General features: G+C 52.0%; 2 protein-coding genes and 2 pseudogenes across 2 annotated transcripts; 3 read left to right on the forward strand and 1 right to left on the reverse strand.

The window, feature by feature from the left end:
- Positions 1-4,573: 4,573 nt before the first annotated feature.
- On the reverse strand, positions 4,574-7,735 carry LOC142599816 (ubiquitin carboxyl-terminal hydrolase 42-like). Its single transcript, XM_075741567.1, has 9 exons — positions 7,242-7,735; positions 6,682-6,792; positions 6,504-6,606; positions 6,284-6,351; positions 6,066-6,136; positions 5,729-5,811; positions 5,347-5,458; positions 4,871-5,011; positions 4,574-4,678 (listed from the first exon to the last, which is right to left on the reverse strand). Exons 1-9 carry the CDS (start codon positions 7,495-7,497, stop codon positions 4,574-4,576), a joined length of 1,050 nt encoding a protein of 349 aa, XP_075597682.1. The 5' UTR covers positions 7,498-7,735.
- Positions 7,736-11,257: 3,522 nt separating this feature from the next.
- On the forward strand, positions 11,258-20,312 carry LOC142599811 (A-kinase anchor protein 1, mitochondrial-like; annotated as a pseudogene).
- A 3,451-nt stretch (positions 20,313-23,763) lies between these two features.
- LOC104642708 (olfactory receptor 14J1-like) lies at positions 23,764-24,378 on the forward strand. The gene has a single exon (XM_075741564.1). The coding sequence runs from the start codon at positions 23,764-23,766 to the stop codon at positions 24,376-24,378; it is 615 nt and encodes a 204-aa protein (XP_075597679.1).
- Positions 24,379-69,389: 45,011 nt separating this feature from the next.
- LOC142599812 (A-kinase anchor protein 1, mitochondrial-like) overlaps positions 69,390-69,783 on the forward strand; it is an 8,423-nt pseudogene continuing 8,029 nt past the window's right edge.

Below are 69,783 nucleotides of genomic sequence, written 5' to 3' on the forward strand. Positions count from 1 at the left end.
CACAAACAGCTCAAAAGGTTTGGTTAGATCAGGTAAACCCAAGGCAGGGGCCATCATTAATGCCTTTTTGAGTTCTTTAAATGATTTGTGGCATTCAGGTGTCCAAATGAAGTATTGGTCTTTGGATTTCTTCGGGGCTTCATATAGGGGTTTCACATACAGTCCATAATTTAGAAGCCAGAGTCAACACCACCCCATTATTCCCAGAAAGGCTCTCAGTTCCTTTGGACTGTTAGGTTCAGGGATCTGACAAATGGCTGCTTGTCTTTTGTTTCCCAATTGTCTCTGTCCCTGAGATATCTCAAATCCCAAATAAATCACTGCTTCTTTCCCTGTCTGGGCCTTGTTTCTGGAGACTCTATATCCTCCTTGGCCCAGGAAATGCAATAAACTGATGGTCATTTCAAAAACATGTTTCTTTGCTTTCTGCTGCTATCAGGATGTCATCCACATAGTGTAATAATATACCTTCTCCTTGATTCTGTTTCTTCCACGTTTCTAACTCTTTTGCCAATTAGTTTCCAAATATTGTGGGGCTATTGTGAAATCCTTGCGGAAGTACAGTCCACGTTAGTTGCGTTTTTCGTCCTGGAGCAGGACTTCCCCATTCAAAAGCAAATATGCTTTGACTTTCTGTATCCAGAAGGATGCAAAAGAAGGCATCCTTTAAACCCAGTACAGTAAAGCATTTATGGTCTTCCTTCAAAGATGTCAGTAAAGTGTATGGATTGGCCACTACTGGGTGTATATCTTGAACTATTTGTACAAAAATTTTCCCAGCGTAAATTTTAACAGTTTCAGGAAAGGCCAGTTCTCTTTTCGCCCCGTCGCACCAACACCCTCTGCTGATTTATGGCTGAGTTTTGCTTTACGCGTTTATTATTCTCAGTCAAGATTGCCAGAATTTTTCCATCCCTTTGCATTTGTCTGACTTCTTTTTCTTTTTCTCTGTTGTTCTACACAGTCTGGGCTACTTCAAGCATTTTACCTAAGTCTCTGGACTCAGCCCCTTCCAGTTTCTGGAGTCTTTTCTAGGGCTGATTGTCCCATAAATATAGAGGCCAATTGTATAGCTTCTTCCATGGTGGCTTTTTTTGTTTGCTTGTGGTTTTGTTTGTGGGTTTTTGGTATGTTTTTTTTTCCTCCTCTGCGTCCAAATTAGTGTATTTTCTAGCAGTCACCTTTAGTCTTTCCATAAAGGCTGAAGGGAACGCATTTAATTCTTGTCTTACTTCATAAAGTTTGGACCAATTACTTGCTTTCGGCATTGCATGTCTAACACCAGACAAAATCCACTTCTGATATCTAGTCAGCATCCCTCTGGGCCCCAGTTGATTAGGGTCCCACTCATGATTTGTGGATGGAAAATTCTGGTCTGCTGTCCCCTGTATAATGCCATTAGCATGGGCTTCCTCTACTTGTTTTCTGGCTGTATTTAACACCATTTTCTTTTCCATGTCTTCCAACAAAATATGCAATATTACTTGCAGATCCTCCCAGTCGGGGTTTGGGGTTCTGATTATTGTTTCAACTACTTTGGCAACTCTTTCGGGATCATCCGGATAAGTGCCTGCAGTGTCTTTCCATGCTCTCAAATCAGTTATTGAGAAGGGAACTTTTCCCATTACCGGACCCTCGTTACCAACTGCCTGTCAAAGAGGGGCCTGGAGGGGAGTTAATCCGTCTCCTCCCCCTCTTTCCTTTGTCCTCCCAGCAACCGGGCTGAATCCTTCTGCCTCCCCTTCCACAGGAGGGGCAGAAGCCCTCTGCCCTGTCACCCTGACCATTAATTAAGGAAGATCTTAAGGAAGATCGGACACCGTACAGACCCCTGGGAGACGCTGCTAGTTACCAGCCTCGCAATAGACTTGGCGCCCCTGAGCAGCACCCTCTGGGCCTGGCTGTTCAGCTTCTTTCAGTCCCCCTTGCTGTCGGCTCATCCAGCCCGTTTCTGTTCAAGTGGCTTGAACTCCATCTTGAAAACAAAGAGATGGCAGCATGGACATGTGCAAGCACATTGCTTTCAAAATCCCGTAACATAAACCTCCCACACTGGGTATGGCCACCAATTGCCCCAAAACCTCCAGAGAAGAAAACACCCCATGAATTACATACGCAAGGCCAACAAGTGTTTTTATTTTGGGCTTTGGCAAGGCAATCCCAACAGCTGAGCAGGGATTAAAGCTCTTCCTCGAGGGACCCGTGGGCAGGCAGGCCAGGCGGTAGAGCTGTCCGAGTCTCTGGAAGGTCTCTCCGAGCTCTTTGTGGCCAGAGGCAGCACTGGGAGGAGGGACAGGCTGGGCCGCTGGTGCCCTTTGTGCAGCTTGGTCCCTGCTGGTGGCAGTTCTGGTGCTTCCTGGCTTCCTCTTCCTCCTCCCCCTTTTTCTTCTCCCGCTCCTCTTCTCTGGCACAGCAGAAGAAAGATGCTGTGCTCCTTCACCCAGGATCACGATATGCCCCCATCACCACAGCAGCGCCTTGAGTGTGTGTGACACGCGTCTCCGGGACACTGAAATGCTCCTCCTCCCTGCTCAGGGTTCATCCTACGTGGTGTCCACAAATCGGCTGCGGAGAGCGTAGCCCTGTCGCAGGGATCTGCTCTGCTCCCTCTTCCTGGGCATGGTTTGCTGCTGAGCAGCCCTGGGTGCGGAAGGGACCTGGGATCTGGCGTTGGAGGGCCTGGGAGCTGTGACTAGGTGTGGGATTGGAGGGCCAGGTCTCCTCCTCCTCCCTGCTGAGAGGTCTGAGTTTGTGGTGTCCGCGAACCAGCTTTGGAGTTCATCGCCCCGCAGCGGGGATCTGCTCCGCTCCCTCTGCACTGGAACGGATTGCTTTCGAGCAGCATTGGGTGTGGGAGCCTGCCTGGAGCTGGCATTGGAGTGCCCTGAAGCTGCGCCAACATTTGGGGCCTGGTAACAATGTGGAGGACTTGTTCTCCTCCTCCTCGCAGCTGAGCGGTCATAGTCCGTGGTGTCCACAGGCCAGCTGCGGAGATCATTGCCCCACTGTGGGGATCTGCTCCGGGCCCTCTCCCTGGCACCATTCCTCTCGCAGCGGGAAGAAGGTCCAAATCCGTGCTTCTCTTTGTTGCTGTCTTCTTGCACGGGGTGCAGCACAGGCTCAAGTGGTTGACAGCGGACTTGGCACACAGCTTTCCTTCTGGCCACCAGCCTTCTACAGCCGCAGAAGAAGCGATTCAAGCAGAAGCCCACAAAGGAGACAATGCTGCGCCTGCCTGGCCAGATGGGGCACGGCCAGCCTGCAGAGGCCTCCCATGCACCTGCCACGGTGAGCTGGCTGGTGCTGGCTGTTGCGGAGGAGCTGCTGTGCTCTGGAGAGTCCTCCGTGCCCACTGCCACGTCCTGCAAAGAGAGCTGTGAGAAGGTCCTGCCCTTTCCTCCTGACAAGACCAGAACAGTGGGGAACCCCCCAGAAGCTGTGGGAGGGGACAGCTAAGGGCCTCCCAAAGGCTCTCCTGGAGGGCTGCAAAGGCAGAAGGGCCAAAGGCAGACAACTAGGATGGGTCCAGGTGGGAGGCTTTGGGAGGGAGCAGCCTTGCGGCTGTGAAGATCGCTGCAGCGTGCGAGGGAACAGAGAGCAACGCCAAGATGCCAGAAAGAAATCCACTGTCCATCTGGTGCCCTGACCCACCTCCCCAGAGTTACCTTAGTCAAACGGGGTGGATCCCGTGGTCTCACAGGACCCACCTGCTTGCTGCCAGCCACCCACTGCTTGAAGAGGGAAGGGGCATACGATGGCCCCTGTGAGGAAGAAACCCTTTCTCCAATTTTCGAATCAGAGTGCCTGGAGAGAAAAAGAGTGATTTCCGTTTAGGGCTGCTCCTGCAGCCTCCTCTAAGGTTCGGGCACTTTCTTGGAGCAGACTCTACGACAGAGGGAAGACATAACCAAGACTACGAATGGGAAACTGGATTGGGCTCTTCCCAACACGTCTGCCCCTGACGGAGCAAGACCTCGTCTTTATACCCTCTACGGCCTCCATTTCATTGAAACATAGATTGACAGAATGCTTTGGGTTGGAAGGGACCTTGAAGACCGTCTGGTTCCAAGTCCCCTGCCATGGGCAAGGACACCTTCCACTAGATCTGGTCGCTCAACGCCCCATCCAACCCGGCCTGGAACACTTCCAGGGAGGGGGCATCCACAACTTCTCTGGGCAACCTCTTCCAGGGTCTCACCACACCCACCATAAAGAATTTCTTCCCCATATCTAATAGAAATCAAGCTCGTTCAGGTTAAACCCATTACCCCTCGTCTTATTAGTACACTTCCTGAGAAAAAGTCCCTCCCCATCTTTCCTGTAGGCCCCCTTAAAGTCCTCTTGTCTACATTAGCCAGCCTCTGACAGCAGACAAGTAGCACTTTACACCAGGGCAGCAGCCTAAAGCCCAGCAAGGAAAGAGAAGGACTCATGTGGAGTAGTTCTGTTTGACAGCACTGCATGATGCAGGCAGTAATTGTCTCCTGTGACAGAAACACTCAGGAGGATGAGAAGAAACACAGCAAATCCAGGAAAAGGAAACATATTCTGAAAATGATTTGAGTACGGGTTGTTACCTGACATAAAACAGTAAATAGGCTTGCTGCCTGAGAACTCTCTTGATGCCACATAGGTCCACACGCATATCGTCCATCTCATACCACAGTCCATTGCTGGCCTGTAAAAAAAGACAACGATATCTGGAGATGAACTGCATGGTTTCTCCACAAAAACACAGGCAGATAACTACAGAACCAAGGGAACACCCAAGCAAATCCAATCCAGCCGGTCAGGAGACCTTCTAGCCCAAAACCTCGGCTGCCAGTAACACTGCCGTGTTTCCCTTGTTAGGAAGGGAGTTGCTCTTTACCTTTGCATAGCAGAAATAGTGTCCTGAACCACAGCTGGCACCGCTATGCACCAGGACGGCATATAAAGAGTAGAGGAGCGGTTCTCCAGCTGTCTCAGACATGTACGGGTGAAGATCCAAGTGCTCGGGATACTTCACAACCTACGGAGAGACCAAGAGGGCTCAGAAATGATCCGCCAATACGACATGCCTCAGCCTTCCAGGACTAAAGGCCAGAGGGGTCTAAACACATCGTTGGTGCTCACGAACACTTGGGTTTTCCCTAAAGCAACATGTAGTGGTTTGGGTGGCAGGAAACTGTTCTTGGCCAAAGCAGCTCTGCCGCAGCAGACTACATGCTTGTCCTCCCACGGGAACTCTCCTCTCCCCAGAAGGGAACACAAAACACTCTGCATGAACAGCTTGGGAGAGAGCGTACTGCTTTGGGAAATCTCCTGCTCCAGGAAGAGGAAGTTGCACTCCCAATGCGTACACACCTTGTTGATCTTCTCGCCGGTGAAGTCGTCAAACCGTTTCAGACACAGCGTGAGAACCTTGGGCGGGCGATGGACTGTAAACCTCTTGGAGGCGGCAACCCTCTTGTCACACCTGGAAACCAAGCACAGAGCCGAGTGCTGAAATGCACCCTTAAGTGCACCCTGAAGTGCACCCTTGTTCCCCCAGAAGGCCAGCCCAGCTTTCATGTCTCACACGTCCTTACGCTATTGTAAGGCTATTCAGTGCCGTAAGGCCCTACGGGAAAACACCTGCGTCTCGTTATTGTGCACCTAAGCTACGTGAAATGATGACTGATGCTCAACGGCATGCAGCACTCTCAGGCAGGGTCTAGTCTTCACACGTCATTAGCAATCATCTTACTTGCTACATTTAAAGCAGTTTTCGCCATCCAGCTGCTCAGGTTTCACAAAGTCCTTCAGAGCTGCGCTGACAGAGGAGGCTGCCTGGAGGAGTGAGAAAGGAGAGCGCTGAGCTGCAGGAAACGCCCTCACCCAAACACGCACTAGGAGTGAACAAGACGACCCAGGTAGCCGACGCTGAGGAGACCCACCGTGAACCCGCAAGCAGTGCCCAGGAGGAGGCAGCAAGAGGGCATTATGCTGACCGTTTCCCTCTTTTCCAAGGGATTCCCGGGGCTATCGAGAGCTTCCTCACTGTGCCTCGGGACATCCGGAAGCAGAATTACAAACCCCCTTACTTTTATATCCAAAGGAACATCCAGGAAGGCCTCGTAGGAGTCGGAAACCGCTTTGCAGCTCAAGCATGTGACTGGAAGGCAAATCAAAATGCTGAGCGATGGGGGAAGTCGACTGTGCCGCTTTACGCTCGTCATACCTACTCCGCCAATCACACGGGCAGCTGTTTATCACAGGCAGGCAGAGGGGCACAGTCAAGTCCAAGGAGAGCAAAAAGTACCTCTGGATCTCAGAAAGCCCCCAAATATTTGATGGACGATGGTCGTTGATTGCGAATAGATGTCCAAGCTGGAAAGAAATGGTGAGGCAGAGAGTTATGTCCTCTCTAAAAGAGGTTTACTTTGTCTGAAAACTCTGGGCATGGGTTTTCTCTTGACGAGAGCACGTCAAGGAGTCCAAAGGGCTCGGGAACATTGAAAAGGGCATTTGCTTGTGCTTACTTGCTGCTTCCACTCAGACAAGCTCTCTGCATGGCATCGACAGTATAGCGCAAGAACTCGTGGGCATCTTCCTCCAAGCCAAGCTCAAAATGTCGTCCTATTACTAAGAAAGAAGAAGTCAGTAGTTCTGTCCTCCAAGGACAGAAGAAAACATGTACAAGCACCTGAAATGACTTACGTGGGAGGACACTGATGACAGCCAAAGGCTCGATGGCACTGGCTGAGGAACGCAGGACCTTGTTAACGTGTGCTTCCATTATGCACATCATGCAGAAGCCTCGCTCACGACCTGAAGAGAGAGGGAGGGAGGTTGGGAGGGAGGGAGGGAAGCTTCTCAGGTTAGCAAAATACCCATAGCGTTGGGAAACCTAATGGAGATCTTGAGGTTACAAGAACAGTCTCCACTGCTCTTCTCCCAAGGTGCCAGTGTCGCATCAAGCCCGGGGCATTTTGGTGCATAGAAAACTTTCTTCGGAGGGACGCTTAACTGACCAAAGTTTTCTGTGCAATAAGCCAAGGTGGTTTAACTTGCAGGAATCGGGAGTAGAAAGAGGTGCCTTTCTCAAGGTGCACACACCTAGAAACGACCAGCGGCTTCTAGGCTTGAGTGTTGAAAGAACACCCACTCAGGGGGTGTACAAAGAAGGGCTGCTTTTGTCCTCAATCAAATTGCACATGCTGGGAATCCTTGGGAAGTGCCCAGCGGACTTAGAAGGAGATGTTTGTAAAAGTACTCACATGCCTGGCTGTGCTCCCCAGAGAGCAGGTAGTTGGCCAGAGGGGGTGTGTACGTCAGGCACTGCAGGACGGAGTTGAGGAAGCATGTATTGCCCAGGTTGTGGAGTCCCGCTCCAGCTCTCTGTCGTTGCCGCCACTCCATGCAAACCTTCTCCGGAGGAAAGAGGATCCTTTGTGGCAGAGGCATTCCCTCGGCAGTGACTGCAGGGAAATGACATTTGAAAAGAGATGACACGATTTTGTTGCACGAAAGCATACTTGAAAAGTCAGGTTCTGTACAGGAGCACCCAGGAGACAACCAGCTCTAACCTCCAAGAGAGCAACATTGGGGGAAGCCTTACAGTGCCATTGAAATTGTCTGGTCAAGATAGAGTTTTGGAAAATAGTCTCTTCCCCTGCTTACTTTGCAAACAGTCCAACAAACCCACACTGCTTTCTGTGCCTTGGGCTACCTTCCTTTCCCTCGAGAGTCTAGAATTGGATTATCAGGTCAAGTCATAGAATCGTAGGATCATAGAATGGTTTGGGTTGGAAGGCACCTCAAAGATCACCTAGTTGCAACCCCCCTGCCATGGGCAGGGACACCCTCCACTAGACCAGGTTGTCCCAAAAGCTCATCCAGCCTGGCCTTAAACACTTGCAGGGATGGGGCCTCCACAACCTCTCTGGGCAACCTGTGCCACTGCCTCACCACCCTCACGGGGAAGGCTTTCTTCCTAACATCTAATCTCAATCGACCCTCTTTTAGTTTCACCCCATTCCCCCTGGTCCTATCACTACACTCCCTGATAAACAGTCCCTCTCCAGCTTTCCTGGAGGCCCCTTCAGGTACTGGAAGGCCGCAGTTAGGAAGTCTTCCCTCTTCCTGGTTGTAATGGAGGAACACAAGCAAGTCTCTTTCACAGAAGGTAACCCTACTGATGTCAGGGCATTCTATGAGCAATGTCATCTTTCAAAGTCTTGTACTAATGGCAGAGGAGTGATAAAACGCGTTTTCCTGTGTCTAGTCGAAAACGCCTGGGTAAGTCTGGCTGCTACCAGGAAACGCCCCCGAAGTCACTCTCGGATGTCAGCACGTCAAGATGCAGGGATGGAGCAGCAGCCACGTCCGTTGCCTTTGGGGATTCACAAAGTCCAAGCCTGCTGGTGAAGCTTTGGCTGGAACTTTCTGTTTACTGAGGGTTCTGTGCCACTCTTCCCAGGTACAGGACCGTGTCCATGAGACTCATGGAGCAAAACACCTGGTCTCTTAGAGGTTCATTTCCAATGAATTTGATCTGCCAAGATCAAGAGGCAGCCACATGCGTAGTCAGAAGTAGTGCTACCAAAGCAGCACCTTCAGCTAAGGCCCTGGGTTGACCTTGGCTGGCTGCCACATCCCCACTCAACTGCTCTCCCACCCTGGAGCTCCAAAAAACATTTATGAGCAGCTTTTTTGCATCTTCACCTTTTCTCCTCTGGGTTCTGTCAGCTTTCTGTCAGCCACAACTTTGCCAAATTCCCCCTCAGGGTGCCTGGATTGGAAGTTTTTTCTCCTGCCCCGCTTGGCTAATGTATTTTTGGGCTATCCCCATTTCTGACATCTGGTCCAAGCCCTTGTTCCTGCTTGGCAGGCAGTGAGTATTGCTCCTGTGAATCAAAAAAATTCCCTCAATAGCCAATGTGAGTATGAAGCAGGTATCCTTTATTGCAGCGCTGGGAGTTGCACCGGGATATTTCCACAAACGTGCGCCTCCACGAGAAAGAAATTGTACGTGATTTATATTACAAAAGAGTTATATATTCATTAGGTTTCCGATAAATCTAATACATAGTCATTATTATTCCGGGAACTCCTGAATATATGCTAATGTCCTGATATGCCCGCGCAGTTTCTTTCTCAGGTGGTCGTCAGGGGTCGTCCTCCTCAAATCTTCCTCTTTCTCCTCTTCTTCAGTGGACACAGTTGGGTGACCTCTTCTTCATGATCTCCGTTTTGCAAGCTCAGCAACCTTGTTATCCGCTCCGCCCAGATGGTCGGATGGCTTGTTGGCATATTGGGCCCCCTTTATCAGGGTGCCTCAAACTTTGTGTCTTTTTTCTAGTTCATACCCAAGGACTGTTCCCTAATTTATGGCTCCTCTTATCCTGTTTCGACATTCCAACTATTTTATTAATTGTTTTCTGTTGTACTGGAGCATGAGACAGGTGAAACCTGAGTTTGTGGGGCCTGACTCAGGTGTTGCCAAGTTATATATTCTGGTTTTAAAATTGTTCTACGCTAATTAGTTTCTCTTATTCATTCCCCCCCTTTTCAAAAAAGCCACCCACAAAAGTTTTTTGGATCCCCAAGGTGAGAGAGCAGCTGGGTGGGGACGTGGCAGCCAGACAAGGTCAACCCAGGGCCTTAGATGAAGGTGTTTCTTTGGTAGCGCTAGTTCAGAGACCTCATAGGGCTGTATCTCAGGGGCAGGACAAATTCATTGGAAATGAACCTCTAAGAGACCAGGTGCTTTGCTCCACGACTCTCATGGACAGGGTCCTGTACGTGGGAAGAGTGGCACAGAAGCCTCAGCGTGCGGAGTGTTCCAGCCAAAGCAGTGAACAGGCACGCTTACAGCCCTGGGCAGGTTTTTATTCATCCGGCTGGTGCGGCTCGGGGAAGAGGTGGGAGCTCTGCCGGCGGACAAAGAGCCCTTGGCCAGCAGCGGTGGGGAAGCGCAGCGGCTGATGGCTGTGGGAGGTGCCCGGGCCCTGGCAGCTGTGTGGCCTTGAGGGGACACGTCCCCGTGCGTGCGGCCCCGTGTCACAAAAGGGCAGTGATGCGGCACCCGCCCGGCGATTGTGACCTCACCGGACCGGGGCTTTATAAGCTGAAAAGTGGGCCAGCGAAAGCTAGTTGGGCTGAGCTGTCCTTTGGGATAACTTGGCTCCTTCCCTTGCTACTTGCGCACCTACTGTTTTCCAACCATTTCTCGTTTACTGCCCACTTCTCCTCAACTTCCATCTTCTTTCAAAGGTAACTGTGATTTGACTTTCGGGACAGATCACGCAGTAGGTAGATACGGGATCAAAGTATAGGCTGGTCCAGACCTTGAGAGCTCGAGGCTGAGCTCTTACTCCTTTAGAGGCTGGCAATGGCTATGGGTAGAGTTCCTAGCTGCTCATTCTTCTTAGTGACCATATCCTAGGATAGGTGAGTAGCTGAGCCTGAGGCATTGGGCTCAGCCTAGATTGACAGGAAGCTCACCCTTCACTCATGGGGTAGGAAGGGAGACAGAGAAGGAGCAGGGCACAGGCAGCCATTCATGTAGCGGCCGAAAGCCGAAAGATAACTCCTGCATACAAGGTGGGAAAGTGTGGGCTGGAGAGCCAGAGGGCTCTGCTTGCTGACGGTAGCCACAGGTCAGCAGCAGGTCCTTGTGTCTCTTCCTGTAGAGACTCAAAGCAGCTTGCCCCCCGAAACACACCTTCTTGAAAGCCCTGAAAATCTGGAGCGAGTGCAAAGCACTTCACCTTCCGTGAGTTCTGTTTTAGAGCTGGAAGTGTGTGTTGTCACCCTGTAAAACTGCCAGGAAATTGATGCTGCCTTTCGAGCAGAGAACTGGGGAGACCTGCAGTGTCTCAAGTCTGTGTCTTGGAAGGCTTGTGGTCCAGCTGTGTTGTGAACCCAGCCTGGCGCTGGAGAAACTCGCAGTGCTGGATGCTGTCCTGTGTGTAGTCCTGACCTGCAAGGCTGAGGCAGGAGAGAGGTGGTGAAATGGCTGGAAGTGTAAAGGTGAGGTCATGTGAAATCCATGAGTCTAACGGTGAGAAATGTCCAACTATCCCTAGTCTTAAGGCAAGGATCTTGGTCTGTGGTCTGCTGGTAGAGCAGAGATGTGAATGTAAAGAGCGGCTGGAAAAGCAGCCTGTTCATGCGAATGGAAATACCTCAAGACCTTGATGAAACTTCAGCCTTCCTCTTCCCTTGCCTGTGACTCTTTTCACATGCTTTCTGTTGCTCCTTCTAGAGAGAATTGCTGAGGCTCTGGAAAATGCCTTCATACTTCCGCAAAGTCATCCCATATGCCATCCCTGGGGCGCTGGCCCTTCTTGGCTGCTGGTGGATCTATTCCCACAGAAAAAAGCAGGCAAGCTCTTCTGACAACCAGGAAGGAGTAGCTGCTGAAGAAGAGCAGCGGCAAGAAGTGCCAGAGGAAGGATTCACCACCAAAGGAAGAAGCAGGCGTTCTGACGAGAGAGGCAGCCTTCGAGGAAGAGGAACACCCGGAGAATGAAACCTCGACCTCCCTGCCATCAGCAGGGTCGATGATGCCCTCTCTTCCCTGTCAAACTCAGGAGAGGCCAGATCTCTCAGAGGACCGTCCAGACCCGTCTGTAATGACACTGCAGCCCAGCACTGTTGCAGACGACAGTGCAAAGCCAGAACCAACGGGATCTCCGGATGAAAGCAGTGGCCCTGCTTGTCTTTCTCTCCCCCTGACCTGGGAGTGTCACGGCAGTGCTGCAGGGAGCCTGGTAGAGGATTCAAGCTCTACTGCCAACCCAGATGAGTGTGCAGCAGGTGGGTATGCATTTGCTCTCAGAATTCCCATCTCCGTAGGACCCCGTGTTAGCTGGGTGATCTTCAGGGTCTGTTGCCAAGGGGCAAACAGGCTGGTCCCCTTTCGGCACAAAGTTAATTCTTGTCTAAAGCGAAGCATGTGCTTGAGTAGCCCAGTGAAATGGGCCGTGTCTGGATGGAGGCCAGGCTGTTGAACACCTTGCTGGTTTGAGACATGCTCATCCAAGTGGTTTCTGCTTCAGTTCAGGCAGCCTCTAGGAAGCACTGGGTTCCTCTCTGTGCTGACGGGCTGCTGCTGAATGGAAGCTGGAAGGCAGCAGGTTTCTGAGGTGCTGCTGGATGAAGCAGGGAAGTGCTCTGAGGAACTGTGATCAAATGAGTTGGTTGCAGACCACTTCCCCGGAAGCCTTGTGGTTTGGAAGGGTAGGTGCACGCCAAGAAATCCCTAGAGGGAGCAACGTTCGAGGAGTTCCTCCATCTGTCTCGGTGTTGCTTTTGCCTTCTACATCCTGGATGGTGTGCGCCTGGCAGAATACAGCGCTGCCTGAGAATACAACTGTTAGGTAACCCGTCTGACCTTGGAGATGGATGTTAAAATCCTTTAGAAGAGCCTGTGGCGCCAACAGCCCCTAATGAGGGGATGTCTTTGGGAATTGCTACAAGCAGTTGGAACCAAGCTGCTTGCTGCAAGACATGGGGATTGAGTTTGCCAGCCATGAAGGACGAAACGCACCGAGCATTTTCACTGGTGAGAGCAACCCTAGGAAGAACATGGTTTTGCCTTGTTGTGAATGCCGGTGTGCCAAGAAGGTACGAGAGTGTGTTGTGGAGCCTGGGGATGAGAGTGGCTGAGAGCTCTGCACTCAGCTGAAGGGTAGGAAGAGGGGCTACAGCGGGTCAAGCTGATGATGGGGCCATGTTGGACAAGAGGTCCTAGAGCTGACCTTCACCCCCAGGCTGTGAGACTTCAATCCTCATCCTTGTCCAGGAAGTCTATGGCAAACAGCTGCCCTCTTTGCCTTTGCATTTCTAGGCTTCTGTGTTGTGTACCTAGTGAAGATGTGGCAAATGGGAAGCAGCTGTTGGGTTTCTTTTTCTCTTTGGTCTTGCGCTGGATGGTCTGACTACTTGCAAGCAAGTGAGGCTCTTCCTGCTTCCGCTGGTTCATCTGGAGGGAGGAAGGATCAGCCTTGCGTTACACTGACTGCACTGTGTCTGGGCTCTGACCAGGAGGAAGGTGTTTGAGTTTGCCCCCTTGCCAAGTGGGAGGATTCCTGGTATCAGCTGATGGTTTGGAAACAAAACACGGCTCAGCTCTGGCACCTTCTTTCTTCAAGCATCGGAGAAATTTGGGCAAGAGGCAATCTCCTACCCCAGCCAGTAGTGTGCACAGCTGGCATTCAGGTCACTGCGCAACCCCTGTTGGGGCCAGAATGTCATGTCAGTGCAAAGAGCAGAGGAAGAGCTTGCATGTCCCGTGCCCCCCCCTTTCCGCATGCTGAACTCCCTGTGAAAAGCCCTCTTGAAGCCATGGGGAAAAGGCAAAATACCTCGCTGCAGCAGCAGCAGCAGCAGCAGCAGGAGCCCAGGGTTGATGTCAGCATAGCTCTCCTTCAGCTGGTCACTTTGACTTAGTGTCCTGTCTCTGCTCCTGTGTAAGGTGTTGCTATTTTGAAGGACTCCTGCTGAACTCAGGCCTCTGTTGAGTTCCTAGAGGCGTGCAGGTTTTTCTTCAGGTATGGAAGGAAACCTTTGGTAGGTCATGTGGGACAGGACTTGACCCCTTCTGAAATACTGGAGACCCTGATACAGGAACATCCCAACTGAATGCCTAGGAAGAGCTCAATGTAAGCTCTCTAGGAAATGCTGCATTTTCCTGGCCTTGGGTCTGGTAGCTGGACTGTGTGGGTTGTCTGAATGCTAACACGTGTGCATGTCCTGTAGGTTTGGCTGTCAAAGGCATGGATTTTGTGGACAGTGACTGTGCCATGAGGAAGGCAGTGACGCACCAGCACGCTCATCCAGAAGGAGGCTCCTGCAAGTCCGACCTCACTGTCTGGGAAATAGAGGTCCCCAAGGTAACCACCGCTGGGCTGCTCACACCTCCTGCCCTGCCCTACATAGCCATCTTCTGGTTCTTCCAGTCTGGTACCGGCTCCGTGCCATCCCAGGGGGGAGATCCGCAACCACTAAACTGGAGAGGATTTAAGCATTTAGCTCCCAAGATGTGAAGATGAATCTATGAAAAGGAGCTGTGCTTACGGATCTCTATCTACCTGACCTTTTCCCAGACCAGCCGAAGTCTGCCCTGGTCCAGCATTGCCTTTCTTCTCCCGTCTGGCCCGACACTACAGGACCTGGGAATGTGGCTGAAATAAGCCACAGAGAAGAGTGTAGTTTGATCTCTGTTCCTCTTCCTAACTGTTGGTTTCTCGACTCTTTCACAAAGGCTTTAGTTCGCCGCTTGATGGGCAGAAAAGGAAAATTTCTGAGGTTCCTGGAGGAAGCGTCTGGTGCCAAAGTTTATGTCACAAGAGTACCTTATTTTGGTGGCTCCCGCCTCTGTCACATCGAAGGTAAGTGGAATGCCTCTCGATTTGTGCTCTGCTGCGTACCTTGGGGGCCTGAATTCGATGGGCAAGGAATTGAAACAGATTTTGTGGCTTTGTGAGTCTAGTGCTTTAGAAAACTTTTCTGCTCAGTGCTGTTACAGTAGAGGTATATGCCAAGGGTGCCTTGGCATGTGAACCCTCTATTCTCGAGGCGAGAATGCTTTTTAGCATCTTCAGCTGCTGTAGTTTAACCAATGCCTTTTGCAGGATCACTCCAGGCTTGAAGAAGGAGCTAGGGCATGCATCAGCAAATATAGCACTCTTGCCTGTGAAGGATGTTAGCTTAATGGTGGCTGAAAAACACCTGCCAGTGAATTGGGTTCATCCTGGAAGCTAAAGCTGTAAAACTGGGGCCTGGTAGCCTGAGTTGCTAACCTTGCTCTGGTAGCAGGCTACATGGCCAGTCTCTGAAAAGTGAACTTGTTGACGTAGTGCAGAACGCTTTTGGTAGCTCTATCGCTTCACGTGGTGGGGGTGTCCTCAGCACATCTGTGCTAGAGACTGACTTTGGGATTTTTGTCTTCCAGGCTCGGCACAACAAGTAGAAAAAGTCCTGAGCCTGATTGGCGAGAAGGTCACAGAGCTGTGTCTCACCAACATCCATGCTCCACCTCCACCAACACCATTGGCACCTCATTTGCTCCTTATGACTCCCTGGGTAAGTCCCAGCTTGCTGGCTATGCTGATGTCCGGGTGGAAGGCTGTTGTTGTTGGTCACTGCTCGCGGAGCGTGCTAGGTCCGTGTGGCTGGTTCAGAGCTGCCCTGAAAACCAGTTTGGTTTTGTGTAGCTCTCTGTTCTCCAGCTTGGGTAACTGTTATGGCTCAGATTGATCTCCCTGGTCTTCCACTCCTGCTTCCATTCTGCCTGAGCTGAGAAATGTAGACTCATAGAATCATTTAGGTTGGAAAAGGCCTTTCCGATCATTGAATCCAGCTGTCAACCTAAGACTGCCAAGTCCACAACTAAACCATGGCCCCGTGTGCCGCATTTACAAGCAGCCTTTAAAATACCTGCAGGGATGGTGGCTCAATCACTTCCCTTGGCAGCCTGCTCCAGTACTTGACAACCCTTTTGGGGAAGACATTTTTCCTACTATTCCATTTAAACCTCCCCTGGCGCAGCTGGAGGCCGTTTCCTCTTGTCCTATCCCTTGTTGTTTGGCAGAAGAGAAAAACCCCCACCTCACTCCAACCTCCTTTCAGGTCAAGGGAGAGAGCCATAAGGTCTCCCCTCAGCCTCCTTTTCTCCAGGCTAAACAACCCCAGTTCCCTCAGCCGCTCCTCATCAGACTTGTTCTCTAGACCCTTCGCTGGCTTCATTGCCCTTCTCTGGACAGGCTCCAGCACCTCCATGTCGTTCTTGCAGCCAGGGGCCCAAAACTGAACATAGTTCTCGAGGTGCGGCCTCACCAGTGCTGAGTACAGGGGGATGATCACTGCCCTAGTCCTAGCTGCAATGCACACTAAGGAGACTTTCTTTCCTCCACATGACAGCTCTTCCTCCCAGATGGAGTTCCTGTAGAAGTGGTTGTGTCAAACCAAGTCGATGCTGGACACGTATTTCTACAGCAGTATACACACCCCACTTTCCACGCCCTGCACAGCCTTGAACAGCAGATGTACGCCTGCTACTCTCAAGCCTGCAAGGCCAACCCTGCCAACTCCAGTAGAAGGCAAGTAACTTGCTTGCTCACAAATGGTTCTGTTGAGAAACTTCTAGGGTCGTGCGAAAGCCTGATGCCCCCGAGTTGGGCTTGGGAAGTTTCCCAGTGGATGAGAATGTGACAGTTCAGAGAGTTGCTTGCCTAGCTGCTGCCAGAGTAGCAGCACTTCCTGATCCCCCTCATGCCTGGAGTACCCCCCTCCCCAGCCACTTGGCTGCATGTTGAACTTCAGAATGAGATCAAGTCTGCCTCTGGAGCATTTCTAACCAACCTGGCCCCTGGAGGATTTTTGGTGACAAAGCGTGGGACTCCTCCCAAGTCTCCATCGGGTCACTGTCTGCACATGGAGTAAAGTGGAGGGTGCATCACAAGGAAGGAGGGGGAGGGGTTCTTAGGGCTTCCTTTCCTTTTTGGAGACAGAGCTCACTGTTAGTGACCAAAGGCTGGAAGGGAACTGGATACCTGGCTAGAAGAGCATGGTAGTGGCAGGCAGAGACTTGAGAGTACAAGCCAGCTCTCTGGTGTCCCAGCGGCAGGCTTGTCTGATGGAGGGCTGGGGGGCGTGGAAGGAAGATGGCAGCAGCATGAGAAGAAATGCTGTTGATTCTCAGTAGAGACCTGTGCAGCACTAGGACTCAGCCTGAAGTGCTGATTTCTGGGAAGCCACTTCAACGGAGCTCTTCTGTTTTGCAGTTGGTATTATCTGCGCGGCTCCGGGCCTGGGTGGGGCATGGTTACGGGCTCAAGTCATCAGCTACTTGGAAGAGACCGGTGAAGTGGAGCTCAGATACGTGGACTACGGAGGATACGACAAAGTGAAGATCGACACGCTCAGACAAATCAGGTCTCTAACTGCTCTTCTCTGGCTTGAATCTTCATCAGAGGCAGTCCATATCATTTGAATTGCTTATAGGATTTTCCAGAGCTGAAGTGGGAAAAGGTAGAAAGGTTTGTCTCAGCAGCGGGTGTGGAGCCCTTGGGAGCACAGCAAGCTCTTGCAAGGCTTTTTTGAAGGGAAGGGGAGAGGCAAGTGCAAATTCTCCCACCTCAGCGTGGAAGCTGAGCAAAAGGAGGCCTTCAGGAGGGGCCCCAGAGCGTACTTAATTGATGAGGTAGGAATAAGATGCAGATTCTCTGTGCCCCAGCCCCATGGGCTGGGAGAGCCATACTGGATGAGGGTTTTCTTACACAAGCCCAGGAAAGACTTGATTGTGCCCCAGAGGTGGGAGAAAAGCAGTACAGCCTCCATTAGGGAGGTGGGTTTTGCTTGGAGCCCAGTCCAACTTGGCATGCTAATCGGACAATTTATTGCTGCTGCTGCTTAGATTGCTGGGGGGATAGTCTGGTTTTTTGGGTTTTGGTTTTTTTTTTTGACTGTCATTAATTTTCAGCTGAATATCTGTTGGAGCAATTGATTAATCAATGTCACCTTCAAGAATACAGGAGTAACTTAAAGGCATGTTCTTACGATGGGATCGATTCTCTTTTCTTTAAGGTCCGATTTCTTATCACTGCCTTTCCAAGGAGCGGAAGTTTTACTGGACAACGTGGTACCGCTTCCAGGTAATGGGACTCTCGAGACGTACCGTCGGTGGTGCTCCTGCAGGTTTCCATGGATGCCAACTGTGTACAAGCAAGGACTCTGTCTCAACCTTCTCCCTCCTCTTGCAAGCTCAGCCTCTGATGGGACTAGAGCGAGAAATTGTATTTTCTTCTTGTAAATGTGCTAGCATGGCATAAGCTGTTCGACTCCAGGGGAAAGAGGATAAATGGCCAGGCTTTTTTGTGCATGGAGGAGAGAAGGAATGACTCTCCTAAGCAGCAAGTTGGCAGGACTGGCAGGGTAGAGGTGAAGTAGCTGTACCTACGCTGCCGCCTTCTGGCACAGAGTAGCTGTACACGGCAACTTCGTTTTTAATCTGCTAGCCAAATAGCTGGCATTTCCCTACGCAAATGACGGAGGTGCCTGGTTCAAAAGACTAGCCTCCAAGCCCTGGCAGAATGCCAGTCAGTCACTGCCTAGAGATGCTTTCTGGTTTGCTTTTTTTATTGCCCCTGCCCCCGCTGCCCCCCATTCTTTCTGGTGATGTTAGAGATGCAGGCTGTGCTGGTGTCTCAAAAGCTGCCCTTCTGAGTGCGGGAGGGGTGGCTGTAGGAGCTCAGGGTCAGGCCAGGTTTCAGCCCTGGGTTTGTGGCTGGCAGCACTGCAGGAGGTACAGGCCCTGCCAAGACTAGAGGGATGGCAGGGTTTAAGCTGCTTCTAGCAGAAGTCAGTGTTTTGCATGTTCCCGGAGGAGATCGACCTCGTTCAGGATTTGTGGGCTTGTCAGGAGTTGTTCACTTGCTGCTGGAGATGGTCTCGCGGTGGGGAGCACGAAGGAGAAGCTGTATTTTGCAGCAATTTGGTAGGAAATAAGCAACTGTCCTCCAAAATGACAACCCTTCTGCCCAGTCGATTGTAACTGGATTGCCAGGGAGACAAGGGTTTCCTGCTGCATTTACAGGTGTGGAGTTAGCAATGGTACCCACGTCAGCTGTGCAGGCTGAGAGACTGGAGCTGCCGGTGCTTGCAAAGAGGGCATTTGGCACTGCTCAGGTGCCAGCCAGCCTGCGGTAGAAATGCTTTTGAGCTCCCTGTGAGAGTCCTGCGCTCTGTGCAGGGTCCGTAAAGTCCTGAAGCCCCTGAGCTTAGTTTATTCAGGATCAAAGTACTCATGGCAGCTCAAAGGTACCGCAGAAGTCTACTTTTCTGTCTTGCAAGCCTGCTACTTCATCAGCCACCGATGTTCACGTTCACTTAGCTGGTGGCTTTCGAAAGCACTTTGCCCTTTCCCTTTGGCAACACAGCAGGCATACTCCTTGTGTGACCTCCAGCTTAATAGACTGGGTTCAGCAAGTGCCCACAGCAAGGGGAGGTGAGGATTATTCTCTGGCCTAACTGATGTGGGAGGTGCGACGAGATGAGCTGAATAGTCCCTTCTGGCCTTTAAAGCCCGTGACTGACTCTCTCCTTTGTTTTCTCCTGCTCTCTTCTTTCCACAGGCGAGGATCACTTTTCCGCCAAAGCTGACGCCGCTGTTGTTGAGATGACCCAAGGCGCAGTCCTAGTGGCGCAGGTACCTGAGAGCTGTCTGCAAAAGCCTTGTTGCTGATTTGACTGCTGCTGTTATCCTCTGTGTTATCCCCCTAGCCCACCGTGTGTGTGTTCAAATCCAAAACAAGGGCCGAGCTTGTCAGGCCGGCTGCTGGGCAGGGTTCTTGTGGAGCAATCTGGGTGCTGAGAACTTCCTTGTGGAGCATCGGCACCGCTCCGGACGCTGTGGCTGGGAAGGGTTGAGTATTCCCTCTTGTTGCTGATGTGGGCCGGGAGGCAGGGCTCCTGAATGGCTTTACAGAGCACAAAGTGGCCTGATGTCCAGCGGAGAAGTATTTGCCTGGGTCTGCACTGCTTTGCCAGTCTCGGCTGTCTTTGCAACACCGACATCTGGGACCTGGCCTCTGGCTGGCCAGAGGGAGAAGTAAGGCTTCTGGCAGGGTCCCCAAGGCTTCTGCATGTCGTGCCTGATCTCAAGGGAGAGGCGCTTCCCTCTTTTGAAGTGCTTCTACTCGTGGCTGTAGCCATCCCCGTCAGTGGAATTGGGACGAGTGGGAAGCTGATGGCATTTGTGATGCTCAGTCTCAGAGCTTCCTTTGCTTTAAGGCAGTGCTCAAAGGTGTCACGAATTCTAGCAAGGGCATGGATTTGAGTGACTAGAGACAACTTGCCAGCAGGCTGTCCCAGCTGCCTGGTAGCAGTAGCTACCTTTCCTCCAGCCTCCACCAAAGTTGGTGTTTTGAGGACCTGAGATGCAGTGACTGGTGCTAGCCTTGCGTCCTCCATGGCTCGGACCAGAGAATTGCTGAGAATTGCTCACACTCATGACCTGAATGAATTGCTGCAGGCTGATGCCTGAAAACTAATGTTTTTCTGTCTTTCCAGGTCACCAATTATGACAACGCAACAGGTCTGCCACTGATCCAGCTGTGGAACTTGATGGGAGACAAGGTGCGTATGTTGACCTACCGATTTTTTTCAACACTGTGAGAGTTTCTGATTATGCAGACTTGTGATTAGGAACTTGCTGATGTTTCTTTCTCGTGGCTTGTTCACCTTTCTCCTTTTTTTTTTTTTTTTTCCCCTCCCTTTAGGTGGTGTCAGTGAACAGAACTCTGGTGGAAAGAGGACTGGCTCAGTGGCTTGTCTACTAGCCATGTCCTGGGCACCTTGGGAAGTCTTTCTGCAAATAAATCTTCTTTTGCACTATTACAACCTGGTTTGGCAAGTTCTCACAAGGAAACCTATTGACAGCTGCGTGTGCAGTTTTGGTGGTCCATTCAAAGGCGTTTTGCTGAACCGGAAACACATGCCTCATCTCAGTGATGACAACGGGACGTTCTTGGATGACAATAACCTGTTAGAGAGGGATGGGATCCACCTGTCTAGAAGAGGCGGGGGAATCTTTGGCAGCAGGCTGGCCTACTTGGTGAAGCAGGTTTTAAACCGTACAGACTCAGGGGCTGGCGTCTGTACGGTTACATGCAGAAGAGTGGCGAGGAGATAGGCGATGGGGTCAGTACAGCTATTTCAAGAGAGGGGGGGAGGACAAAACCAACCCAAAATCGCCCCAAGCCCCCTTCCCGTCTCCACTACCACCAAGGAGAGAGCGAGCAAGCGAGCGACAAAAGCTTGTGTCAAGGGCTGATTCTCAATAGCTGGCAGTGAGGGAGCTGCTCGGCTGTGTATGAAACCCTGACCCAGAATCAGGTCGTCTATGAATGATTTAGCGCCGGGTGCCCCACGATCACTCGGTACGTGACGTGACAGGGGAGAGGTGGCGCCGCATCTGTCCACCCCTCTGGTCCTGACCACGAGCGGCGCTCTGCACCAGACCCTCCCCAGGCGGGGCAGGCGGCTGGCTGTCGCAAGCCCACCGAGGCATCAGCAGTGCTGTGGTATCGCTACGTCTAGTCAGGATTCTGACTTACAGTCATAAGCCCACAGATGGTAGCCTCGTGCCACTGGCTCCTCAGCCAAGCGCACGCACCAGGGGTCTGAACCTGCGGTTCCTCTCGTACGGAGCAGGATTAGTATTGCAACAACACATCATCAGTAGGGTAAAACTAACCTGTCTCATGACGGTCTAAACCCAGCTGACGTTCCCTATTAGTGGGTGAACAATCCAACGCTTGGTGAATTCCGCTTCACAATGACAGGAAGAGCTGACATCGAAGGATCAACAAGCGACGTCGCTATGAACGCTTGGCCGCCACAAGCCAGTTAGCCCTGTGGTAACTTTTCTGACACAGATGGCACAATTGAGTATGTCTTTTGATTCTGGCGTCCTGAACCACAGGACAGTATCCAATTATATAGGAGTAGGTCTCATTCTCCGCCTGACAGTGGCGACAGGCTTTAATTTGGGTTTCTTGCCTACCCCTTGCCAGAAATTCTCTTGTTGGGTAGGCGTTTGCTTGCAGCTGTAATGCTGTGATGAGCTTTCTGTGTGGTATGCCCCTATAATGTTCTATCCAGTTCTTCCTGATCTTATCCTTCTCAAAGTTGGAAATCCCACGGCCCTGGGATAGCAGCCTGGTCCACTTTATGAATTCTTGTTTTCTCCAGTCACAAGGTCTCGGGAAGATGATTTGTGGAGCGGACATCTCCCATTCTGAGACAACTTCTTCACCGCCAATTACATCTGCTACTACCAGAACCGCTTTTGGGTCCCAGATAGATGGTACTTTATCTCCTCCAGCTGCAATCCACAACTTCCCAAATTCCTTCTCAATACCCTCCTGCCGCACAACCGCCCTTAGCGTCTCATCTGAAGACTGCGCAATTCTGTGTAGTCTTCTTGATATCCTTAAAGTAGAATTTTCCGCTTTACAGGGACAGAAATGTGTTTGGGTTAGTGCTTAGAGACTGTTGAATTTAGGGTTCAATGCACTACTTGCTTTGCTGATGACTGTATCTCTGAAGAAGAGCCAAAAGACTGATCAAAAGCATGCTTTGCTAAAGAGCATCCTTGAAGGAGAGCTGAAAAAGTGATACAGAGGAAACATCCTGCCCCAGAAGGCGCTGAGAGCTGGGCGAATGCCCGAGAGGCCTGAAGTCAGCAAGAAGCGCCAGTAACCAGGGGATGGGAAAGGTGGCTGCGGGGGCGGGGAGGGCAGGTTTACCACCACCTACCCAATTAAAGGACTATGCAAGTGACGCCCCCCCCACCCTCAAGGAGCATTCCTGCTCATTTAAAGATGCTTGACCAATAGTAGATGATGCGGTAATTAATAACCAAATAGCGTAAATTTAGGTGGGTTTTTCTAATCCTGTAACAAGATAACTATGTGGCAGATTCTGTGGGTGGTGTGCTAGCTGTGTGGAATTACCAGCTAGCACCCATCTCTGCGCAGACATGAAATAAAAAAAATACCTCTGCTCTGTGAGTGTCTATTGGCGTACTGCACACCGGGTAAACGATCCCACTTTTGGGACAACATTCTTGCCTGCACACTCGGGATTAATCCCAGAAGTCTGCTAATACCTAAACCGCCGTCTCTTGTGCTGGAATATAAAATGGCATCACAGATACTTGCGGGTAGATGTAACCACTCCTTGACGGTAGTTCGAATGGCTAAGTCAAGAGCTTCTAGGTCAGTGGCTTTGACATGGACTTGGTCCGCAAGATAGATCAATCGCGGAATAGTGTAACCCTTCAAGATGTCTACCTCTTGTAACGGCTTCAATGGAGCCTTCCCAATCTGTTGTAACCATCCGTTCACTTTTTCCATTAGTTCTGGTTGTGATATTCCAATCCATGGGTCAATGCATAATCCCAGATATTTTTCAGAACCTGCCCAGTTCAATCATATTGAGGGGAGTGCCATTAATTGTCCATAGGGGGCAGTCATTAACTGTAAAAGAGTCTCTCATCGGCTGCGTATAAAAGCCGTGGCACTTCTCACCCTGTGTTTTGAGGCCAGTTAGATCGCAAAAGACCTCCAAGATCTCAATGCTCTTCTGCATTCCATCCCATGAATTGCTCCGTAAAACTAAAAAAATAGTGTTCCTATTTTCCGGTTGCTGTAGGGCAGGACTGACTCCTGCCGAGCCCTCAGCAGAGACCCTGTTCCCTGGGGCAACCTCAGCCAGCACCTGCAGAGCTCGTGAAAGGGACCTGCCAAAACTCTTCCTGAAAGGGTAGAGGCAGTTTGTGGGATTTCTCTGAGAAACTGAGAAGGTTTTGCTCAGAGAACTCTGTCCGAACCTATTGGTGCCTTTTCCTCTCTGAACAGGCCCCCATGCCCAGAGAGACCAAGTGTCCAACGACAGCTCCATCACCCAGTTCCTCCTCCTGGCATTCAGAAATGTATGGGAGCTGCAGCTCTTGCGCTTCTGCCTCTTCCTGGGCATCTACCTGGCTGCCCTCCTGGGCAAGGGTCTCATCATCACCGCCATAGCCTGCGACCACTGCCTCCACACCGCCATGTACTTCTTCCTCCTCAACCTCTCCCTCCTCGACCTGGGCTCCATCGCCACCACTCTCCCCAAAGCCACGGCCAATTCCCTCTAGGACACCAGGGCCATCTCCTACCCACAATGTGCTGCTCCGCTCTTTTCTTTTCTTTTCTGATGGCAGCAGAGTATTGTCTTCTCAGCGTCATGGCCTACGACCGCTACGCTGCCATCTGCAGCCCCCTGCACTACGGGACCCTCCTGGGCAGCAGAGCTTGTGCCCACATGGCAGCGGCCGCCTGGGGCAGTGGGTTTCTCAGTGCTGTCCTGCACACTGCCAATACATTTTCACTACCCCTCTGCCAAGGCAATGCTGTGGACCAGTTCTTCTGGGAACTTCCCAAGATCCTCAAGCTCTCCTGCTCACACTCCTACCTCAGGGAAGTTGGGCTTATTGGTTTTAGTGCTTTTCTGTTTTGGGGTTGTTTGGTTTTCATCGTGCTGTCCTATGTGCAGATCTTCAGGGCTGTGCAGAGGATCCCCTCGGAGCAGGGACGGCACAAAGCCTTTTCCACGTGCCTCCCTCACCTGGCCGTGGTCGCCCTGTTCATCAGCACTGGCATGTTTGCCTACCTGAAGCCCCCCTCCATCCCCTCCCCATCCCTGGACCTGGTGGTGACTGTTCTGTACTTGTTGGTGCCTCCAGCAGTGAACCCCCTCCTCTACAGCATGAGGAACCAGGAGCTCAAAGACGCACTCAGGAAGCTGATGATTCACTTGTCTCTCAGCAGCCATAAGCCGCCCATGTCTCTTCACAAGTGATTGCCAATTTGTCTGGGGAACCTGCTGTGCTTTTGGCACTTTCTCTGTGATACTCTTCTTGTTGGCATCGGGTGGTGTGTTAGGGCCTGGGCCTGGGCTGAGCCTTCACCTGTGGGTGCCCAGTGCCCCTGGAGACGGTGAACGATTCACAGGGTTCTGCCTGGGACTTTCTCCCCGGGCCTTTCAAGCACCACAGCCCACTTGCTCTGCAGAGCAGCACCGCCAGCTCGGGGCCCTGCAGGGAGAACAGGGAGGAGGCAGGAATTTCCAGCCAGGCCAGCACAGAAACTGTCCCCTGGGAAAAGGCTCTGTAGGGGCAGGGACCTCCCTGGAGAAGAGGACCCAAGGGAGCAACTCTGTTCTTCTGGCAGGGAATAAATGGCAAAGGAAAATCTCTTTGTGCATGCACCAGCTCAGGGCAGGCTGCGCTGTTACTGGGGCAGTAGGAGCAGCCTGGGGAGCTCCCGGGCCAGGAGCCTGGTGTAGGGGAGAGGGGCTGCTGGCAGTGGGATCTCTTGGAGAGAAGAGCAGGGGACACAGGGAGACACTGGCCACTGCCTCCTCATCCCATGGCTGGCCCCAGTCCTGGGGCTGGTGCGGGGGCTGGCCCCCTTCTTTCCCCCCTAGGAGCTGCTTTGCCCTGCACAGGGGCTTTGGCTGTGGTGTGAGTGCCCAGAGCTCTCCATGCAGCACCATGTGGTGGGCACTGCCATGGGGGCCAGCCCGGGCTGGGATGCTGGGCTGGGCGAGGGAGAGGGCAGGTGTGTTGGGGAGAGCTGGGGAGAGCTCAGCTGGCCTCGAAAGGGCCCAGGAGAGAAGAACATCAGTGTGCAGCTCAGACTGCTTACCGCACAGGCTTAGGACTCACGGCAGTGGGTTTGTGGTGCAGAGTTAGGGCTCGTGGACGGGAACGGAGACATGCCGGTGCAAGAGGCAGGCGTGGTAGTGTTAGGTTAACGCCTGGACTTGATGTTCTGAAGGGTCTTTTCAAAAGTAAATGATTCTATATCCACTGGTGGTTTTGGAGTAGGGAGGTTAGGACTGTAACGAGCCACTTAATATTCTTTTTCTCCTTTGTTAAGAAGAAAATAGGAGTCTTCCAGGCCTTGAAAGAAATTAATTTTGGAGGTGAGTTATGTTGCCACTTAAAAGCAAACAGCCACCTTTATGTCAGTGGTTAATGTAACTTCAGTGTTCACTTACACGTATCCTTTTCTAAAGTTGGACTGTAGCCACGTTTTCCATCTGCAACGCTGCCAACGAGTACTAGAAAACAGATGGCTTGAGCCAAGGAAAACTTTGGGGTTGATGACCTGTCCTATTTGCAAGGTAAAGGAGCTGTGTGTTTCCCGCCTAGGTCAAAGAAGAGAGGAGAGCCCAGCCTGTGCCCTTGGTGGCATGGACAGACTGGGAAGGTGGCCCAGGGCCTTCACGGCCCCCCAGCCTCTCTCACTGGCCTTTCCAGCACTGGCTCCTCCCCACAGCATTATGGCTGAGTCTGGCTGTGAGGCCATGTCCATCCTCCTGCTGGGCTCAGTGCCTGTATCGGGGCAATGGCCAGCCGTGCCCGGCCTCTCAACCTTGCCCGGGAGCTGGCAGACCCCGCAGCAGGGGAGTTTTAAAGCCCCACATGGGACAGAGCTGGGGCTGGGGAAGGGTCGGGTGTTGGGGGAGGCTGCAAAAGTAGGAGGGTTGTGGGGGGGGCAAAGTGAACTGAGGGCTGTCTGTGGGATCGTGATGGGAGAACTCCCCCCAACCCTTGAATTTACTCTTCCCTGTGCTGTGCCTGCACTGGGGGGCTATGGGAGCATGTGTGGGCAGCAGGGATGGGCCAGCACCGGGACAGGGCAATGACAGGGGCCATGAAGCAGCTGGCAGGAGGTGGGAGCAAGGACGAGCTCTCAGGAAGGAATGTCTATGCATTTCCTTTATTGTGGAGCTCTGTTTGAAGGCAAGGGACCGCTTGCCTGGTGTTGGTGGTTGCATGGGAAGTCAAGAGCATGTCATGGTTTTACCCCAACCGGAGGCTGAGCCCCACGCAGCCGCTTGCTCACTCCCCCGCAACGGGATGGGGGAGAGAATTGCAAAAAGTTAAAGTGAGAAAACTCGTGGGTTGAGATAAAGACAGTTTAATAGGTAAAGCAAAAGCCGTGCGCGCAAGCAAAGCAAAGCAAGGAAATCATTCACCGCTTCCCATGGGTAGGCAGGCGTTCAGCCATCTCCAGGAAAGCAGGGCTCCATCACACGTCACAGTTACTTGGGAAAACAAACGCCATCACTCTGAATGCTGCCGCGCCTGCCCCCCCCAAGCCCCCAGTCCCTCTTCTTCCCCAAGCTCCTTATAAACTGAGCATGACGTCATATAGTATGCAATATTCTTTGGTCTGTTTGGGTCACCTGTCCTGTGTCTCCTCCCAACTCCTTTTGCACCCCCAGCCATCCCGCTGGCAGGGCAGTGCGAGAAGCAGGAAAGGCCTTGGCTCTGGGTAAGCACTGCTCAACAATAGGTCCCTAGAACAAAAACATCTCTATACTATCAACACTGCTTCCAGCACAAATCCAAAACATAGCCCCATACTAGCTAATATGAAGAAAATTAACCCTCTCAGCTGAAACCAGGACAGAGCATAGAGAAGAGCTTTCATTGCTGCTGAGACTGAGGCTGAACCAGGAAAATGCAGGGCTGGTGCTGAAAGGGGAGGGGGATTTAATAAGAGCAGACTGAGGTGAGGCTGAGGGGCTCGACACCTTCTGTGCTCAGGCCGTCTTTACTGGAAAGGTCTCCAGAGCCACTGCTCCGTACTTCCCTAGTTTCCCCTCCCTCCTCCAAGAGGCGTCACTGAACCACACAGGGATTTGTCAGGTGGGATTCAAAGGCAGGGGCTGCCTTTCTGCAGGAAGGAGGGGTTTCCCCCCCTGAGGGAGTGGGTGATTTTTCCTGGGTTTGGAGCAGCTTGGGCGCTCCCTCCCCCACTTGCTGTGTGTGACTGGAAGGCTCCAGCTGGGCATACCACTTCTAACCGGTTCCTGGTGCGACTCCCACAGGGCTGGGGTGCTGCCAGTGCAGGCCTCCGGGCATTCAAGGGCCCTCGCAGGGTGAGGGATTGTCGCCCTAGCATTCTTGCAGCCTCCTGCAAGCCTCGCCTGACCACAAAGAGGCCTTTCTCCCAGAGCCAGTATCGCTTTTCTGCACCTTTGAAGCTGCCTGAATGAAACCCTCCGTTCCACGCTGCCACACGTCTAGAGATGCCCCAGGAAGGGCAAAACCCCATTCCATCTGGAGTGGATCTGTCGGGTGTGCTGGGCCCAAAGCTCGATATGCCCCTGCTTCAAAACCCAGTAATTCTGGGGCTTCCTCATGAAGAGGGGTCCAATCCCAGGAAGCTCTTTTGCACGTTAGATCGTACGGGGGACGAGCTATGACAGAGAAATCCGGACTCTGCTTCCTGCAGCATACCAGCAAGCCTAGGGTATGTTGCAGCTCCTTTTTGGTTTCTGGGATTTCTCTCTGTTGTCAGGTGGCCAAGGTGTTGGGGGAATACACGCGGCTCCTCCTTTCCACCATCTGCCCAAGACCTTCACCTCAGCGGAGGGGAGTTGTACCTTTTCTGCCGGAACCTGAAGTTCTCAACTTTCCAGGTGAGTAATTATTTTCTTTTGGGTTTGTCCCACTGCAGTGGCGTCGGTCCCCCCCCAATATATCATCAATGTGTTGGTACATTTTAACTCCCCCCTTTGGGGATGATTTCTGATAGTGCTGGGGCCAGGGCGTGATGTGCCAAGGTAGGCAAATGCCGATATCCTTGGGGCAAAGGAGTAAGGGTCTATTGCATACCTTGCCATGTGAATGCAAATCTATCTCGGTCGCCTTCCTGTAGAGGAACCATGAAAAACATATCTGTTACATCAGTGGTGGCTAAAATGTTATGGGACTGTTCCTGTATGGTGACAATCTGTTGGGCTGTATCAGGCACAGCTGCTGTCAGGGGACTAGTGCCTGCGTTTAAGGGGCAAAAATCGAACGTAAGCCACCACTTCCCGTCCAGGACTTCCCCTTCAAATAAATCCAATCCCAGACTATTGGTGGGGAGCACTCCCAACACCATAGTGGTCTTGGTGGGGGTGGTGTCTGCCAGCAACCAGCACTCTACTTGGGCTGTAGGTTGGGGTTTGCAATATCCAAATACATCGGTAACCCCTATCTGTTATTAATCGGGGACAACCCCACTCCGGCCTGCGGTATCGGCATTTAAATCAGAGATTTGGGCCCCTGTGTCTAGCAGAAAAGTGACCGGAGTCTTAAAAGAACCAAGGAGAAAGGCACAGAGCGGTTCTGGAGAAACAGCTTTTAATTGACAAAACACAAGAGAAAAGGTCCCATCAAAGCTACTCTAACCCCCCCTCCCTCCCCCAAATGCACCACCCCTCCTCCCCCATCCTCCACTCCCCCCACCTCCCCCTCATCCCTGCTCTGGCTCTACTTCCCCCCCTGCCACCCCCGGGCTGCCGGCCAGAGCCCTGCGCTTGCTGGCCAGCATTGGCAAGGCGCTCTGCCCCCGCTTCTTCCCCCACTTCTCGCAGGCGGCAGCCTGGGACGGTGGCAGGGCCATCCACGCAGCCCCCCACGGCTCCTGGGGCTCCATCCCCATGGTGTAGAACTCTCCCAGGCTCGGGATGGCATCGGTGGTCTTGGGGACACTGTAGTCGGGGGTGAGCAGCTCCTTGAGCAGGGAGAGCGAGGCAAAGTCACAGTGGGGGGTGGCTGTGCCGGTGCCACCAAGCTCCCCAGGCACAGGGCTGCTGCCGAAACTATCCTGGCTGACCCCCACCGCATCCAGGGAGACACCAAAGAGCCTTAGGGCCTCTTGGAGAAGCTCCTCCTCGGAGACTGCAAAGTCTCTGTCTGGGTCCCCAGGGGCTTGTTTGTGGGGGCCAGCAGAGGGGCTGAGGGGGGTGTCGAGGCCCAGGGGGGATGTTGTTGCCCGGGTGTGCCCCCACAGGGGTGGCTGTGCCAGAGCTGTTGATCTGGGCAGGCTGCCCCTTGATGTGCCGGTAGCCAGGGATGGACGTGGGCAGTGCTGGGGGGGCTGGGACCTCCACTCTCCCCTGATAGTTTTGGGATGTGAAGTGTGGCGGCTGTCCCTGTGGGGTCAGAGGGGCTGCCCAGGCCGGGAGGGTCCTACGGACCCTGGGGCCCCCCCCACAGGGCAGCACCCAGCAGAGAGGTGGTGCCATGGTTGAGCGTGGAGCTGGCCGGGGGAGGCAGGTTGGTGACCGTCCACTCGATGTGGAAGACGCAGGGCTCGAAGAAGCAGCCGCATGTGCTGGTGGGACAGGCTTGCAAAGCAGGGAAGAGACTGGCTTCTAGGAGGTGAAACGGGAGAGATGGCCCTCTCTGAAACTGGGGAAATTCTCTGGGAATTGGATTTCCTGGGCACGCATCAGGCAGGCGAGAGCAGGGCCGCTTGCCTGGGCTTGCTGAAGCCCTGTGCCAAAAGTGCCATGGGGCCAGGGCTGATGAGGATGCTGGGTGTGCCCGGTGGCCAGGGATGGCGAAGGCACCGGAGTGCCAGAGCAGCCAGGGGTGCCATACCTGCTGGTGGTAGTGCCTGGGGGCCCTGGGGTGCCACCCGCAGTGAGGGTGCCCGGGCTGCGGGGAAGGGCTGCTGCTGGCGGGGCAGTGGGCACAGGTTGGCTGCGCCTGGAAGAGAGACAGGAGCGATGGCCAGCGGTCACCTCTGCTCTTGCCCCCAGGAGCGTCCCCGGGGTGCAGGGGTCGGGGTGGGTCCCTACCTTGGGGGTAGAAGGTTTGGGGAAGGACAAAAGTCTGCGGGAGCCGGGGTGCCGGGGGGTCGCGGGGGCTGCGCGGTGGGAGCTGCAGCGGTGGCAGCGCCGTGTTGCGTTCTGGCTGTTGGCTGCTAAGGACTCTCTGGCGTCTCCCAGGAAGGAATGTGGGGCCTCCGTGTGTTCCGCCCCGCCCCAACAGCCTCCCCAGCCCCTCCTGCCTGGGGAGGGAAAGGGTTCAGGGGGGGCCTTGCTGCGTTGCCAGAGCTGGCACGTCCTTGGGATTTGTGGGACTTGGTGGGATGAGTGCCACGCCTGGAGTGCTGGCATGGAGGCTCCAGGCTGTTCAGGAGGGGTAGGCAGGGCAGGCGAGGTGGAGGTGTCGCACTCTATGGAAGGGAGAGGTTGGATGGCACAGCCCTTACAGTCAGCAAGGATGTGCTGGAGAGCCTCTGTGTGAGGATGAGGGGCATGGAAAACAAAGCAGCTGTTGCAGCGGGTGTCTGCTACCGATGGCCCAGCCGGGATGCCCGCACTGCGGAGTTACTCGATAGGCCATGAGGAGAAATCTCTGGAGGAGCAGTCCTTGTCTTGATGGCACATTTTGGCTTCCCAGACATCAGCTTGTTGTCCGAGCAGTGGATTCGTTGCCTGGTGTGCGATAAGCCAATTCTCACACACAGAGGAGACATACTGCTTTTTATTCAGGCCTGGGTGCTCAGTGGATTCCCACAAATCAAGCACACCTAATGCCCGTTCTCTGTCACATTTATACACAAACCTTCCAAATTAGGACACTCCCAGTTACAACGATTGCTTCATATTTCTTCTCCTAGCATGCAAACTAGAAGGCATGCTCGGTTCTTTTCTCTGCCTTTATCTTTGGGTAGGTGGTATAGTTTGGGTAGGGGGCTCATGGGTCGGTGGTTGCAGAGACCCTGGCCCAAATTCCCTTTCCCCTAGTTTCTCAATACTTCTGGCACTCCCAAAAGGTTCTTCGGGGTCTGTTGATCAGACTAACGATGTATGGGTTATGCTTCTACCTCTTGACAAGCACATCATCATTGACACATTCTCTGGGTAAATAGGAACTGACGTAATGGGTGCACTGTACAATGGCCATCCTCAGGAGTCCCTAGCCACTGTTTACAAAACTCTCTGTGACATCCTTAACTGTGAAAAACTCTCTGCAACATTCTTAACCGTGGAACCTTGAAAAACGATTTGTAACTTTTTAGCTGCAGATTCAGGATTAAGTTTTAACCTTGATGAAGGATATCACGGTCCGACTCAAAGCACGTGATGAAACTGTGAAAACATCAAGGTAGGGAAGGATTATTTACTGTACTAAATGGTCTTACAAGCAGCGTGCTCTGTTGCCCTGTGGATAGCATAATATCATCACTGGCATGACTGGTAATTTTCTGTTTCTTTCCTAGTACAGGGATGCATTTATGAAGGCAAATCCAGGGGTGCAGCTGGTGCCTCACAACAAAACAACCTGTGAAAGCCCAGACACCCGCTGTTACAAAGAGGAAAAAGCAAACTCTGCCAAAGAGTTACCAAGGCTGAGGAAAGGGGCAAAAAGTGAAGCAATGCCACGGCCTAACTTTGGGATGGCAGGTGAGATTTCCATCCATGTTCCTCAAAGGGAACAGCCTCGTGTTGTTTGAGGATGCGGTGTTGGAATCAAACCGCAAGGCCAGTTTTCTTTACTGCAGACTGCACTGCAGTGCAAATACCTTTCATGTCCCACACTGAGTTGCCAGGTGTGGTGGGTTGACCCTGGCTGGGGGCCAGGTGCCCACCAGAGCCGCTCTATCACTCCCCTCGTTCACCAGACAGGGGAGAAGAAGTATCACCAAAAGCTTATGGGTCGAGATAAGGACAGGGAGACATCACTCACTAGTTATTGTCACAAGCAAAACAGAGTGAACTTAGAGAGGAAATTTATCTGAACTTATTACTAAGCGAAACAGAGTAGAGGAATGAGAAATAAAATCCAATCTTAAAACACCTGCCCCCAGCCCTCCCAACTTCCCGGGCTCAACTTCACTCCCGGCTTCAACCTCCGCCCCTCCTCAGTGGCACAGGGGGACGGGGAATGGGGGTTACGGTCAGTTCATCACACGTTGTTTCTGCCGCTTCTTCCTCCTCAGGGGGACGACTCCTCTCATCCTTCCCCTGCTCCAGCATGGAGTCCCTCTCACGGGAGACAGTCCTTCACCAACTTCTCCAACGTGAGTCTCTCCCACGGGGTGCAGACCTTCAGGAGCAGACTGCTCCAGCGTGGGTCCCCCACGGGGTCACAAGTCCTGCCAGCAAACCTGCTCTGGCGTGGGCTCCTCTCTCCACGGATCCACAGGTCCTGCCAGGAGCTTGCTCCAGCGCGGGCTTCCCACGGGGTCACAGCCTCCTTCAGGTGTCTCCACCTGCTCCGGCGTGGGGTCCTCCACGGGCTGCAGGTGGAATCGCTACACCCCCTCATCCTCCCTCCATGGGCTGCAGGGGGACAGCCTGCTTCACCATGGTCTTCACCACGGGCTGCAGGGGAATCTTGCTCCGGCGCCTGGAGCACCTCCTCCCCCTCCTTCTTCACTGACCTTGGTGTCTGCAGATGTTCTTACATCTTCTCACTCCTCTCTCTGGCTGCAAAAGCACTCTCTAACTGTTTTTGTCTTTCTTAAATATGTTATCACAGAGGCGCTGATTGGCTTGGCCTTGGCCAGCGGCGGGTCCGTCTTGGAGCCGGCTGGCATTGGCTCTATCAGACACAGGGGAAGCTTCTAGCAGCTTCTCACAGAAGCCACCCCTGTAGCCCCCCCGCTACCAAAACCTTGCCACACAAAACCAACACATTCCACCCCTCGCCTCTGTGAATCACATATTTAAGAATTATCATTAAAATATACATTCAACACAAAACTTCACAAACACTAATCACATCAACAAAGAAAAAGAAAAAGAATTCCCCACACCAAAATCAAAACAACACTATCACAACACCAAACAAGAGTGGACAATCTATGCACAAAATCTACCTCTAGTCCCTTCACCACTATATCACTCTCAAGTTACGTTCAGTCAATGTTTTGCCCGTTACCTCTTCCAATTACTATCCTTATCTCGATTTTCTCGAGCCCCACGTTGGGCGCCAAAAAAGACTGTGGTGGGTTGACCCTGGCTGAAGGCCAGGTGCCCACCAGAGCCGCTCTATCACTCCTCTGATTCATTAGACAGGGGAGAAGAGGTACAATGAAAAAAACTTACGGGTCGAGATAAGGACAGGGAGAGATCATTCTCTAATTATCATCACGAGCAAAACAGACCGAACTTAGAGAGGGAATTCATCTTATTTATTACTAAGCAAAACAGAGTAGAGGAATGAGAAATAAAACCAAATCTTAAAAACACCTCCCCCCACCCCTCCCATCTTCCCGGGCCCAACTTCACTCCCAGCTTCAACCTCCGCCCCCCGCAGCGGCACAGGGGGACGGGGAGTGGGGGTTACGGTCAGTTCATCATGCGGTGTTTCTGCCGCTTCTTCATCCTCAGGGGGAGGACTCATTGTTCCCCCGCTCCAGCGTGGGGTCCCTCTCACGGGAGACAGTCCTTCACGGCCTTCTCCAACGTGAGTCTCCTCCACGGGGTGCAGACCTTCAGGAGCAAACTGCTCCAGCGTGGGTCCCCCACGGGGTCACAAGTCCTGTCAGCAAACCTGCTCTGGCGTGGGCTCCTCTCTCCACGGATCCACAGGTCCTGCCAGGAGCTTGCTCCAGCGCGGGCTTCCCACGGGGTCACAGCCTCCTTCAGGTGTCTCCACCTGCTCCGGCGTGGGGTCCTCCACGGGCTGCAGGTGGAATCGCTACACCCCCTCATCCTCCCTCCATGGGCTGCAGGGGGACAGCCTGCTTCACCATGGTCTTCACCACGGGCTGCAGGGGAATCTTGCTCCGGCGCCTGGAGCACCTCCTCCCCCTCCTTCTTCACTGACCTTGGTGTCTGCAGATGTTCTTACATCTTCTCACTCCTCTCTCTGGCTGCAAAAGCACTCTCTAACTGTTTTTGTCTTTCTTAAATATGTTATCACAGAGGCGCTGATTGGCTTGGCCTTGGCCAGCGGCGGGTCCGTCTTGGAGCCGGCTGGCATTGGCTCTATCAGACACAGGGGAAGCTTCTAGCAGCTTCTCACAGAAGCCACTCCTGTAGCCCCCCCGCTACCAAAACCTTGCCACACAAAACCAACACAACTTCACCTTCCGTGAGTTCTGTTTTAGAGCCGGAAGTGTGTGTTGTCACCTTATAAAACTCTCATGAAAAGTGATGCTGCCTTTCGAGCAGAGAACTGGGGAGACCTGCAGTGTCTCAAGTCTGTGTCTTGGAAGGCTTGTGGTCCAGCTGTGTTGTGAACCCAGCCTGGCGCCGGAGAAACTCGCAGTGCTGGATGCTGTCCTGTGTGTAGTCCTGACCTGCAAGGCTGAGGCAGGAGAGAGGTGGTGAAATGGCTGGAAGTGTAAAGGTGAGGTCATGTGAAATCCATGAGTCTAACGGTGAGAAATGTCCAGCTATCCCTAGTCTTAAGGCAAGGATCTTGGTCTGTGTTCTGCTGGTAGAGCAGAGATGTGAATGTAAAGAGCGGCTGGAAAAGCAGCCTGTTCATGCGAATGGAAAAACCTCAAGACCTTGATGAAACTTCAGCCTTCCTCTTCCCTTGCCTGTGACTCTTTTCACATGCTTTCTGTTGCTCCTTCTAGAGAGAATTGCTGAGGCTCTGGAAAATGCCTTCATACTTCCGCAAAGTCATCCCATATGCCATCCCCGGGGCCCTGGCCCTTCCTGGCTGCTGGTGGATCTATTCCCACAGAAAAAAGCAGGCAAGCTCTTCTGACAACCAAGAAGGAGTAGCTGCTGAAGAAGAGCAGCAGCAAGAAGTGCCAGAGGAGGATTCAACACCAATGGAAGAAGCAGGCGTTCTGATGAGAGAGGCAGCCTTCGAGGAAGAGGAACACCCAGAGAATGAAACCTCGACCTCCCTGCCATCAGCAGGGTCGACGACGCCCTCTCTTCCCTGTCAAACTCAGGAGAGGCCAGATCTCTCAGAGGACCATCCAGACCTGTCCGTAAGAACACTTCAGCCCAGCACTGTTGCAGACAACAGTGCAAAGCCAGAACCAACGGGATCTCAGGATGAAAGCAGTGGCCCTGCTTGTCTTTCTCTCCCCCTGGCCTCGGAGTGTCACGGCAGTGCTGCAGGGAGCCTGGTAGAGGATTCAAGCTCTACTGCCAACCCAGATGAGTGTGCAGCAGGTGGGTATGCATTTGCTCTCAGAATTCCCATCTCCGTAGGACCCCGTGTTAGCTGGGTGATCTTCAGGGTCTGTTGCCAAGGGGCGAACAGGCTGGTCCCCTTTCAGTACAAAGTTAATTCTTGTCTAAAGCTAAGCGTGTGCTTGAGTAGCCCAGTGAAGTGGGCCGTGTCTGGATGGAGGCCAGGCTGTTGAACACCTTGCTGGCTTGAGACGTGCTCATCCAAGTGGTTTCTGCTTCAGTTCAGGCAGCCTCTAGGAAGCACTGGGTTCCTCTCTGTGCTGACGGGCTGCTGCTGAATGGAAGCTGGAAGGCAGCAGGTTTCTGAGGTGCTGCTGGATGAAGCAGGGAAGTGCTCTGAGGAACTGTGATCAAATGAGTTGGTTGCAGACCACTTCCCCGGAAGCAAAGTCTATGGCAAACAGCTGCCCTCTTTGCCTTTGCATTTCTAGGCATCTGTGTGGTGTACCTAGTGAAGATGTGGCAAATGGGAAGCAGCTGTTGGGTTTCGTTTCTCTTTGGTCTTGCGCTGGATGGTCTGACTACCTGGAAGCAAGTGAGGCTCTTCCTGCTTCCGCTGGTTCATCTGGAGGGAGGAAGGATCAGCCTTGCGTTACGCTGACTGCACTGTGTCTGGGCTCTGACCAGTAGGAAGGTGTTTGAGTTTGCCCCCTTGCCAAGTGGGAGGATTCCTGGTATCAGCTGATGGTTTGGAAACAAAACACGGCTCAGCTCTGGCACCTTCTTTCTTCAAGCATCGGCGAAATTTGGGCAAGAGGCAAGCCCTTACCCCAGCCAGTAGTGTGCACAGCTGGCATTCAGGTCACTGCGCAACCCCTGTTGGGGCCAGAATGTCATGTCAGTGCAAAGAGCAGAGGAAGAGCGTGCGTGTCCCGTGCCCCCCCCTTTCCGCATGCTGAACTCCCTGTGAAAAGCCCTCTTGAAGCCATGGGGAAAGGCAAAATACCTCGCAGCAGCAGCAGCAGCAGCAGCAGGAGCCCAGGGTTGATGTCAGCATAGCTCTCCTTCAGCTGGTCCCTTTGACTTAGTGTCCTGTCTCTGCTGCTGTGTAAGGTGTTGCTATTTTGAAGGACTCCTGCTGAACTCAGGCCTCTGTTGAGTTCCTAGAGGCGTGCAGGTTTTTCTTCAGGTATGAAAGGAAACCTTTGGTAGGTCATGTGGGACAGGACTTGACCCCTTCTGAAATACTGGAGACCCTGATACAGGAAGATCCCAACTGAATGCCTAGGAAGAGCTCAATGTAAGCTCTCTAGGAAATGCTGCATTTTCCTGGCCTTGGGTCTGGTAGCTGGACTGTGTGGGTTGTCTGAATGCTAACACGTGTGCATGTCCTGTAGGTTTGGCTGTCAAAGGCATGGATTTTGTGGACAGTGACTGTGCCATGAGGAAGGCAGTGACGCACCAGCACGCTCCTCCAGAAGGAGGCTCCTGCAAGTCCGACCTCACTATCTGGGAAATAGAGGTCCCCAAGGTAACCACCGCTGGGCTGCTCACACCTCCTGCCGTGCCCTACATAGCCATCTTCTGGTTCTTCCAGTCTGGTACCGGCTCCGTGCCATCCCAGGGGGGAGATCCGCAACCACTAAACGGAGAGGATTTAAGCATTTAGCTCCCAAGATGTGAAGATGAATCTATGAAAAGGAGCTGTGCTTACGGAGCTCTATCTACCTGACCTTTTCCCAGACCAGCTGAAGTCTGCCCTGGTCCAGCATTGCCTTTCTTCTCCCGTCTGGCCCGACACTACAGGACCTGGGAATGTGGCTGAAATAAGCCACAGAGAAGAGTGTTGTTTGATCTCTGTTCCTCTTCCTAACTGTTGGTTTCTCGACTCTTTCACAAAGGCTTTAGTTTGCCGCTTGATGGGCAGAAAAGGAAAATTTCTGAGGTTCCTGGAGGAAGCATCTGGTGCCAAAGTTTATGTCACAAGAGTACCTTATTTTGGTGGCTCCCGCCTCTGTCACATCGAAGGTAAGTGGAATGCCTCTCGATTTGTGCTCTGCTGCGTACCTTGGGGGCCTGAATTCGATGGGCAAGGAATTGAAACAGATTTTGTGGCTTTGTGAGTCTAGTGCTTTAGAAAACTTTTCTGCTCAGTGCTGTTACAGTAGAGGTATAAGCCAAGGGTGCCTTGGCATGTGAACCCTCTATTCTCGAGGCGAGAATGCTTTTTAGCATCTTCAGCTGCTGTAGTTTAACCAATGCCTTTTGCAGGATCACTCCAGGCTTGAAGAAGGAGCTAGGGCATGCATCAGCAAATATAGCAGTCGTGCCTGTGAAGGATGTTAGCTTAATGGTGGCTGAAAAACACCTGCCAGTGAATTGGGTTCATCCTGGAAGCTAAAGCTGTAAAACTGGGGCCTGGTGGCCTGAGTTGCTAACCTTGCTCTGGTAGCAGGCTACATGGCCAGTCTCTGAAAAGTGAAGTTGTTGACGTAGTGCAGAACGCTTTTGGTAGCTCTGTCGCTTCACGTGGTGGGGGTGTCCTCAGCGCATATATGTGCTAGAGACTGACTTTGGGATTTTTGTCTTCCAGGCTCGGCACAACAAGTAGAAAAAGTCCTGAGCCTGATTGGCGAGAAGGTCACAGAGCTGTGTCTCACCAACATCCATGCTCCACCTCCACCAACACCATTGGCACCTCATTTGCTCCTGATGACTCCCTGGGTAAGTCCCAGCTTGCTGGCTATGCTGATGTCCGGGTGGAAGGCTGTTGTTGTTGGTCACTGCTCGCGGAGCGTGCTAGGTCCGTGTGGCTGGTTCAGAGCTGCCCTGAAAACCACTTTGGTTTTGTGTAGCTCTCTGTTCTCCAGCTTGCGTAACTGTTATGGCTCAGATTGATCTCCCTGGTCTTCCACTCCTGCTTCCATTCTGCCTGAGTGGAGAAATGTAGACTCATAGAATCATTTAGGTTGGAAAAGGCCTTTCCGATCATTGAATCCAACTGTCAACCTAAGACTGCCAAGTCCACAACTAAACCATGGCCCCTGTGTGCCGCATTTACACGCAGCCTTTAAAATACCTGCAGGGATGGTGGCTCAATCACTTCCCTTGGCAGCCTGCTCCAGTACTTGACAACCCTTTTGGGGAAGACATTTTTCCTACTATTCCATTTAAACCTCCCCTGGTGCAACTGGAGGCCGTTTCCTCTTGTCCTATCCCTTGTTGTTTGGCAGAAGAGAAAAACCCCCACCTCACTCCAACCTCCTTTCAGGTCAAGGGAGAGAGCCATAAGGTCTCCCCTCAGCCTCCTTTTCTCCCGGCTAAACAACCCCAGTTCCCTCAGCCGCTCCTCATCAGACTTGTTCTCTAGACCCTTCGCCGGGCTTCATTGCCCTTCTCTGGACAGGCTCCAGCACCTCCATGTCGTTCTTGCAGCCAGGGGCCCAAAACTGAACATAGTCCTCGAGGTGCGGCCTCACCAGTGCTGAGTACAGGGGGATGATCACTGCCCTAGTCCTAGCTGCAATGCACACTAAGGAGACTTTCTTTCCTCCACATGACAGCTCTGCCTCCCAGATGGAGTTCCTGTAGAAGTGCTTGTGTCAAACCAAGTTGATGCTGGACACGTATTTCTACAGCAGTATACACACCCCACTTTCCACGCCCTGCACAGCCTTGAACAGCAGATGTACGCCTGCTACTCTCAACCTGCAAGGCCAACCCTGCCAACTCCAGTAGAAGGCAAGTAACTTGCTTGCTCACAAATGGTTCAGCTGAGAAACTTCTAGGGTCGTGCGAAAGCCTGATGCCCCCGAGTTCGGCTTGGGAAGTTTCCCAGTGGATGAGAATGTGACAGTTCAGAGAGTTGCTTGCCTAGCTGCTGCCAGAGTAGCAGCACTTCCTTATCCCCCTCATGCCTGGAGTACCCCCCTCCCCAGCCACTTGGCTGCATGTTGAACTTCAGAATGAGATCTGCTCGCTCTGCATTGTAATGCGTTCACCTGTCTGGTGAACGAGGGGAGTGATAGAACAGCTCTGGTGGGCACCCGGCCCCCAGCCAGGGTCAACCCACCACACCTGGCAGCTCAATGTGGGACATGAAAGGTATTTGCACTGCAGTGCAGTCTTCAGTAAAGAAAACTGGCCTTGCAGTTTGATTCCAACACTCCGTCCTCCAACAAAACGAGGCTGTTCCCTTTGAGGAACATGGAAGGAAATCTCACCTGCCATCCCAAAGTCAGGCTGTGGCATTGCTTCACTTTTTGCCCCTTTCCTCAGGCGTGGTAACTCTTTGGCAGAGTCTGCTCTTTCCTCTTTGTAACAGTGGGTGTCTGGGCTTTCACAGGTTACTTTGTTGTGAGGCACCAACTGTACCCCTGGATTTGCCCTCATAAATGCATCCCTGTACTAGGAAAGAAACGGAAAATTACCAGTCATGCCAGTGATGACATTATACTATCCACAGGGCAACAGAGCGTGCTGCTTGTAAGACAATTTAATACAGTAAATAATCCTTCTCTACCTTGATGTTTTCACAGTTTAATCACGTGCTTTGAGTCGGACCATGATATCTTTCATCGAGGTTAAAAGTTAATCCTGAATCTGCAGCTAAAGGGAGGCTGTTGGGGCGGGGCGGAACATGCGGAGACCCCACATTCCTTCCTGGGAGACGCCAGAGAGTCCTTAGCAGCCAACAGCCAGAACGCAACACGGCGCTGCCACCACTGCAGCTCCCACCGCGCAGCCCCCGGGACCCCCCAGCACCCCGGCTCCCGCAGACTTTTGTCCTTCCCCAAACCTTCTACCCCCAAGGTAGGCACCCACCCTGACCCCTGCAGCCTGGGGACGCTCTTGCGGGCAAAAGCGGAGGTGACCGCCGGCCATCGCTCCTGTCTCTCTTCCAGGCTCAGCCAACCTGTGCCCACTGCCCCGCCAGCAGCAGCCCTTCCCCGCAGCCCGGGCACCCTCACTGCGGGTGGCACCCCAGGGCCCCCAGGCACTACCACCAGCCAGGTACGGCACCCCTGGCTGCTCTGGCACCCCGGCGCCTTCGCCATCCCCGGCCCCCGGGCACGCCCAGCATCCCCATCAGCCCTGGCCCCATGGCACTTTTGGCACAGGGCTTCAGCAAGCCCAGGCAAGCATCCCTGCTCTCGCCTGCCTGATGCGTGCCCAGGAAATCCAATTCCGGGAGAATTTCCCCAGTTTCAGAGAGGGCCATCTCTCCCAGTTTCACCTCCTAGAAGCCAGTCTCCTCCCTGGTTTGCAAGCCTGGCCCACCAGCACATGCGGCTGCTTCTTCGAGCCCCGCGGCTTCCACATCGAGTGGACGGTCACCAACCTGCCTCCCCCGGCCAGCTCCACGCTCAGCCCGTGGCACCGCTTCTCTGCCAGGGTGCTGCCCTGTCGGGGGGGGCCCCAGGGGCCGCAGGACCCTCCCGGCCTGGGCAGTCCCCTCTGACCCCACAGGGACAGCCGCCACACTTCACACCCCAAAACTATCAGGGGAGAGCGGAGGTCCCAGCCCCCCCAGCACTGCCCACGTCCATCCCTGGCTACCGGCACATCAAGGGGCAGCCTGCCCTGATCAGCAGCTCTGGCACAGCCACCCCTGTGGGGGCACACCCGGGCACCAACATCCCCCCGGGCCTCCACACCCCCCCAGCCCCTCTGCTGGCCCCCACCACCAAGCCCCTGGGGAACCAGACGCAGACTTTGCAGTCTCCGAGGAGGAGCTTCTCAAAGAGGCCTTGAGGCTCTTTGGTGTCTCCCTGGATGCGGTGGGGGTCAGCCAGGATAGTTTCGGCAGCAGCCCTGTGCCTGGGGAGCTTGGTGGCACCAGGCACAGCCACCCCCCACTGCGACTTTGCCTCGCTCTCCCTGCTCAAGGAGCTGCTCACCCCCGACTACAGTGTCCCCGAGACCACCGACGCCATCCCGAGCCTGGGAGAGTTCTACACCATGGGGATGGAGCCCCAGGAGCCGTGGGGGGCTGCGTGGATGGCCCTGCCACCATCCCAAGCTGCCGCCTGCGAGAAGCGGGGGAAGAAGCGGGGCAGAGCACCTTGCCAATGCTGGCCAGCAAGCGCAGGGCTCTGGCAGGCAGCCCGGGGGTGGTGGTGGGGGGGAAGAAGAGCCCGAGCAGGGATGAGGGGGAGGTGGGGGAGTGGGGGATGGGGGAGGAGGGGTGGTGTATTTGGGGGGGCGGGTGGTGGTGGGGGGAGGGGGGTTAGAGTAGCTTTGATGGGACCTTTTCTCCTGTGTTTTGTCAATTAAAAGCTGTTTCTCCAGAACCGCCCCGTGCCTGTGTGGGAGGGGGAGGGAGCACAGGGGGCACCAGGGAAAACGGCACCCAAGGAGGTGCAAAAGCCCCGCTGAGCCCCAGATCAGGGCCGGCGAGCCCCAAAGGGCACCGAGCCACCCCCAGGGCCAAGTCCCCACCAGTGGGGCAGGCAATGGCCAGGGGGGGAATCTCCCCCGTCCCCTTCCCCAGGGGAAGCAGCCCTTTGGCGGGGGAGCCAGGACAGGATGCCTCCCTGCAGGAGGAAGTGGAAATCTCCCATAAGGAGCCCTTTCCCGCAGAGCCGCACCACCATGATGCTCTCGCTGCCCAGGCAGCTTTCAGGGCTGACGTCCCCAAAGGCCCTGCAGGCACTCTCCAGGCTCCACCATGATGCAACCACCATGCTGCAACGCTATTAGCGCCTCTGGGACAACATCTTTAAGAAGGGGTAAAATCTGCTGGGTAAGAGCGTCTGGGAGAGATGGGGGAGAATATGCGAGAGAAACAACTCTGCAGACACCAAGCTGAGTGAAGGAGCAGGGGGAGGAGGGAGAGATTCCCCTGCAGCCCATGGTGCAGAACGTGGTGACACAGGTTTGTCCCCATGGAGGTCCACAGTGGAGCAGAGAGTCACCCTGCAGCCTGTGGAGGACCCCACGCAACTATTTGGATTCATAGGCACTGGCATTGGCTTTCAATCCCCAAACAGCCAAAAGTCACCGGCCAAGTCCAAAATCAGCCTCTTAAATTGTATGTAAACTCTGCTTTTCAACTCTCTGCTTTCCTATCCCTCAAAGCACTTCAGTTAGCCCATTTCCCTAACCGTACAGGCAAGAAAGACTTTGCAAGAGAAGCTGTGACTCCTTCAGAATGGTCAAACTCCAAGAATTGGATTGTTATGGAAAAAGAGTCTCCAACATGACGGAAATCGAAGAGAAGCTGGCACAGGGGCTTAGAATCAGGCTCCCAGGTATGGGCGCAAGGACACATCTCCTCCTCACAAGCACAATACGGAGACGTCAAAGGAAGGGGAGAGGTTGCCAACTTGAAGGTCCCCTCTTTTGCCAGGACATCATTCCCTACCTCCTCCCAGCACCTGCTTCACTATTGTGGCAAAGACTAGGAGCACGGCAGCAGTAAGAAGCCTTCTGCTCGCCAGCAATGGGTGCCCCATTTCCCCACCTTCCCCAGAGCAAACTGGCTGACAGAAGAGTTGCTTCACCTGAAGTGTGAGCTGTTTCTTCTCCCCCCAGGGCTGCACCCACAACCTCCTCAGCTCCCCCAGGCCCCACACAGCTACTGCACGGCCTCTTCTCACAGCCGCCACCTAATCCACAGAACAACTGGTGCTTGAAGGGGTGTCGCTCTCCCCGTTTTCCCCAGTTCAGCCAGCAGGTGCCAAGGAGAGGAAGATCCATGCTCCAGGAAGCGGGGACTTTCCCAGGTTTCATCTCCAAACGAAGAAGCTGGAACCATTGGCCCAAGCCCGGTGGCTGATGCGGTCACTGCAGGAGGGATTGCAGACAATCCCCTGGGCTTCTCCTGCCTCTTAGTATTTTCCCGGGGTTCTGGCACAGAGAAATGACATGGACACAAGACAGCTTTTCTGAAATCCCAGAGCAGGGACCACCAGGAACACAGAGTGTACCTCGAGAGAAAACGCTTAGCACCCGATGCGCACTTGCACGTCATAGGTGATGGCAGACAAATTTGCCAGAGGCCAAGCTAAAGCCACCAAGCTTGTATACTACTCACCTCTTGCTCATTTTTACCCAGAGATCAGATCTACACAGCTACAAAGCCAAGGCCAGCTCCACGGAGAAGGAGAAATAACAGACGCATCCTTTTACTCTGCAATTCTCAACCTTTGTGCAAACTCGTTTAAACAGGGCTAGTGCCACCAGACACCCCAAGGGAAGGGAGAAACAGAGGGCTTGATTCATAGCTCCCATTCACTAGGGGAAGCTTGCTTCTCTAGGATCAACTGAATGTGAAAGAGTAGTGATTGAGCATGAGAAAATATGCCGAAATAAGTGACTGCAGAGACTTAGGACAAACAGGACTACAGCGCAGAACGCTGGCTTGTACTTGCCATAGGTTATCTACTGGTATGATGATAGGTTTCCTGGACCTGTAAAATGGGCTTGGGATGTGATCTTTTTTCAAGGGTGGGACAAGAAGCTTTTATTTAATAAAGCCTGTGAATCACACCAGCTTCAAAATTTATGAGTAGCACCAGGCCTAGGGATCCTCTCCCAATCTGACGGAGCACTTGGATGGGAAAGAGAAAAAATAAAATCTTTTTACCTGGCCATCGGCATCTTAAAGCAGACGGAAAAGATACTTGGATTGACAAGGAGTGGTGCGGCAAGAGGAAGGGGAATAAAGGGGCAGAGTCACAGCAGCACAGACTCGATGCTGAAAGGGACCTCTGGAGATCATCCAGCCCACCGCTGCTGCTCCAGCAGGGTCAGCTACAGCAGAGTGTGGAGGGCTGTGTCCAGCTGGGTTTCGAGTATCTCCACCGATGGAGACTCCGCTCCCCCTCTGGGGAAGCTGTTCCAATGTCGGAACACCCTCAGATTAAAAAAACCAACAAAGCGTTTTCTTATGTTCAGATGGAGTATCACGCGTTTTCCTTTGTTCCTATTGCTTCTTCTCCTGCCACTAGGCACCACGGAGAAGAGTTTGGCTCCTTCGTCTTCCCGTTCATGTCTTGTCCTGGGCAGCCTTGAACCGGACAGTCCTAGCCAATGCAGGACAGGGGCTCATCTCTCAGCTTCATACTGCACATGTGTCAAAGTCACTGACTGACAGTGCCTACCTAAAGGAGTAACGTATCCAGCCATGTCTTGCCGATCAGCAAGGAAGAGCTGTGAGTCACTTGTAGTTTAATGGTTCCCTACAGCACCTTGGTTCCCGCATCAGCAGAGGTAACTGAGACACCAGTCTCCCCAGGAAAGTGCAGGATAAGATCCATGGAATTTATGGAAGGCATACACTGTTTACAAAGAAGAGATTGCGATTCCAATTTTGTATCATCATAAAATGATTACTTAAAGAATTATTCACACATTTGGCTTTAATAAAAACCTCCAAATTATAGCCAGCATTTTTACGTAAGAAACATTGTCACAGGAGAGCTGCAAATGTTCCTGGCCAGCACTCCCACTTCACTGCCACTTCCTCTCTGTGCTCAATGCCGGAACTGGTGAGGCTTCAGAGAGAACCAGGCTGAGAAAAAGATTTGGGTTAAAACTTCAACTTGTTTTCTTTTTACTCGGGCTTGATTTGACCCCACGCTGGTTCCTCAGTGCAATTAACTACCTGGCTTCAAGAGCATTTCTGCAGGCTCAGTGCAAGCTACCAGAGAAAAGCACAAGTGGGTTGGGACAGGCAAAGGTGTTATTTCTTCTCTCTACAGAAAACGCAGCTCAAGTTGATCAAACTGCCGTGTTGCCGAAGACGCCTCCATTGAGCTCCAAATGTCCAACTGCCGCACCATAGCTGGAAAGATCTGGATTCACGTCATCAAGTCCTTACTGGCCTCCGCAAAAGGAACCAGTAAAAAAAACCACCAAGCAAAACAAAACACAAAAGTAAGCCTAAATATTTCCTATAGACTGTCCAAAGCACTTTCTGGCTGTACATATGCAACGAACTTGCAGGGACCCTCAGCATGGCATCCCATAAAACACTCGGTGCCTGTGTTTCTCCCATATTTCTCTTAGGGGTGAGTAGCAAGCTTATAAAACTTCCCCTTACTCCTCTCAGCCCTGAAAAAGTAGTGTACGATAACATTCCAGCTGCGGTTTACTCTCTGCAGAGAAATTGGCTGTGAGTTAAGATCTGAAGATTCCCTGAGAGATCTTTCGTTCAGCACAACTGCTTCCAAAGCCTTGACAAATCACCACAACTTGGCTATGTGGCAACCCAGCTGCTACGGAGTGGATGTTAGATCGCTCGATCTGCTGCCAGCACTGGTCACAAACCAAACTCTTTCACACTAGTTCTGCGTGCAGTGCTCTGCAGAAAGAGAAGTCCCATGGCTGTGACTACCTTGGAAGAAAATGAGAAAGCTCAGAAGTCTGCCTAGATGGCCACAGCCGTACCGTCCTCAGCTGTATCGACTAAACTCTCATTTCCCATAATCACGATTCACGAGTAGAAATAACTGCTTTGCAGTTTGATTTTCGTGGATCAGGCCACATATGCAGAATGTTCTAGAAGCTGTGTTAGGGTTAGGTTAGGGGTAAGGGTTAGGGTTAGGTTAGGATTAGGGTAGGGCTTGGTTATGGTTAGGGTTACGGTTTAGCGTTAGGGTTGTGCTAGAGTTAGAGGTAGGGTTAGAGGTTACGGTTAGGATTAGGGGTTAGGGTTTGGGGTTAGGGTTAGGGGTTAGAGTTGGCGTTTGGGTTAGGGTTTGGGGTTAGCGTTAAGGTTAGGGTTAGAGTTAGAGTTAGGGTTAAGATTTGGGATTAGAGTTAGTGATGCGGTTTGGGTTAGAGTAAGGGTTAGGGTTAGAGTTAGTGTTTTGGGTTAGGGTTTTCAGGTTAGGGTTAGGATTAGGATTAGCCTTAGGATAGGATTAGGGTAAGGGTAGGGTTAGGGTTGGGTTAGGGTTAGGGTTAGGTTTATATTTAGGGTTCAGGTTTGGCTTACGGTTAGGGTTAGGGTGGTTTAAGTGTTAGCATTAGGGGTTAACGTTTGGGTTAGAGGTTAGAGTTAGGTTCAGGGTTAAGGGAAGTTTTTAGTGCTAGTGTTATGGTTAGGGTTAGGTTAAGGGTTATGGTTTGGGGTTAGGGTTAGTGTTCAGTTTTGGACTAGGGTTAGATTTTTTGTTAGGTTTCGGGTTAGGTTTAAGGTCAGAGTTAGGGTTTGGAGTAGTCTTATGGTAGGGTTAGAGTAAGGGTTATGGTTAGGGATCCGGGTTAGCGTTAGGCGTTAGGACTTAATGTTGTTTGGGGTTAGAGTTAGGATGAGGGATCTGGTCAGGGTAGAGTTAGGGTTAGGGTTAGGGTTTGGCTCAGGGTTAGGATTGGGTTTATGGTTAGGATCAGGCTTATGGTTATTGTTAGGGTTAATGTTAGGTTCACGGTCAGGGTTAGGTTTAGTTTGAGGATTAGCATTATATTAGGGTTCAGGTAAGGGTTAGCTTCGGGATAGGGATAGGGTTAGTGTTAGGGTTAGGGTTTGGGTTCAGGTTCGGCTCATGGTTAGGGTTAGCGTTAGGGGTTTGGGGTAGGTGTTAGGGTTAGGGTTCAGCTCAGAGTTAGGTTTAGGGTTATTGTTATCTTTAGGGTGAGGATTAGGGTGAGGATTAGCATTATGATAGGGTTATGGTTAGGGTTAGGGTTAGCGTTAGGGTTTAGGGTTAGGGGTTAGGTGTAGGGGTTGGGGTTAGGGTGATATGAGAAGGTTCCGGCACCTTTTGCACAAGGTCAGGCGGTTGTGTCGCATCCCTCGTGGAATCCTGAACAATGGGATGGCAATCTTTGGAGTAGCTCCTCTGACTCAGACTCTGACATTGACTATGGAAAAGTATCATCGGGACCGTCCTTTGTGCAAGCTAGACCCTTGGTGCCAATGCGGGAAGAACCACATTCCAAGAGCAACCTGGTGAGTCTTTGTTAGCTTGGATGGTTAGAGCCTGGGACGATGGGGCAGGGTCGTTGGCCCGATTGAGGGATGAGCTAAACCCGACAAATGAAAACACAGTTGCTTAAAGGGTCTCCGAGTGGGTTAAAGCCACTTTTGTTGGGAACTGTGATGCCTGCTACGGGACATGTGGAAGTTTTGGTAAACCAAATGAGGGACCTAGCAAGAGTGGGCGGAGGGTCAGAGAAACAGGTTAGAGCGATTCAAGCCAAGAAGTCGGGTGGAGTATTAAAAACTATACTTGCAGAGTTACTAGGGGACAAATGTGGACGGATTTATTGCAAGCAGGAGTGACAGGGGATGAGATAAATGGTTTTTAAGACTTGAGTGTCCAAATCAACATGCGTGGGTTTTACCCCTATACAGCCTATGCAAATCACTCCTTTAAAAATAACTGTCTCTCCAGATTTATCGTTTCAGGTTTCTGTGTCAGCTCCTGTTCAATTTGCATTAGGGACTCCGTTTCTTCGAGGCATTCTTGTGCGAACTGCTGGCGCATCCGACCGTTTTATGTGCCCCTTCAGTGCACTCCCTGGCCAGTGTCTGGATACTAACACCGCAACGGAAAGAGCGGCCAGGAACGGGGTTAGCTGATGGGCCAGGAGCAACTGCATTGGTGCTTCCTGATGGAGATACTATTCCTTTTTATGTTCCCACCAACAGGTTGTCTCGACGACCTCTGTAACCTCTTATGTCTGTTCACTATCCTTGGATTTCTGACATCAGCAATTGACCTAGCAGAACACTCAGTGACCCATGTGAATGCTTGGCTATGACTAGCACAACGATCAGCCAACCTGTCCGCTTTCTGTATAGCTGGCGGATGTTCTGTTGATGATGTGTTAACAACATGCTCTCAGGAGGTACCCACACCATTACCTGTTTTACAAAATTGCACATTTTGGAAGGAGTTTGTGATCAATGTTACATCTTTAAATTTGTATGATATGGGAACTGTATCCGTATCCCTGATGCTGTGGACATATGCATTCCATATAGCCAATGTCACACGAGCGGAAATGTGTTTTAACTTTGTTAAAGCTACCTCCCCAAGGGATTTTATGGCAAATACACAGCTCAAATGTAACACCACCACGAGCACAACCCATGCTTCTGCACACCTCCTCTTACCCCTAGGGTGGTTTCTCCTTTGCGGAACCACCACTCATACCCACATGCCTGCCAATTCTACTGGCGGTCCTTGTACAATTGGTAGGGGCACTTTGAGTGTCCTCCCTTATTTGGCCACAAGGAAGAGGTTTCCAAGGCACACCTTAGACAACACTTGTGACCCACACATTAACCTATTCTCCCATGGAGAAGCTTTGGGACTTTTATTGAGTTGGGATCCCGGGGGTGGTAACACATAGCTACAAGCAATTGGAACCTGTGGCATGTGCCTCGGCACAAGGACTCAATTGGACATCTAAGGCCATTGCATCTGTAAATAAGGAATTGAGCGTAGTCCAGCCAGGTACATTGAAAACCAATTAGTACTTGATTATCCATTATTACGACACAATCATGGACGTCACGATTTTGTGGGAATGTGTTGTTTTAATGTAACAGATACATCTTCCTCTGCTGAAAATGACATCAATCATAGCCAGGATATTATCCAACACATTTGGCAAAATGAGGATGATGCTTGGTTACCTAACTGGTTTGGTTCCCTGCGTGGTTGGCTAGACCATACAAACTGGCCTTCTGTTTTTATTGTGGTTTGTACTTTGTTACGTTTTTATTTCATTCCTTTGCAAGTTCCCCTGCCCAAAAGCTAAAGTGTGCAGCAAAGATTGGGATAGCCTGTAAGTGATTCCTCTGTCGCGGGGGTGGAGTGGACGGTTACGTGAGGAAGAATGGCAAGGAGATCGGCGCTGGGGGTCAGTGACGCTATTTCCCAGATTCCTTATAATAAATCCCTTTATGCTGCGGTAAGGCAGCAGAGATTTCTATTCCACATTGCAGCATTTTGTTACTTCTGTTGTCCCTGGCTAGGTTCCTCTGTCACACACCTTCTCTGTAGCTGGCCATGCACTATTCGTGTGTGGCTTGCAAGGCTGTCCGTTAGCCATCGCGTCACACAGATTTATTGCACGTGCTCATTCTCACATAAAAGCCTCACAAGCTCACACTTGTGGTTCCCCACCATGGGCCATCACTCCATGGTGCCAGGGACCTCTGCACTTGCTGCTTACCTCGCTCGGGAAACAACTGGGGAACCCCCGCTGGGACGCTGAGGTCATCAAAGCCTTTGGATCATCTGTGTGCATTGTGTTTGTGTATCCGACCCTGCTTGGGTCTGGTTCGGTGTCACCACTGGCAGAGGCCCCTCCGGTGTCGCTGGAATACATACAGCAAGTAAGGGTTTACAAACCACAGCCATGTGAACAAACAAACCACCGTTGTGACCAGTGACTGTTTGCCTACTATAATAAATGCATATAACAAATTTCTTGTAACACGCTCTGGTCAGATCTGTTGTTACCTCAACTCTTTCTGCCCCATGTTGAATGCCAGAAAGGACTGTCATGGTTTAGCCCCAGCCAGCAGCTGAGCACCACGGGGCCACTCGCTCACCCCGACCCCACCGGTGGCACGGGGAGGAGAATCAGAACACAAATGTAAAAACTGTGTGCTGGGATATGGACAGGTTACTGGGACAGCAAAGGGAGAGGAAAATAACAGTACTGATACCAAAATAGACAAAATGGATGACACATGATGCAATTTCTCACCTGACGAACCGACGACTGTACACTCAGACCGTCCCAGAGCCGCGCTGCCCGTCCCCAACTAGCCCCCTTTTATGCTGAGCATGATGTCATATGCGGTATGGAATACCACTTCAGCAAGTATGGGTCACCTGACCCGGCTATGTCACCTCACAGCTTCTTGTGAAAATTACCGTATCCTAGCCAAAACCAGGACACCCTACCACCTTGTTGTGGTTTAGCTCCAGCTGGCAGCTAAGCCCCACGCAGCCGCTCGCTCACTCCTCCCCAGCAGAATGGGGGAGAGAATCAGAAGAGTAAAAGTGAGAAAACTCGTGGGTTGAGATAAAGATGGTTTAATAGGTAAAGCAAAAAGTGCACAGGCAAGCAAAGCAAAACAGGCAATTAAACAGGCAGTTCCCGCCAGCAGGCAGGTGTTCAGCCGTCCCCAGGAAAGCAGGGGTCCTCACGCATGACGGTGACTTGGGAAGACAAACGCCATCACTCCAAACGCTGCCACCCCCGTCCTTCCTCCTCCCCCAGCCCCTTATGTGCTGTGCCCCTTATGACACCACATGGTACGGAATATCCCTTTGGTCAGTTGGGGTCAGCTGTCCTGGCTGTGTCCCGTCCCCAGGTCTTGTGCACCCCCAGCCTACGTACTGGCGTGAGAAGCAGAAAAGGTCTTGACTCTGTGTAAGCACTGCTCAACAACAACAGCAACAAGAACATCTCTATATAACAAAGACATCTCTGTATTATCAACGCTGTTTCCAGCACAACTCCAAAACATAGCCCCAGACTAGCTACTATGAAGAAAATTCACTCCATCTCAGCTGAAACAAGGACACACCGACGCATGTCCATGTGACATCACAAAAACCTGGAGAGGCCAGGGGCTGACTCCTGCCCTCTCTCCTCCTTGGGAACATGTGACCTCAAAAGAACCTGCAAGACCCAGGGGCCTTCTTCAGTCCTATCACCTACTCAGCCACCTATGACATCAAAAGAAGCTCTGCAGAAAGGAGCTGCATGCTCCTGTCCTAGTAGCTGCAGAGCCACCACAGACATCACAAGCACCAGCAAAAGCCAGCTGTTCTTTCATACCCAAACAACTGCTCAAGCACCAGTGACATCACAAGCAGCTGGACAAGCCAGGTCCTGCTCCTGCCCTGTCACCTCTTCAGGCACCTATGACCAAACAACCAGCTGCAGAAGCCAGGGACCTACTCCTGCCCTATCACCCACTCAGCCATCTATGACATCACAAGCACCTGCACATCCCAGGGTCCTACTCCGCACCTATTGGCTACTCAGTCAACACTGGCCTTCCAGGAACCTGAATAAATCAGGGGCGTGCTTCTGGCCTGTCACCTCATTGGCCATCAGTTACATCACAAGCAGCTGCACAAGCCAGGGGCATGCTCCTGCTGTATTACCTACTCAGGCACATGTGACATCACAAGCACCTATGGAAGCCAGATGCGTGCGCCTGCCCTAACAGCTACTCAGCCACCAGTCACATCACAAGCAGCTGCATAAACAAAAGACTCTCTCCTGCCCTGTTGACTGCTTGGGAACATGGTATCACAAGCAGCTGCACAAGCCAGGGGACTGCTTCTGCTCTAATAGCTACAGAGGCACCACTGACATCACAAGCACCTGCACTGGCCAGCAGTCCATTCATTCCCAATCAGCTACTTTGCCACCAGTGACATCACGAGCAGCTGTACCAGCTGAGTTCCTGCTCTGTCAACTACTAAGGCACCCCTGACATCATAATCAGCTGCACAAGGAGCATTCCTGCTCCAACCCTATCACCGACAGAGCTACAGGTGAGATCACAAGCACCTGCACAAACCACCTGCATGCTCCTGCCCTAGGACCTACAGAGCTACCAGTGTCATCACAAGGAGATGCACACACCTCTGGCCCTGTGCCTGAAAAGCTACACAGCTACCTATGACATCGCAAGCTTCTTTCCAAGCCAGGTCCTGCTCCTGCCCTATCACCTCTTCAAGCATATGTGAGATCGCAAGCACACAAACAAGCCAGGCGCGTCCTCCTACCCTGTCACCTACTCATCCACCTATGACATCACGAGCACCTGCTCAAGCCAGGGGCCTGCTCCTGCCCCATCAGCTGCACACACACCAGTGACATCATGAGCACCTGCACAGCAGGAGCATGCTCACTCCCAACACCCCAGCTTTTTCCCCTCCGTCTCCCATCTCCCCGTGCTCTCCTCGCTCCCATGCACCATTCTCACCCTCTCCACCACCTCCCAGTGCCTCTGTCTGTCTCTGTTTGTGTGGCAGATGTGACCTCGGAAGCATTGTCCCAGCCACGGCACCTGCATCTCTTTCTCCTTTCCCTCTGCTCTCATCATGACGGCACCAGCTCTCATGATGCACTTTTGATCTCAAAGGCCCTTTTGTCCTGCCTCCCTTCTCCTGTTAAACCCTGTTCCTGCAAGAGAAGTGACAACCAGTTGCTGTCCCCTCTGTGCCATCTTACCTGCATCTTCCAGAGCTGGACAGCTGGTGGGAACTGTCACCATCAGATCCAGCAGTGCTTGAAGTCTTCTCCGGGCACAGGCACAGCTCTGGGTGCGCTTGGTGTGTGCCGTGCTTCCTGAAGGCGAACAGCAAAACTCAAAGTCACTCCGGGGCAATGTCCTGCTGGGAAGAGCTGATCGGAAGGCAGGTTGGCAGTAGACCCTGAGGCCGTGCTAAGGGTGGGCACATCTGGCTCCTCCCAGCAGGATTTGGGAAAGCCCGTTCCCAGCTGTGAGCTCCAGACCAAGGGCACAGGGCAGAAACAGCCCCCAGCCCTGAGGCCACCAGCCCCCCGCTGGCCTCTGACCCCAAACTACTAAAACTTCCAAACAGGCTCTCCTGCTTAACTGAATGATCTTCACTTTTGACAAAAGAAACCCTGTACTGCCAGAGTCAGTAGTCTGGCTAAGACTGTTAGAGGGGACTTGGGCTTCAATTCCAGAACAAAAGAACTTCCATTACAGAATCTCAGCCACCACCTCCGTGATTGTCTTGTCAGTGACCCTCAAATGCTGCGTTTCAAAAATGCGATGGCCAATAAAAAGTATCCTATCCTCCCCAAATCTTTGTGAAAAGAGAGAGCGCCGCCCTGGGAGACACTGCTGGCCGTGGCTGGGGTGGCTGTGGGACCCACAACGGCACCACGTGATGTGCAGGGGGGCACACCCAGGGCAGGGGGACACAGCGGGCACTGGGGCTCTGGGGCACGAGGACCCGCTCCTACTCTAATGGCTTTTCCCACACTCCTAGCACATCTCGGCCCAACTGTGAGCTCCTCATTCTGGGTAGGTCTGTCCATTTTGGCACTTCAACAACATGTCCAAATTCCCAGTCTGGCACCCTCGGATCTCTGGCAAACTGGTGCAGAAAGATCCGCCCCTGCAAAGGGATCTTCAGCTTTGCAGATGCTCATCACTCGCTCGTGCTGTTGTCCTCCGGAACAACCTTTGCTGAAGGTCAGGGATTGAACTTTTAGGGTGGCATCGCGGCGGCCCCTTCCCCTAGAGGAAACTGCCAATTAACAGCAGGCAGCACGACTGCCATAGTGCTGGGGCTGGAGATAGACCTGCTGTCACTGCGGGTGGCCCACGGAGCGGCCAAATGGCCAACCGACTGTATTGTTTCTGGCTGAGATGGAGTTAGTTTTCCCCTCCGCAGCCCTCCCAGTGCTGTGCTGTGTGTTGGTAGCTAGCAAGGTGTTGATAGCGCACCAGTGTTTTGGCTGCTACCGAGCAGTGCCAGCACACACCAAGGCTGTCTCTCCAACATTTCTCCCCCACTCACCAGTAGACTGGGGGTGGGCAAGATCTTGGGAGGGAACACAGCCAGGACAGCTGGCCCATACTGACCAAAGGGATATTCCATACCATGTGACATCTGCTCAGCAATAAGAAGCTGAGAGATAGGGGGAGGAATGGGGGGCATTCCTTTTGTTACGACGTTTGTTTTCTGGGGCAACCGCTATGAGTACTGAAGCCCTTCTTCCTGGGAAGTGGCTGGACATCGCCTGCTGATGGGAAGTAGAGAATAATCTTTTGCTTTTGCTTTGCTTCCATGCAGGACCTTTTGCTTTTGCCCTCTCCTGCTGAGGAGGGGAGTGATCGAACGGCTTGGTGGACACCTGCCGTCCAGCCAAGATTAAACCACCACACCTATTTGGAGGATTTCCTAAGTCAAGACATACATTGGATATAGATTGGGTAAGCTGAGAGATAAATAGGCTAGTAAAGAGGCCCAGCTCTACCCCAGGTGGAAGTAGAAAGTCCAGCCCAGCAGAGCTGGGCTCCGCCTTGCTCTCTCTCCGTCCCCAGTCCCTTATGGCCCTGGGTGAAAGCTCAGGTGGCCTCCACTGCCCCTGTACATACGTGCCCTCCATGCCTCCCCAGCTGCACTCACATCCTCTTTTGCCCTCCAAGGACATTCAGATCTTCACCACTTTGCTCCAAGGTCCCAGGTGCCTTTGCTCTTGCCCCAAAAAGCAGGTTCCTTTCCATAGCAACCACTCAAAAGGCCCCTTGGATGGAAAAGGTCCTGAAAGAAGGTCCCCGAGATGGCCCTGCCTCCAGCACCATGCTGAGCTGCTCTCAGAGCCATGGCCAACTGTAAAACCCTTCTCCCCCATTCCAGTGAAGGACTGTTGTGAACAATTAATTGCAACATCTCCATTGAGTCCTTATGCATCTCCTTACGCACGGCACAAGGGAGGAAGGAGATGGAAGAGATGCGTGGGAGGAAGCCAGGGAGAGTTCTTCGTACAGAGGAGGTCAGTCGGTCGAGTTCTCTTGCGCATGTGTTGGAAGCAGGGACAGACCATATAAGGCCATACTGCCCCACCCCTGCACTGTGAGCTCGGGGCCAGAACACACACATAAGGCCACGCTCGCCCACCCCGGCTGTGGCAGACGCTGTCTGTGCTTCTGCACGGTGAAGGGAGGCTGCGGCTGCAACAGGGTCAGGGGGCTGCCGCCCCTCGCAGACCCAGGAAACGCAGCTGTTGGTGCCCTTTGGCAGCAGCCCTTGGTGGCCGACGCCATGACGCGGAATGTTGCAGGCCAGGGGCTGGTGGCGCGCAGCTGCGCCTCGCCCCGCCGGGGCCCAGCGCGAGTCCCCGGCAGCCTTGCGCAGAAGGAGGAGCAGAGGCAGGAGCTGGAAGCGCTGCGGGCTGAGCTGGAGCAAGAGCGGCTCTGCACCCAAGAGCTGCGCCGCCGCTTCGCTGCCGAAACCCAGGAGCTGAAGGCAGCTTTGGACAGGGAGCAGCAGCTCCTGGCAGAGCGGCTCCAATGCCAGTGGGAGCAGCGACAGGCTCAGTCGGTGCGGCAGCTGCAGGAGCTGAACCAGCGGCAGTGGGTGGCAGAGACCCGCCAGCTGCTGCGCTGGAAGGAGGCTGAGCTCCGCGAGGGGCAGGAGATGCTGCGGCGGGAGTGCACCACCGCCGATCGCCAGGCACGGGACCTGCAGCGGCAGCTGGCTGAGGAGATGGTGAGGCCCAGCAGGAGCACCAGGGAGGCCCGAAGCAAGCTCTGGGAGGTCCTCAGCCAGCTCCCGTGGGAGACGGATGGTGACCAGCCCGCCCACATCCGCCACCTCCAGAACCAGCTGCAGCTGGAGAGGAGACTCTTCGTCAAATACATCCTGCAGTGGTTCGAGGGCGAGCTGCCCGCCTCCCCTGGCACGGCCCAGCCCGAAGGCCCTTCTGGGCACCAGGGGCATCAGGAGACGCAGAGCTCCTGCTCCTCTGGCCAAAACGGGCCCCAGGCCCTGGCGGCACTCCAGAACTGGAAAGCCCCAGCGCTGGGCAGCGAACAACATGCAAGGCTCTGGCAGATGCTCAGCTCCAGGTGCCAGAGGGGGAAGACGTGGTGCTGCCTGGCAGCACATGCAGCCAGCTCCTGGAGCAGAACACCCGCTTGCAGCATCTTCTAGAAGAGCTGGCGAGGCAACAGAGTGCCCTTGAAACAGAGAACCACCTCCTGAAAAAGGAAGGCTCTGCAGAAGCGTGCAAGGAGGCAGAGAGGCTGCAGCAGAAAAATGCGCAGCTAGCTGCCCTTGCCTTGCAGCTGGCAGAAAAATCCAGGCACCTGCAGGCGACCATCGATTGCCTGGTCAGTAGTTGCGAGCCACTGCCCATCCAAAGCTCCACTGAGGAACTCTGCATGGCATTGTTTCCTCAGCAGAGGGATGGAGACATGGGAGAGCCTGCCAGAGCTTTGCTGGTAGGGGACAGGCGGGATGACTTCTCCCACAAGGCGGCTGAGGAGCTTCAGGCCCAAGTGGCTGCAGATGAAGGGGGCTCCTCTGATGTGAGCACCCGCTGCCCAGCTTGTGAGGAGTTACAGCTGCAGCTCACGGAGGTGACAGATGCAAACAGCCAACTGGCTGAAGAAAATGCTCGCCTCTGGGGGCAGATGGGTTGGACACAACAGGTTCAAGCTGAAAATGCTGACCTGAAAGGGCAACTGGCGCGAGTAGCAGACGAGCGAGACTCTGCCATCCAAATGAACATCTGCCTTCAAACCCAGCTGCAAGAGGCAGAGCGTGAACTGAAAGCCATGAGAGAAATGGCAGACAGGACTCAACAGCTGGGGAAGGAACTGGAGGAGACAAAGTTAGCGCTCCAGAGAAAAGAAGAGGAAGGCAGGCGTCTGCAGAGGGCTGAGACGGAACTATACAGGGAACACAACAAAACCCTGCAACTCTTCCAAGCCCAGCTGATTGAACTGAATGGTCAGTATCGGAAGCTAAACAAGCAATGCCAGCAGCTCTATCAGGAACTTGGACGGCTGGGAAGAGAAAGATCCAACCGCATCAATTCCAGGCCACTCCAGGCTCAGCTGGCAGCAGACAAGGAGACCATCCTCTGGGAGGCCATGAGAAAACAACCGGCAGAGCTTCGAGCATTCATAGCTCGATACAGCTATGACCCTTTCGATGGTCCCAATCAGCAGCCTGAACTAGAGCTTCCTCTAGTTGCTGGACAATATGTTTACGTCTTTGGAGATGTGGATGAAGACGGTTGGTACATGGCAGAGCTGACCGATGGCACGAGAGGATTCGTCCCCTCAAATCTTGTGGAAGAGGTTTCAGATGACGGACAATCTGATGACACTGGAGCCTCCGCAGAGACAAGTGACTGGTAGAAGACACAGATGATGTCTGTCGTGTCTTCTCCGATCTTCTTATTAAATCTTAACGATCTCTCTGCGTAATCTCATTCTCTCTCAAGTGTGTATGTGACCTGGAAGGGCAATGTGCCAGCTGCTGGGGGGCTGGCATGGGTGGACTGGGTGCCAGCTACTGGACTCAACCAGGGGTTCCCAGTGCTGTTAGTGGAGTGAATGGAGGGGGCTGAGTGCAGGTGCCTGAGCGAGTGGGGGTCTCGGCCAGCAGCCACTGGGGCAGGAGCAGTGTGTGTCCTGAAAACCACCGGCTGAGGGGGACCGGCACGAGTGAGGTGAGTGAGAGGTTCTGTGAGTGGAGAAATAAGCAGGGGTCCTAAGCTTCCTTTCATGGTTCTTGACAGTTTGTCTCTCTTTTTTTTTTTTTTTTTTTCCCTTTTTAAGAGCAAACACTGAGAAAAGAGTCTGTGGAAACACAGCATTTTTAAGAGAAGTGTATGGTGGGAGTTAAAACTAAATCTGCACTAAAATAGGAAGATGCCTGTTAAAGGAAGAGATCCTCTTTCTGCAAGTTCTGGAACTAGGTATAAAAGGAGACATTTGGGCTTTCTACTGCAGATCTTTACCTCTCCCTGTCTCTGCAGAGCCCACAGCACCCTCTTCATAGGGACCATACTGATGTTGGCTGCTTCCTCGGATTTCCCAGGATCACCAAGGTCTGAGCTGCCAGGGAGTGGACTGAGGGCTCCTCGAGGTGTTTTGTCTATGTTGGGACAGGTCCATGTCTGGTAGCTGGTTTTGAGGCTTGCCAATTTCTATGCAGTATACGCTGCCTTTGGATACCTTCATAGCTAAATACCCTTCCAGTGAAACTCTTTTCATACCTCTGGAGATGAGTCTTCAAAATAGTCTAGAAATCCTTTTCATTCAAATTTTGAAAATGCCTTAAATTGGAGGTAGCAAAGCACAGAAGTCTGGAGTCTAGCTAGGCTGGTTCAGGGCGTAAAAGAGGGGGCTGTAACTGTGTCAAGGTGAAGAGGAAGCGCTGGGGAAGGAGAAGCAGAGCAATTAATAGATGGGATAATGGCACTTTCCAATCCATCTTTCCAAGTGAAGGTTAAAAACAAAACAAGAAGGTGAAGAATTGCCAGGGGAAGCCACTGTAAAAACCAGGGACGTCTCATCAGACAATAGATGACTACTGAAACATCCTGCTAAGAGTGTTTCTGAAGCTGTTTTCAGGGGGATGTTCAAATACCTGACCGATGTTTTGGGTGGAAGTGCCATCAAATCAAGCAAGAGAGCAGGTACCGAATAATATGTATGGGGTAGGTGAGACCTGATGTGGAAGAGGTCTGGGAAGGAGCACCGGCAGCAAAGTGCCATCTCCTTTCTCCTGCACGCTCTCTCCCTTGCCCAGCTGCAGCAGATGCTGGTGCGGTACCATCTGGAGCCAAGCCCCGCACGGCATGGGCCTCATCCAGACGAGCTGGACAGCAAGATCTGGACAACCAAGAGAGCTGGATGGAGAGGAACCAAATGAAATGCAACAAGGGCAAGTGTAGGGTCCTGCACCCAGGGAGGAACAACCCCAGGCACCAGGACAGGTTAGGGCTTGACCTGCTGGGAAGCAGCGCTGCGGAGGACTTGGTGGACAACAAGCGCTCCAGGAGCCAGCAGTGTGCCTTCGTGGCCAAGCAGGCCCATGGTGTCCTGGGGGGCATTAAGAAAATGCTGGCTGGATGCTGGTGCAGGGCGCCAAGGCCGGAAGGTGCTTTTCGCACCCCTATGGCGGCTAGGCGAGCCCGTAGCCCCAGTGTCAGCGGGGCTGTGAAAAGGCCGCTGAGGAAGCTTTCAGGCCAGACACCCCTGTGGGTGCTGGCACATTTCAGCTGGGAGCAGGGGCTGGACATTTTCAGTTTGGAGGCGGGTGAGTGAGACCACCTGAGTGTTCAGAACGTGGCTGGGTGATCTCCCCCTTGCTGGGCGGCTACCCACCCCACCAATAGTGGGTTTTCCCTTGGCCACGTTTCATATCTCCTCCCCGCCTTTTCCCTTTGCTTTACTTCCCACTGATGTTGCTCCCAAAAGGAGAGCCACTCGGTGCACCCCTTGGTACGGCACAAGGATCAGTGTAGATGTGCACGGGCTCCATCCGGCCTGTCTCTCTCATGACCACACCCCAAACTGCCATCAGTTCCCCAGCTGAGCAGCTCCCTTCTCCTTCTGGTACAATGTGCTCCCCGGAATCAAGGTGTAGAGCCACTGCTCCGTACTTGGCCTAGTTTCCCCTCCCTCCTCCAAGAGGCGTCACTGAACCAGACATGGATTTTTCAGGTGGGATTCGACAGGCAGGGGCTGCCTTTCTGCAGGAAGGAGGGGTTTCCTCCCCTGAGGGAGTGGGTGATTTTTCCTGGTTTTGGAGCAGCTTGGGCGCTCCCTCCCCGCCTTGCTCTGTGGGACTGGAAGGCTCCAGCTGGGAAGTACCACTTCTAACCGGTTCCTGGTGCGACTCCCACAGGGCTGGGCTGCTGCCAGTACAGGCCTCAGGACATTCAAGGGCCCTCGCAGGGTGAGGGATTGTCGCCCTAGCGTTCTTGCAGCCTCCTGCAAGGCTCGACTGACCACAAAGAGGCCTTTCTGCCAGACCCAGGATCGCTTTTCTGCACCTTTGAAGCTGCCTGAATGAAACCCTCCGTTCCACGTTGCCACACGTCTAGAGATGCCCCAGGAATGGCAAAACCCCCGTTCCATCTGGAGTGGATCTGTCGGGTGTGCTGGGCCCAAAGCTTGATATGCCCCTGCTTCAAAAACCAGTAATTCTGGGGCTTCCTCATGAAGAGGGGTCCAATCCCAGGAAGCTCTTTTGCACGTTAGATCGTAGCGGGGACGAGCTATGACAGAGAAATCCGGACTCTGCTTCCTGCAGCATACCAGCAAGCCTAGGGTATGTTGCAGCTCCTTTTTGTTTTCTGGGATTTCTCTCTGTTGTCAGGTGGCCAAGGTTTTGGGAGAATACACACGGCTCCTCCTTTCCACCATCTGCCTGAGAACTTCACCTCGGAGGAGGGGAGTTGTACCTTTTCTGCCGGAACCTGAAGTTCTCAACTTTCCAGGTGAGTAATGATTTTCTTTTGGGTTTGTCCCACTGCAGTTGCATGGGACCCCCCCCATCAATATATCATCAATGTATTGGTATGTTTTAACTCCTGAATCAAAAAAAAATTCACTCAATAGCCAACGTGACTATGAAGCAGGTATCCTTTATTGCAGCGCTGGGAGTCGCACCGGGGTATTTCCACGAACGTGCATCTCGACAAGAAACAAATTGTACGTGATTTATATTACAAAAGAGTTACATATTCATCAGGTTTCCGATAAATTTAATACATAGTCATTATTGTTCCGGGAACTCATGACTACATGCGAATGTCCTGATACGCCCGCGCAGTTTCTTTCTCAGGTGGTCGTCAGGGGTCGTCCTCCTCAAATCTTCCTCTTTCTCCTCTTCTTCAGTGTGCACAGTTGGGTGACCTCTTCCTCATGATCTCCGTTTTGCAAGCTCAGCAACCTCGTTATCCGTCCTGCCCAGATGGTCGGATGGCTTGTTGGCATATTGGGCCCCCTTTATCAGGGTGCCTCAAACTTTGTGTCTTTTTCTAGTTCATACCCAAGGACTGTTCCCTAATTTATGGCTTCTCTTATCCTGTTTCTACATTCTAACTATTTTACTAATTGTTTTCTTTCTTTACTTTGGAGCATGAGACAGGCGAAGCCTGAGTTTGTGGGGCCTGACTCAAGTGTTGCCAAGTTATATATTCTGGGTTTAAAATTGTTCTAAGCTAATTAGTTTCCTTTATTCATTCATTCCCCCCCTTTTCATTAAAGTTGTGAATTCTTTCACAAGAAGGACTATAACACATTATCTTGTTGTGATGTTCTCTTAAAGTATTTTCCTGACTCTACTGCATGTCTTATTTCGTGTCCAGTTCTCATATTCACCTGAAGTTCGCCTGTTCCACCAGAACGCACATTGTTTTAATATACAAGTCAGGATTATCATCGGTCCTATAAGCAGGCCGAAAACAAATAGCTGCCGCAGCCAGCCAGTCAAATTAGGTAGCCAGGAAGCTGACTTGTGCCAAATGTCTTCAAAACCCCATGAGGTACCGTCTTTAGTTATTTTATGCAATACTTCGCTTTGTCGATGGATTTTGTCTAAATCTGTGGAGATTCTACCGCTTTGGTCTATGTACATACAACAGCTTATATTTATGGTTGCACAAACAGCACCTTGTGAAGCTAGTAATAAATCAAGGGCCGTTCGGTTTTGAACGACTTCTTTTGACAGACTAGTTATTTCAATTTGCAAGGCCTGTATTGCATCAGTGGTTTTGTTGTCAGTGTTTTCTAGTACAGATGGAACTCCATGATCTTTGAGGTCCCTTCCAAGCCAAACCATTTGCTGATTCTCTGATTCTATGAACCCTTCCAACTACATCCTGGGCCCCCTTCCAGGACAAAGTGGATCCCCGTAACTCCCCCAGCACAGATTTGCCACTGTCCCAGTACAAACTAGATCCCTTTAACCCCTCCCAGCACAGACCTGCCCTGTCCCAGGTCTGGATCCCTGAGCAGGGCAGGGGCCAAACCGACCAGCTGACATGGGGCAGCAATAACAACCAGCCCAAAACTGGGGCAGCCAAGAGGGGCAGGAGCAAAACGGCCAGTCCAGCCACCCCGAGGGGGAATCTGGCAAAGCGGTGGCAAATAGAAAGCTAAGAGACCCTGGAGGGAGGAGAAAACGTGAAGATGCGGAAAAGCCGTCCACAAAAGTTTTTTGGATCCCCAAGGTGAGAGAGCAGCTGGGTGGGGACGTGGCAGCCAGACAAGGTCAATGCAGCACCATTGCTGAAGGGGTTTCTTTGGTAGCGCTAGTTCAGAGTTTGCATAGGGCTGTATCTCAGGGGCTGATCAAATTCATTGGAAATGAACCTCTAAGAGATCTAGTGCTTTGCTCCACGAGTCTCATGGACAGGGTCCTGGACCAGGGAAGAGTGGCACAGAACCCTCAGCATGCGGAGTGTTCCAGCCAAAGCAGTGAACAGGCACGCTTACAGCCCTGGGCAGGTTTTTATTCATCCGGCTGGTGCGGCTCGGGGAAGAGGTGGGAGCTCTGCCAGTGGACAAAGAGCCCTTGGCCAGCAGCGGTGGGGAAGCCCAGTGGCTGATGGCTGTGGGAGGTGCCCGGGCCCTGGCAGCTGTGTGGCCTTGAGGGGACACGTCCCCGTGCGGCCCCGTGTCACAAAGGGGCAGTGATGCGGCACCCGCCCGGCGATTGTGACCTCACCGGACCGGGGCTTTATAAGCTGAAAAGCGGGCCAGCGAAAGCCAGTTGGGCTGAGCTGTCCTTCGGGATAACTCGGCTCCTTCCCTCGCTACTTGCACGCCTTCTGTTTTCCAACCATTTCTCGTTTACTGCCCACTTCTCCTCAACTTCCATCTTCTTTCAAAGGTAACTATGATTTGACTTTCGGGACAGATCACGCAGTAGGTAGATACGGGATCAAAGTATAGCCTGGTCCAGACCTTGAGAGCTCGAGGCTGAGCTCTTACTCCTTTAGAGGCTGGCCATGGCTATGGGTAGAGTTCCTAGCTGACTAATTCTTCTTAGTGACCATGTAACCGTAGGATAGGGGCCGTGAAATAGAAACTATAGAATCAGGTTGAGATAATTAGTTTGTAACCAAGGTAATAGGTAATGAAGCTAGCTAACCATGGCAAGTGGCAAGATGACCGTGTCAAGATACAATGCTGCTATGTTTTTTGTACAGTCCCTACCCAACCGGACAATAGGCCCGGGAATATCAATCTTATGAAGTAAGGACAGGTGCAGATGTACCTGCACAACAAGGATACTGCGCATGCCTGCATGAAGGGGGTCACCCAGCGAACACGAGTGCAAGACCACTGACGACCACCAGAGACCCCTGAGGACCACCCACTCAAATCACTGAGCATGCGTGACAGGGAGGAGAATATGGAAATGAATTCTAAGAAATGATTATCATAGGACTGCCTTTTCTGAGAAAAATGATGAATATGTATGTTTTGATCCTACATAACCTGTGTGTTGGTGATCACCTGGTATGCACGTTGGGTGGAGCTATCCCCCGTGCATCCAGCGCTGCAATAAAGAATGCCTGCCTTTTAACACTACATTGGTGTTACGAGGTTTATTCCCGGATTTTGGTGACAGTTTCTGGCGACCCAGGTGGGACCCTGCTTCTGAACCTCGACGGATCCGTGGGATCGCAGGACCTCCAGCCGGCACCGGGGAATTCTCGGGGAGAACCTCCGATCCCCGGACCGAAGAGCTCTGAGCAAGACCCCTGGGAGAGGTAAAGGCATTCTTATTTGATTTGGATATTCAAGGAGCCCCGTGGCTCTCCGGGACAGGCCCGCATTGGGACAGGCCCACACTAGGAGCACGGGAGGCCTGCTCGTAAGGCGCGGTGAAAGCTGCGCAGAGTTGGGCTAGGGAGACGTCTCAGGTAAAAGTCTCTGCTAGGCGAAAGCCTGTGGAGCAGGGCCCAGAGGGGAGGGGAAGCCTCCAAGGTTGAGATTTCTCTTACCACCGTGGTGGGACAGGCCCGCACCAAGAGAAATCCTTGAGGGAGTTCTAACACGGGTTAGGGCCCCTCTGACTAGTGCTTGTGATAGTGCACAATCACAACCACTGAGTCCTTGGGAGATGGGTACTTTTCCGAGTAAAAAATCAATCCCACGAAAAACACCACTGGGATGCATTCTGGAACACTGGAAGGATTTGGGAAATATTGATCCTCTGACTCGGAAACAGTTAATTGAATATTGTAATCACTGGTGGCCACTGTATACGTTAGAGAGTGGGGAAAAGTGGCCGGAAAATGGGATGTTGCAGTATAACACAATTTTGCAACTAATGTTATTTTGTAAAAGGGAAGGTAAATGGAATTAAATGGCATATGTGGATTTGTTTTTCACACTGCGAAATCATCTGGAATGGCAAAGGCAATGTGAATTGGTTTCACCTAGTTCTGTGGTAATGGCATTAAAGGGGCAGGAACCTGATAAGAATTTGGAAAAGGTTGCTCAGCTTGTGATATTGGTAAACGGTGGTTTTAAATGTGAATTTGAAGATGATGATGTTGAATTATTGGTTGCACCTCACAGAAGGCTAGGAAATGATCAAGGGCATCAAAATCTGGGGGCCAATAATGCTTCCGTCCCTCCTGTGGAAGGGGAGGCGGAAGGATTCAGCCCAATTGCTGGGAGGACAAGGGGAAGAGGGGGAGGAGACGGATTAGCTCCCCTCCAGGCCCCTCTTCGACAGGCAGTTGGTAATGAGGGTCCGGTAATGGTAAAAGTTCCCTTCTCAATAACTGATTTAAGACCAGGGAAAGAAACTGCAGGCACTTATTGAGATGATCTTGAAAGAGTTGCCAAAGTAGTTGAAACAATAATCAGAACCCAGAACCCCTATTGGGAGGATTTCAAAGTAGTATTGAATACTTTGTTGGAAGACACTGAAAAGAAAATGGTACTAAATACGGCCAGAAAACAAGTGGAAGGAGCTCATGCTAATGGGATTATACAAGGGACAGTGGATCAGAATTTTCCATCCACAAATCCTGAGTGGGACCCTAATCACTGGGACCCAGAGGGATGTTTAGATATCAGAAGTGGATTTTATTTGGTGTTAGACATGCAATGCCAAAAGCAATTAATTGATCTAAACTTTATGAAGTGAGACAAGAATTAAATGAGTCCCCTTCAGCCTTTATGGAAAGACTGAAGGTGACTGCTAGAAAATATACTAATTTGGACCCAGAGAAAACACAAACAAAAACCAAACAAACAAAACCTCAAGCAAACAAAAAACACCACAGAAGAAGCTATACAATTGGCCTCTATATTTATGGGACAATCAGCCCTAGAAAAAACTCCAGAAATTGGAAGGAGCTGAGTCCAGAGACTTAGGTAAAATGCTTGAAGTAGCCTGGACTGTGTATAACAACAGAGAAAAAGAAAAAGAAGTCAGACAAATGCGAAGGGATGGAAAAATTCTGGCAATCTTGACTGAGAATAATAAACATGTAAAGCAAAACTCAGCTATAAATCAGCAGAGGTTGTTGGTGCGACGGGGTGAAAACAGAACTGGCCTTTCTTGAAACTGTTAAAATTTAAGCTGGGAAAACAGTAGGTAACACATCAATTTTTGTACATGCCTGAATGTCCATTGCCTTTATTGGGACGGGATTTATTAAGCAAATTAGATGCACAAATAACTTTTAAAGATGGAGAAATTAGGTTACGGATACCACAATCAAAAGCCATAGAGGCAAGAATATTTATGTTACAGGATTCCTCTAAGGAAGAACAGATCCCAGAAGTGGTGGACAATGCAGTCACCCCCCTGGTATGGGCAAGTGGAGTTCCGGGACGATCCAAATTGGCAGAACCGGTAAAGGTGACTCTAAAACTCGGAGCCAAACCGGTAAGACAAAAACAGTATCCTATTAAGTGGGAAGCCCGAAAGGGATTAGAGGAATTAATTACAAAATTTTTAGAATATGGGCTGTTAGTAGAATGTGAATCAGAATACAATACCCCTATATTGCCAGTAAGGAAATCAGGAGGTAAGGAATACCGATTAGTTCAGGACTTAAGGGCCATAAATCAGATAGTTCAAGATATACACCCAGTAGTGGCCAATCCATATACCTTGCTGACATCCTTGAGGGAGGAGCATAAATGGTTTACTGTACTGGATTTAAAGGATGCCTTCTTTTGCATACCTCTGGATAAGAAAAGTCAAGGCATATTTGCCTTTGAATGGGAAAGTCCTGCTACAGGACGAAAAACACAACTAACGTGGACTGTACTTCCACAAGGATTTAAAAATAGCCCTACAATATTTGGAAACCAATTGGCAAAAGAGTTGGAAATATGGAAGAAACAAAATCAAGGAGAAGGTGTATTATTACAGTATGTGGATGACATCCTGATAGCAGCAGAAAGTAAAGACACATGTTTTGAAATGACTATCAGTTTATTGAACTTCCTGGGCCAGGGAGGATATAGAGTCTCCAGAAACAAGGCCCAGATAGGAAAAGAAGCAGTGATTTATTTGGGATTCGAGATATCTCAAGGACAGAGACAATTGGGAAATGAAAGAAAAGAAGCCATTTGTCAGATCCCCGAACCTAACAGCCCAAAGGAACTGAGAACCTTTTTGGGAATGATTGGGTGGTGCCGACTCTGGATTCTAAATTATGGACTGTATGTGAAACCCCTATATGAGGCTCTGAAAGAATCTAAAGACCAATACCTGACTTGGACACCTGAATGCCATAAATCATTTAAAGAACTTAAAAAGGCATTAATGATGGCCCCTGCATTGGGTTTGCCTGATCTAACCAAACCTTTTGAGCTGTTTGTACACGAAAGGCAACATCTGGCCCTTGGAGTGCTGGTGCAACGACTGGGATCTTGGAAGCGACCGGTGGGGTACTTCTCCAAACAACTTGACACCGTGAGTAAAAGATGGCCGGGATGTTTGTGTGCCGTGGCAGCAACGGTGCTGCTGATTCAGGAAGCCCGAAAATTGACTATGGGCCAAAAGATAGTGGTATATGTACCGCATATGGTAATAACTGTCTTAGAACAAAAGGGGGGTCACTGGTTATCCCCTAGCAGAATGTTGAAATACCAGGTTGTCCTATTGGAACAAGATGATGTGGAATTAAAAACCACAGCAATTGTAAATCCAGCAATGTTCCTGTCAACAGAAAATCCTACCGAGAAATTGGAACATGATTGCCTGCTAACCATTGAACAAGTTTATTCCAGCAGACCGGACCTGAAGGACGAACCCTTGAAGGATCCTGATCTGGAGCTGTTTGCGGATGGAAGCAGTTTCGTGCAAGAAGGAAAGCGAATGGCTGGGTATGCTGTTGTTACCACCACCAAGCTATTGGAGTCAGGGACGCTACCTGCGAATACATCAGCGCAGAAAACAGAATTGGTGGCGCTAAAGCAGGCCTTACGGATGGCAGAAGGGAAAAGGGTAAACATATGGACAGATTCCAAATATGCATTTGATGTGATCCACACTCATGGAGCTATCTGGAAAGAAAGAGGACTGTTATCAGCCCAAGGATCACTAATAAGGTATAAGGAGGAAGTTCTTCAGCTCCTACAAGATGTGCAGAAACCAAAGGAAGTGGCCGTAATGCATTGCAACGCTCATCAATTTGGTCAGACGGCTGTCAATATAGGTAATCGGTTGATGGATAAAGCTGCAAAAGAGGCTGCAGAACAAGGTATCCTTGCACTAGTACCAGTAAAACAGGTAAAGATTCCGAACATAAGAGTAAGATACAGTAAATTAGATGAACAATTGGCAGAGCACTTAAAAGCATCTCAGAATATGGAAGGATGGTGGGTAACATGAGAAAATCGGGTAATAGTAACTCCACAAGTTATGTTAGAACTTGCAAAAGAGGAACATGAGCAGACACACTGGGGTGTAGATGCTATGGTTACAAGTTTAAGAACATCTGTAATATGTCTAGAATAGGAAAATATGAGTGGAAGTATTGAAAAGTTATTATTTCAAAACTTCCAAAGGGGGGAAATGTAACCGTAGGATAGGGGCCGTGAAATAGAAACTATAGAATCAGGTTGAGATAATTAGTTTGTAACCAAGGTAATAGGTAATGAAGCTAGCTAACCATGGCAAGTGGCAAGATGACCGTGTCAAGATACAATGCTGCTATGTTTTTTGTACAGTCCCTACCCAACCGGACAATAGGCCCGGGAATATCAATCTTATGAAGTAAGGACAGGTGCAGATGTACCTGCACAACAAGGATACTGCGCATGCCTGCATGAAGGGGGTCACCCAGCGAACACGAGTGCAAGACCACTGACGACCACCAGAGACCCCTGAGGACCACCCACTCAAATCACTGAGCATGCGTGACAGGGAGGAGAATATGGAAATGAATTCTAAGAAATGATTATCATAGGACTGCCTTTTCTGAGAAAAATGATGAATATGTATGTTTTGATCCTACATAACCTGTGTGTTGGTGATCACCTGGTATGCACGTTGGGTGGAGCTATCCCCCGTGCATCCAGCGCTGCAATAAAGAATGCCTGCCTTTTAACACTACATTGGTGTTACGAGGTTTATTCCCGGATTTTGGTGACAACCATATCCTAGGATAGGTGAGTAGGGGGATGACAGTGTAGCCCGAAGCATTGGGCTCAGCCTAGACTGACAGGAAGCTCACCCTTCACTGACTGGGTAGGAAGGGAGACAGGGAAGGAGCAGGGCACAGGCAGCCATTCAAGTAGCGGCCAAAAGCTGATAGATAACTCCTGCATACAAGGTGGGAAAGTGTGGGCTGGAGAGCCAGAGGGCTCTGCTGCTGACGGTAGCTACAGGTCAGCAGCAGGTCCTTGTGTCTCTTCCTGTAGAGACTCAAAGCAGCTTGCTCCCCCCAAACACACCTTCTTGAAAGCCCTGAAAAGCTGGAGCGAGTGCAAAGCACTTCACCTTCCGTGAGTTCTGTTTTAGAGCTGGAAGTGTGTGTTGTCACCTTATAAAACTCTCATGAAAAGTGATGCTGCCTTTCGAGCAGAGAACTGGGGAGACCTGCAGTGTCTCAAGTCTGTGTCTTGGAAGGCTTGTGGTCCAGCTGTGTTGTGAACCCAGCCTGGCGCTGGAGAAACTCGCAGTGCTGGATGCTGTCCTGTGTGTAGTCCTGACCTGCAAGGCTGAGGCAGGAGAGAGGTGGTGAAATGGCTGGAAGTGTAAAGGTGAGGTCATGTGAAATCCAGGAGTCGAACGGTGAGAAATGTCCAGCTATCCCTCGTCTTAAGGCAAGGATCTTGGTCTGTGGTCTGCTGGTAGAGCAGAGATGTGAATGTAAAGAGCGGCTGGAAAAGCAGCCTGTTCATGCGAATGGAAATAGCTCGCCACCTTGATGAAACTTCAGCCTTCCTCTTCCCTTGCCTGTGACTCTTTTCACATGCTTTCTGTTGCTCCTTCTAGAGAGAATTGCTGAGGCTCTGGAAAATGCCTTCATACTTCCGCAAAGTCATCCCATATGCCATCCCCGGGGCCCTGGCCCTTCTTGGCTGCTGGTGGATCTATTCCCACAGAAAAAAGCAGGCAAGCTCTTCTGACAACCAAGAAGGAGTAGCTGCTGAAGAAGAGCAGCAGCAAGAAGTGCCAGAGGAGGATTCAACACCAATGGAAGAAGCAGGCGTTCTGACGAGAGAGGCAGCCTTCGAGGAAGAGGAACGCCCAGAGAATGAAACCTTGACCTCCCTGCCATCAGCAGGGTCGACGACGGCCTCTCTTCCCTCTCAAACTCAGGAAAGGCCAGATCTCTCAGAGGACCATCCAGACCCGTCTGTAACGACACTGCAGCCCAGCACCGTTGCAGACAACAGTGCAAAGCCAGAAC

This window comes from Balearica regulorum, unplaced genomic scaffold (genome assembly GCF_011004875.1).
Source record: "Balearica regulorum gibbericeps isolate bBalReg1 unplaced genomic scaffold, bBalReg1.pri scaffold_57_arrow_ctg1, whole genome shotgun sequence".
NCBI classification, from domain to species: Eukaryota; Metazoa; Chordata; class Aves; order Gruiformes; family Gruidae; genus Balearica; species Balearica regulorum.

What these genes read in the sequence shown, in the direction of transcription:
- LOC142599816 (XM_075741567.1), bottom strand. Translation starts at nt 7,497, where the DNA reads ATGCTTTCGTGCAACAAAATCGTGTCATCTCTTTTCAAATGTCATTTC. An exon ending in TGTCATCAGTGTCCTCCCAC is followed by an intron (nt 6,607 to 6,681) that starts GTAAGTCATTTC and finishes CTTCTTTCTTAG; the next exon opens with TAATAGGACGACATTTTGAG. An exon ending in ACTATTTCTGCTATGCAAAG is followed by an intron (nt 4,679 to 4,870) that starts GTAAAGAGCAAC and finishes CTTTTTTTACAG; the next exon opens with GCCAGCAATGGACTGTGGTA.
- LOC104642708 (XM_075741564.1), top strand. Translation starts at nt 23,764, where the DNA reads ATGGCCTACGACCGCTACGCTGCCATCTGCAGCCCCCTGCACTACGGG.